At 44.0% G+C, this 53,517-nt stretch overlaps 1 protein-coding gene across 1 annotated transcript; it reads right to left on the bottom strand.

Annotated features, from left to right (window-relative positions):
* Window positions 1-12,553: 12,553 nt before the first annotated feature.
* LOC139398589 (focal adhesion kinase 1-like) lies at window positions 12,554-52,773 on the bottom strand (the record flags this gene model as incomplete). The annotated part of the gene is given in 15 exon segments (XM_071144506.1): window positions 12,554-13,381; window positions 13,613-13,693; window positions 15,344-15,499; window positions 19,226-19,329; window positions 20,279-20,318; window positions 24,009-24,071; window positions 30,239-30,370; window positions 30,799-30,936; window positions 31,480-31,566; window positions 36,937-37,048; window positions 47,411-47,615; window positions 47,739-47,828; window positions 48,232-48,332; window positions 48,437-48,552; window positions 52,673-52,773. Coding segments are annotated over 15 exon segments (1,745 nt in total), but the record flags the coding sequence as incomplete, so codon positions are not given.
* Window positions 52,774-53,517: the final 744 nt, after the last annotated feature.

Genomic DNA, 53,517 nt, shown 5'->3' with positions numbered 1-53,517 from the left:
CCAGGTGGTGAGAGTAGACAACACCTCCGCCATGCTGACCCTCAACACAGGGGCCCCTCAGGGGTGTGTGATTAGCCCCCTCCTGTACTCTGTTTACCCACAACTGTGGCCATGGTAGCAAAGTAATTACAATATAGCAATTAAACACGGGAATGGTATGATGTGCAAAGGATGAATGTGCAAGTTGAGATACGGGGGTGCAAAGGAACAAGATAAATAAATAAATATAGTATGGGGATGAGGTAGATTGGATGGGCTATTTACAGATGAGCTACGTACAGGTGCAGTGATCTGTGAGCTGCTCTGACAGCTGATGCTTAAAGCTAGTGAGGGAGGTAAGAGTCTCCAGCTTCAGAGATTTTTGCAGTTCGTTCCAGTCATTGGCAGCAGAGAACTGGAAGGAGAGGCGGCCAAAGGAAGAATTGGCTTTGGGGGTGACCAGTGAGATATACCTGCTGGAGCGCGTGCTACGGGTGGGTGCTACTATGGTGACCAGTGAGCTGAGATAAGGCGGGGCTTTACCTTTCAGAGGCTTGTAGATGACCTGGAGCCAGTGGGTTTGGCGAAGAGTATGAAGCGAGGGCCAGCAAATGAGAGCATACAGGTCACAGTGGTGGGTAGTACAGTATATGGGGCTTTGGTGACAAAATGGATGGCACTGTGATAGACTGCATCCAATTTGTTGAGTAGAGTATTGGAGGCTATTTTGTAAATGACATCGCCGAAGTCGAGGATCGGTAGGATGGTCAGTTTTACGAGGGCATGTTTGGCAGCATGAGTGAAGGATGCTTTCTTGCGAAATGGGAAGCCGATTCTAGATTTAATTTTAGGATTGGAGATGTTTAATGTGAGTCTGGAAGGAGAGTTTACAGTCTAACCAGACACCTAGGTATTTGTAGTTGTCCACATAATCTAAGTCAGAACTGTCCAGAGTGGTGATGCTGGACGGGCGGGCAGGTGCGGGCAGCGATCGGTTGAAGAGCATGCATTTAGTTTTACTTGCATTTAAGAGCAGTTGGAGGCCACGGAAGGAGAGTTGTATGGCATTGAAGCTCATCTGGAGGTTTGTTAACACAGTGTCCAACAAAGGGCCAGAAGTATACAGAAGGGTGTCGTCTGCGTAAAGGTGGATCAAAGAATCACCAGCAGCGAGAATGACATCATTGATGTATACAGAGAAGAGAGTCGGCCCGAGAATTGAACCCTGTGGCACTCCCATGGAGACTGCCAGAGGTCCGGACAACAGGCCCTCCGATTTGACATACTGAACTCTATCGGAGAAGTAGTTGGTGAACCAAGCGAGGCAATCATCTAAGAAACCAAGGCTGTTGAGTCTGCCAATAAGAATGTTGTGATTGACAGAGTCGAAAGCCTTAGCCAGGTCGATGAATACGGCTGCACAGTAATGTCTCTTATCGATGGCGGTTATGAAATCGTTTAGGACCTTAGAGCGTGGCTGAGGTGCACCCATGACCAGCTCGGAAGCTGGATTGCACTGAGGAGAAGGTACGGTGGGATTCTAAATGGTCAGTGATCTGTTTGTTAACTTGGCTTTCGAAGACTTTAGAAAGGCAGGGCAGGATGGATATAGGTCTGTAACAGTTTGGGTCTAGAGTGTCACCCCCTTTGAAGAGGGGAATCTGGGCGATATGAAAGAGAGGTTGAACAGACTGGTAATAGGGGTTTCAACAGTGGCTCTTTCAGAACATCTGCTATCTGGATTTGGGTGAAGGAGAAGCTGTGGAGGCTTGGGCATGTAGCTGCAGGGCAAGTAGCTGCAGGGGTGGCCAGGAGGAAACCATGGCCAGCCGTAGAAAAATGCTTATTGAAATTCTCAATTATCATGGATTTATCGGTGGTGACAGTGTTACCTAGCCTCAGTGCAATGGGCAGCTGGGAGGAGGTAAGCCCTGGCATCTGTTCCTGACCAGGGGATAAGTCTGGCACCCAACTGGGCACTTTGTCTAAGAGAAAAACAGGGTCAACATTTGTCATCATCCCTCAATTATAAACACAGCTCGAGAAATAACCTAATCCTGTTTGGAAGGTAATTCTATGCTTTACAGATGTAGACTGACTGGCTCCAGATTGGATTAGATTCAGGCTGGTGATGCCTTTACACTATGCAACCAACTGTGACATGTATTGCTATGGCCCTGGGTTGGTTTGAGTTTGTTGCTGCTAGTTAGTACACTGTTGTAGTCAGACATGAGTTAGCTAGTACCACCATAGCTGCATTTTGGGGCGGCAGGTAGCCTAGTGGTTAAGAGCATTGGGCCAGTAACCGAAAGGTTGCTGGATCGAATCCCCGAGCTGACAAGGTAAAAATCTGTCACTCTGGTAGGCTGTCATTGGGAATAAGAATTTGTTCTTAACTGACTTGCTTTGTTAAATGAAGGTTAAATGAACAAAACAGTAAAAAATCCAATATTTATTTGTTCCCAAGAAATGGGTTACGCCTCAGAGGCTAATGTGACTGTTTTGTCTAAATTACACTAACTTAGAGTGGCATGGAAATAGATGCTAAAGTAGGCAAATAATTCATAGGAAACAACTTTGCCATATTATGTCTTAAAATTTACTTTAGAGAGATGGCAAAGTTTGTCTAAAATAGCTAGCAATGCTAATGTTAGCTAGCTAAAATATGGTGGTCTGGCCCCTCGATCTTAGTTAGCTGGCTAAGGATATACTGCATCTAAAGTCAATCTAGCGACATCACAATCATGACAAAAGGTTTTATTTGCCTTTTTATTATTTGTCTTTTTTTAATGTTATCATATTTCTAAGCCAAATCCGAGTTGTATTGAGGTAGGCTAACGTTAGCTAGCTACCTGAAGTCAGCTTTGCTAGCAATGATAGTCATAATAATTAACAAAATATACATAACCCTCAGTCTATGGTCTAGCTACCGGTATACTCACCACCACTGGGGACCAACGAACTCCAGCCATCTATTCCGCATGATATAGTCATTTGGCAGGGCATGCTAACCATAGTTGATCAATCCATATTGAGCTTTTCAGTCTCAAATGGCTGTGACCTTTGAACGCGTTGTGACCCACTGAGCTTCCAAACTCCGTTTTAGATAAGACTGACTTTATGACCAAAATTATCGTATTTACACTTTCTAGTCAATTTTGACACTCATATCGATGCCACATAGACCGTTTTCAAAGTGATTCGCTGGATATTAGGGTCAGTCGCTCTTTAAATGGTAAAGAACTACTGCTCTCCCTCTCCCACAGACTATCCACTCAGACACAAACATCTTCACTGTAGCTCTTCCTCACACCACACACTCATACTTACATACATACACTCACTCAGACACACCCTCACACCACACACTCATACTTACATACATACACTCACTCAGACACACCCTCACACACTCATACTTACATACATACACACCCTCACACACTCATACTTACATATTGTCATGGAAATTCAGCACTTAGAGAGACTTGGTCATTTCTTCAAACAATCATCTTTATTTAATATAGATTCATTATTGCAATAATGAAACCATCAGCCCAGCAGTCTTGAATGTCGGACCGAGTGCTTGAATCATGCAGAGAATACAGTGTCTTTATATACCAAACCTAAAAATGCTTCAACCACGGCTGGCTCCACCCTTCCCAGATAGTTTGGGGGGCACCATGAGCCACTTTGGGCTCATCCTGTCTTTATCTGCCCCTGGCGTTATCTTAACCCCCGACCCCGGCCTAATTTCCCAGATGCCAGGATGTCTAAGGATCATTGAAGCCTTTGTTCTACTGCTCTCTATCCCAGCTAAACATACACCATATCTTGTCTATGGAATGTAGGCTCAATCAGACCAAAGACATATGTCTCACATGCACCACTAATCATAGAATGGAATGTGGCTGTTTTGTTTCTTATCACCGAGACATCAATCAATTATCAGCTTTAAACTATCTCTAGGTGAACCCATGTCCTCAACACCCAGACTAGTTGCAGGATGCTAGAGTGGAGACCATAAAACTCAGCATTAGCAGGACAGAAATATCTTACTGTTTGTTAAGTAAAAAATTGTTACATATCTAACAAATAAGGTAAGTATATCATTTTTCTCCCACAATACAGTATAATTGAAGTATAATTACAAGCATGTCATAAGTGTCAAAGGCTTTTATTGACAATTACATGAAGTTGATACAAGAGTCAATATTTGTAGTGTTGACCCTTCGTTTTCAAGACCTCTACAATCCGCCCTGGCATGCTGTCAATTAACTTCTGGGCTACATCCTGAAGTTTGGCAACCCATTCTTGCATAATCAATGCTTGGAGTTTGTCAGAATTTGTGGGTTTTTGTTTGTTCATTCGCCTCTTGAGGATTGACCACAAGTTCTCAATGGGATTAAGGTCTGGGGAGTTTTCTGGCCATGGACCCAAAATATCGATGTTTTGTTCCCCGATGTCTTTTCCACTTAGTTATCACGTTTGCCTTAAGGCAAGGTGCTCCATCATGCTGGAAAACACATTGTTCATCACCAAACTGTTCCTGGGTGGTTGGGAGAAGTTGCTCTCGGAGGATGTGTTGGTACCATTCTTTATTCATGGCTGTGTTCTTAGGCAAAATTGTGAGTGAGCCCACTCCCTTGGCTGACAAGCAACCCCACACATGAATGGTCTCAGGATGCTTTACTGTTGGCATGACACAGGACTGATGGTAGCGCTCACCTTGTCTTCTCCGGACAAGCTTTTTTCCGGATGCCCCAAACAATCGGAAAGGGGATTCATCAGAGAAAATGACTTCACCCCGGTCCTCAGCAGTCCAATCCCTGTACCTTTTGCAGAATATCAGTCTGTCCCTGATGTTTTTCTTGGAGAGAAGTGGCTTCTTCGCTGCCCTTCTTGACACCAGGCCATCCTCCAAAAGTCTTCACCTCACTGTGCGTGCAGATGCACTCACACCTGCCTGCTGCCATTCCTGAGCAAGCTCTGTACTGGTGGTGCCCCGATCCCGCAGCTGAATCAACTTTAGGAGACGGTCCTGGCGCTTGCTGGACTTTCTTTGGCGCCCTGAAGCCTTCTTCACAACATGATCTCAGCTGGTCCTTTTGTGGCAGGGCTGAAATGCAGTGGAAATGTTTTTTTGGGGATTCAGTTCATTTGCATGGCAAAGAGGGACTTTGCAATTAATTGCAATTCATCTGATCACTCTTCATAACATTCTTGAGTATATGCAAATTGCCATCATACAAACTGAGGCAGCAGACTTTGTGAAAATTAATATTTGTGTCATTCTCAAAACTTTTGGCCACGACTGTATGCTACTGGTCACTATTGCTCCTGTTTACATGGACATATTATCATATTTAGCATATTACCAGAAGTATTTAGCCCTAGTCTTGCACACACACTCTCACTAACACCCACACACTAACATACACACACTCACACTAACACCCACACACTCCCATACACACACTCACGACCAAGCACCCACCCATCACTTATGCTGCAATGCTAACCCTGCCTACAGGTACTGTACACCCTGCTCATTGTACATGTGGTGCTGACACTGACCCTGACCCTGATACTGACACTGACCCTGTATAGAGCTTACATTCTCCTGTTTTCTTTCTCTCTCTCTTACATTCTCCTGTTTTCTTCTCTCTCTCTTTCATTCTCCTGTTTTCTTTCTCTCTCTTACTCCTGTTTTCTTTCTCTCTCTTACATTCTCCTGTTTTCTTTCTCTCTCTTACATTCTCCTGTTTTCTTTCTCTCTCTTATTCTCCTGTTTTCTTTCTCTCTCTCTTTCCTGTTTTCTTTCTCTCTCTCTTATTCTCCTGTTTTCTTTCTCTCTCTTACATTCTCCTGTTTTCTTTCTCTCTCTCTACATTCTCCTGTTTTCTTTCTCTCTCTCTACATTCTCCTGTTTTCTTTCTCTCTCTCTTCTCCTGTTTTCTTTCTCTCTCTCTTACATTCTCCTGTTTTCTTTCTCTCTCTCTTACATTCTCCTGTTTTCTCTCTCTCTACATTCTCCTGTTTTCTTTCTCTCTCTTTCTCATTCTCCTGTTTTCTTTCTCTCTCTTACATTCTCCTGTTTTCTTTCTCTCTCTCTTTCATTCTCCTGTTTTCTTTCTCTCTCTTACATTCTCCTGTTTTCTTTCTCTCTCTCTTTCACATTCTCCTGTTTTCTTTCTCTCTCTCTTTTCATTCTCCTGTTTTCTTTCTCTCTCTCTACATTCTCCTGTTTTCTTTCTCTCTCTTACATTCTCCTGTTTTCTTTCTCTCTCTCTCATTCTCCTGTTTTCTTTCTCTCTCTCTTACATTCTCCTGTTTTCTTTCTCTCTCTCTTACATTCTCCTGTTTTCTTTCTCTCTCTTACATTCTCCTGTTTTCTTTCTCTCTCTTACATTCTCCTGTTTTCTTTCTCTCTCTTTTCATTCTCCTGTTTTCTTTCTCTCTTTTCTCCTGTTTTCTTTCTCTCTCTATTCTCCTGTTTTCTTTCTCTCTCTCATTCTCCTGTTTTCTTTCTCTCTCTCTTTCATTCTCCTGTTTTCTTTCTCTCTCTCTTTCATTCTCCTGTTTTCTTTCTCTCTCTTACATTCTCCTGTTTTCTTTCTCTCTCTCTTACATTCTCCTGTTTTCTTTCTCTCTCTTACATTCTCCTGTTTTCTTTCTCTCTCTTACATTCTCCTGTTTTCTTTCTCTCTCTCTTTCATTCTCCTGTTTTCTTTCTCTCTCCTGTTTTCTTTCTCTCTCTTACATTCTCCTGTTTTCTTTCTCTCTCTTACATTCTCCTGTTTTCTTCTCTCTCTCTCTCTTACATTCTCCTGTTTTCTTTCTCTCTCTTTCTCCTGTTTTCTTTCTCTCTCTTACATTCTCCTGTTTTCTTTCTCTCTCTCTTACATTCTCCTGTTTTCTTTCTCTCTCTTACTCCTGTTTTCTTTCTCTCTCTCTATTCTCCTGTTTTCTTTCTCTCTCTTACTTTCTCTCTCTTACATTCTCCTGTTTTCTTTCTCTCTCTCTTCTCCTGTTTTCTTTCTCTCTCTCTTACATTCTCCTGTTTTCTTTCTCTCTCTCTTACATTCTCCTGTTTTCTTTCTCTCTCTCTTACATTCTCCTGTTTTCATTCTCCTGTTTTCTCTCTCTCTCTTACATTCTCCTGTTTTCTTTCTCTCTCTTACATTCTCCTGTTTTCTTTCTCTCTCTTACATTCTCCTGTTTTCTTTCTCTCTCTTTTCTCTCTCTTACATTCTCCTGTTTTCTTTCTCTCTCTTACATTCTCCTGTTTTCTTTCTCTCTCTTACATTCTCCTGTTTTCTTTCTCTCTCTTACATTCTCCTGTTTTCTTTCTCTCTCTTACATTCTCCTGTTTTCTTTCTCTCTCTTACATTCTCCTGTTTTCTTTCTCTCTCTTACATTCTCCTGTTTTCTTTCTCTCTCTCTTACATTCTCCTGTTTTCTTTCTCTCTCTTACATTCTCCTGTTTTCTTTCTCTCTCTTACATTCTCCTGTTTTCTTTCTCTCTCTTACTTCTTGTTTTCTTTCTCTCTCTTACATTCTCCTGTTTTCTTTCTCTCTCTTACATTCTCCTGTTTTCTTTCTCTCTCTTTTTCTTTCTCTCTCTTACTCCTGTTTTCTTTCTCTCTCTCTTACATTCTCCTGTTTTCTTTCTCTCTCTTACATTCTCCTGTTTTCTTTCTCTCTCTTACATTCTCCTGTTTTCTTTCTCTCTCTTACATTCTCCTGTTTTCTTTCTCTCTCTTACATTCTCCTGTTTTCTTTCTCTCTCTTTCATTCTCCTGTTTTGTTTCTCTCTCTTTCATTCTCCTGTTTTGTTTCTCTCTCTTACATTCTCCTGTTTTCTTTCTCTCTCTTACATTCTCCTGTTTTCTTTCTCTCTCTTACATTCTCCTGTTTTCTTTCTCTCTCTCTTTCATTCTCCTGTTTTCTTTCTCTCTCTTTCATTCTCCTGTTTTCTTTCTCTCTCTTACATTCTCCTGTTTTCTTTCTCTCTCTTACATTCTCCTGTTTTCTTTCTCTCTCTCTTTCATTCTCCTGTTTTCTTTCTCTCTCTTTCATTCTCCTGTTTTCTTTCTCTCTCTTACATTCTCCTGTTTTCTTTCTCTCTCTTACATTCTCCTGTTTTCTTTCTCTCTCTCTTATAGCTCCTGTTTTTTTTGTTATACTATTCTGATTGAATACTGCACTGTTGGGAAGGACTTGGAAGTTAACCAGTCCATTGTACTTGTGCATGTGACAAATAAAACGTGAAACTGGGCCCTACAACGAGTGGAATGTTGTGGTACCCAGGCTAGTGTTGAGACACAGCTCTGAAGTGGTACCCAGGCTAGAACTGAATCATCCCACATTTCATCAGAATCTTAGTGTCAAAGGGCATGTTTGATGAGTCAACACAGCTCCACTCTCCGCATAACCCTGGACAGTACGCATGTCTTATGGGTGGACAGTAAACATGTCTTATGGGTGGACAGTAAACATGTCTTATGGGTGGACAGTAAACATGTCTTATGGGTGGACAGTACACATGTCTTATGGGTGGACAGTAAACATGTCTTATGGGTGGACAGTAAACATGTCTTATGGGTGGACAGTAAACATGTCTTATGGGTGGACAGTAAACATGTCTTATGGGTGGACAGTACGCATGTCTTATGGGTGGACAGTAAACATGTCTTATGGGTGGACAGTAAACATGTCTTATGGGTGGACAGTAAACATGTCTTATGGGTGGACAGTACACATGTCTTATGGGTGGACAGTAAACATGTCTTATGGGTGGACAGTAAACATGTCTTATGGGTGGACAGTAAACATGTCTTATGGGTGGACAGTAAACATGTCTTATGGGTGGACAGTACACATGTCTTATGGGTGGACAGTACGCATGTCTTATGGGTGGACAGTACACGTGTCTTATGGGTGGACAGTAAACATGTCTTATGGGCTGTCATTCATAACCAGAGGAAAGCACTGTCACAGCTTTGGCTGTCATTCATAACCACAGGAAAGCACTGTCACAGCTTTGTCTGTCATTCATAACCACAGGAAAGCACTGTCACAGCTTTGTCTGTCATTCATAACCACAGGAAAGCACTGTCACAGCTTTGTCTGTCATTCATAACCACAGGAAAGCACTGTCACAGCTTTGACTGTCATTCATAACCACAGGAAAGCACTGTCACAGCTTTGTCTGTCATTCATAACCACAGGAAAGCACTGTCACAGCTTTGACTGTCATTCATAACCACAGGAAAGCACTGTCACAGCTTTGGCTGTCATTCGTAACCACAGGAAAGCACTGTCACAGCTTTGTCTGTCATTCATAACCACAGGAAAGCACTGTCACAGCTTTGTCTGTCATTCATAACCACAGGAAAGCACTGTCACAGCTTTGACTGTCATTCATAACCACAGGAAAGCACTGTCACAGCTTTGTCTGTCATTCATAACCACAGGAAAGCACTGTCACAGCTTTGTCTGTCATTCATAACCACAGGAAAGCACTGTCACAGCTTTGACTGTCATTCATAACCACAGGAAAGCACTGTCACAGCTTTGGCTGTCATTCATAACCACAGGAAAGCACTGTCACAGCTTTATCTGTCATTCATAACCACAGGAAAGCACTGTCACAGCTTTGGCTGTCATTCATAACCACAGGAAAGCACTGTCACAGCTTTGTCTGTCATTCATAACCACAGGAAAGCACTGTCACAGCTTTGGCTGTCATTCATAACCACAGGAAAGCACTGTCACAGCTTTGGCTGTCATTCATAACCACAGGAAAGCACTGTCACAGCTTTGTCTGTCATTCATAACTACAGGAAAGCACTGTCACAGCTTTGGCTGTCATTCATAACCACAGGAAAGCACTGTCACAGCTTTGGCTGTCATTCATAACCACAGGAAAGCACTGTCACAGCTTTGTCTGTCATTCATAACCACAGGAAAGCACTGTCACAGCTTTGGCTGTCATTCGTAACCACAGGAAAGCACTGTCACAGCTTTGTCTGTCATTCATAACCACAGGAAAGCACTGTCACAGCTTTGTCTGTCATTCATAACCACAGGAAAGCACTGTCACAGCTTTGACTGTCATTCATAACCACAGGAAAGCACTGTCACTGCTTTGACTGTCATTCATAACAACAGGAAAGCACTGTCACAGCTTTGGCTGTCATTCATAACCACAGGAAAGCACTGTCACAGCTTTATCTGTCATTCATAACCACAGGAAAGCACTGTCACAGCTTTGGCTGTTATTCATAACCACAGGAAAGCACTGTCACAGCTTTGCCTGTCATTCATAACCACAGGAAAGCACTGTCACAGCTTTGTCTGTAATTCATAACCACAGGAAAGCACTGTCACAGCTTTGGCTGTCATTCATAACCACAGGAAAGCACTGTCACAGCTTTGGCTGTCATTCATAACCACAGGAAAGCACTGTCACAGCTTTGGCTGTCATTCATAACCACAGGAAAGCACTGTCACAGCTTTGTCTGTCATTCATAACCACAGGAAAGCACTGTCACAGCTTTGGCTGTCATTCATAACCACAGGAAAGCACTGTCACAGCTTTGGCTGTCATTCATAACCACAGGAAAGCACTGTCACAGCTTTGTCTGTCATTCATAACTACAGGAAAGCACTGTCACAGCTTTGGCTGTCATTCATAACCACAGGAAAGCACTGTCACAGCTTTGGCTGTCATTCATAACCACAGGAAAGCACTGTCACAGCTTTGTCTGTCATTCATAACCACAGGAAAGCACTGTCACAGCTTTGGCTGTCATTCGTAACCACAGGAAAGCACTGTCACAGCTTTGTCTGTCATTCATAACCACAGGAAAGCACTGTCACAGCTTTGTCTGTCATTCATAACCACAGGAAAGCACTGTCACAGCTTTGACTGTCATTCATAACCACAGGAAAGCACTGTCACTGCTTTGACTGTCATTCATAACAACAGGAAAGCACTGTCACAGCTTTGGCTGTCATTCATAACCACAGGAAAGCACTGTCACAGCTTTATCTGTCATTCATAACCACAGGAAAGCACTGTCACAGCTTTGGCTGTTATTCATAACCACAGGAAAGCACTGTCACAGCTTTGCCTGTCATTCATAACCACAGGAAAGCACTGTCACAGCTTTGTCTGTAATTCATAACCACAGGAAAGCACTGTCACAGCTTTGGCTGTCATTCATAACCACAGGAAAGCACTGTCACAGCTTTGGCTGTCATTCATAACCACAGGAAAGCACTGTCACAGCTTTGTCTGTCATTCATAACCACAGGAAAGCACTGTCACAGCTTTGTCTGTCATTCATAACCACAGGAAAGCACTGTCACAGCTTTGGCTGTCATTCATAACCACAGGAAAGCACTGTCACAGCTTTATCTGTCATTCATAACCACAGGAAAGCACTGTCACAGCTTTGGCTGTCATTCATAACCACAGGAAAGCACTGTCACAGCCACAGGAAAGCACTGTCACAGCTTTGGCTGTCATTCATAACCACAGGAAAGCACTGTCACAGCTTTGGCTGTCATTCATAACCACAGGAAAGCACTGTCACAGCTTTGTCTGTCATTCATAACTACAGGAAAGCACTGTCACAGCTTTGGCTGTCATTCATAACCACAGGAAAGCACTGTCACAGCTTTGGCTGTCATTCATAACCACAGGAAAGCACTGTCACAGCTTTGTCTGTCATTCATAACCACAGGAAAGCACTGTCACAGCTTTGGCTGTCATTCGTAACCACAGGAAAGCACTGTCACAGCTTTGTCTGTCACATAACCACAGGAAAGCACTGTCACAGCTTTGTCTGTCATTCATAACCACAGGAAAGCACTGTCACAGCTTTGACTGTCATTCATAACCACAGGAAAGCACTGTCACTGCTTTGACTGTCATTCATAACAACAGGAAAGCACTGTCACAGCTTTGGCTGTCATTCATAACCACAGGAAAGCACTGTCACAGCTTTATCTGTCATTCATAACCACAGGAAAGCACTGTCACAGCTTTGGCTGTTATTCATAACCACAGGAAAGCACTGTCACAGCTTTGCCTGTCATTCATAACCACAGGAAAGCACTGTCACAGCTTTGTCTGTAATTCATAACCACAGGAAAGCACTGTCACAGCTTTGGCTGTCATTCATAACCACAGGAAAGCACTGTCACAGCTTTGGCTGTCATTCATAACCACAGGAAAGCACTGTCACAGCTTTGTCTGTCATTCATAACCACAGGAAAGCACTGTCACAGCTTTGTCTGTCATTCATAACCACAGGAAAGCACTGTCACAGCTTTGGCTGTCATTCATAACCACAGGAAAGCACTGTCACAGCTTTATCTGTCATTCATAACCACAGGAAAGCACTGTCACAGCTTTGGCTGTCATTCATAACCACAGGAAAGCACTGTCACAGCTTTGGCTGTCATTCATAACCACAGGAAAGCACTGTCACAGCTTTGTCTTTTTGTCATCATTTTATTTCATCCTTTATTCTCTCCTATTTGACAAGACTGAGCCAAGACAAAATATATCCCAGTGTTTGTGATCCTCCATGAATCACTATTGAGCTTGTGACAAGTGTTAACAATGAAGCAGACATGTTAGACGTAGTGTGAGGAGCTCAGTGTTCTGTCTACTAAAGCAGAGAGGTTCCAGTTCAGTTGTGTTGTCCACATCATCCTCCATATGTCCTTTGGGGGGAGCAGTTTCTGAAGTGTGCCTCCTGATTCTTCTTCAGATGAAATCTGGGACTGTAGGAATTCACAGTTAGTCAGCCGACACAATCGGTGCAGCTTAAAATAAAATAACTCTTCAAAGATTCCAAGTCTATAAAAAGGAGTGGTGTGTTGGGGAGTGAGGGTCAGAGGTGGTCGCTAGTCTGCCTGGTGATGCACATGGAGTCCAGTCCATATGATGGTCCTGTAGAAGCAGTATCCCGTTCAAATTCCTTCACAGTGAAATCTTCCTCATTCCTCCCTTCCTTGAAGTAATCACTGATTAGACATGACAGAACAGGTGAACAAACCCAAGGCTGCCTTCACATGGCTTCCATCTGTCCAGACAGTCATTCAGACAGAAGCTTTGAGTTGAGTCAGTTCATCCCACACTCCACACCCTCCTCCCACAGCGCTAGTGAGGTGGCGGCCGGGCCTGGCCCAACATCCTGAGCCGGCTCTGGTCGATGACGTCTAGAAGGTTCTTGGCGTCTACGGCCAGGGCGTGGGCGGCCGTCAGCATCTGTTTCTTGTAGTCCTGCTGCAAGCTGGTCATGACGTACTGCTGGGCCAGCTTCATCTTGTTGTTCAGCTCCGCCAGGTCAGAGTTCAACATCTTCTGGGCCATCTCCACCTTTAAGATAAGATAGTACTTTATTAAAACAGAAATGTTCCATATATTATTATTATTATTATTATTATTATAATATATTGAAAGATAAAATAAAAATAGGTTCAGCGAAAGAACAGGGTGCACATATTCCAGTATTATATAACTAATTAAAACAAAATGTCCTGTATAAGAGGTTGCAGACGGGACTAACATAGTGCTGGATCAGAAGAGGCCCATGCCTGGTTAACGTACCTCTCTGTGTGTGCTAGCTGGAAGTAATGTGATTGTTTCATCCACTGTGGCCAGGAGTGTTCTCAGTGCCAGACCCACATCCTGAAACACAAATATACTCATATGAACCAATCCTAGAAATCTGTTCTTTCCCATGTAGCTTAGCTGGTAGAGCATGGCACTTGCAACGCCAATGTTGTGGGTTCGATTCCCACTGGGGACCCGTATGAAAATGTTTGCACTCACTACTGTACGTCTCTCTGGATAAGAGAGTCTGCTAAATGACTCACTACTGTAAGTCTCTCTGGATAAGAGAGTCTGCTAAATGACTCACTACTGTAAGTCTCTCTGGATAAGAGAGTCTGCTAAATGACTCTCTCTGGATAAGAGAGTCTGCTAAATTACTCACTACTGTAAGTCTCTCTGAGTCTGCTAAATAACTCACTACTGTAAGTCTCTCTGGATAAGAGAGTCTGCTAAATAACTCACTACTGTAAGTCTCTCTGGATAAGAGAGTCTGCTAAATGACTCACTACTGTAAGTCTCTCTGGATAAGATAGTCTGCTAAATGACTCACTACTGTAAGTCTCTCTGGATAAGAGAGTCTGCTAAATGACTCACTACTGTAAGTCTCTCTGGATAAGAGAGTCTGCTAAATGACTCACTACTGTAAGTCTCTCTGGATAAGAGAGTCTGCTAAATGACTCACTACTGTAAGTCTCTCTGGATAAGATAGTCTGCTAAATGACTCACTACTGTAAGTCTCTCTGGATAAGAGAGTAAGTCTCTCTGGATAAGAGAGTGCTAAATGACTCACTACTGTAAGTCTCTCTGGATAAGAGAGTCTGCTAAATGACTCACTACTGTAAGTCTCCCTGGATAAGAGAGTCTGCTAAATGACTCACTACTGTAAGTCTCTCTGGATAAGAGAGTCTGCTAAATGTCTGTAAGTCTAAATGACTCACTACTGTAAGTCTCTCTGGATAAGAGAGTCTGCTAAATGACTCACTACTGTAAGTCTCTCTGGATAAGAGAGTCTGCTAAATGACTCACTACTGTAAGTCTCTCTGGATAAGAGAGTCTGCTAAATGACTCACTACTGTAAGTCTCTCTGGATAAGAGAGTCTGCTAAATGACTCACTACTGTAAGTCTCTCTGGATAAGAGAGTCTGCTAAATGACTCACTACTGTAAGTCTCTCTGGAGTCTGCTAAATGACTCACTACTGTAAGTCTCTCTGGATAAGAGTAAATGACTCACTACTGTAAGTCTCTCTGGATAAGAGAGTCTGCTAAATGACTCACTACTGTAAGTCTCTCTGGATAAGAGAGTATGCTAAATAACTCACTACTGTAAGTCTCTCTGGATAAGAGAGTCTGCTAAATGACTCACTACTGTAAGTCTCTCTGGATAAGAGAGTCTGCTAAATGACTCACTACTGTAAGTCTCTCTGGATAAGAGAGTCTGCTAAATGACTCACTACTGTAAGTCTCTCTGGATAAGAGAGTCTGCTAAATGACTCACTACTGTAAGTTTCTCTGGATAAGAGAGTCTGTTAAATGACTCACTACTGTAAGTCTCTCTGGATAAGAGAGTCTGCTAAATGACTCACTACTGTAAGTCTCTCTGGATAAGAGAGTCTGCTGAAGGTCAAATGGATAAAACACTTCCAAAAAGAACGAAACGTAAACGTTTTGCTACAATGAACCCTGGTGATTGAATGTGGAGACGATGAACACTGTGTCTCTCCTACCTTGACCATTGGCACGTATTCCTCGGGAGGCGCAGGCTGAATTTTACTGGACATCTCTATGACAGCCTTCACCAGTCCTGTGACGTTCTCATAGACCTTGTCATTAGAGCGGTCCAGGTTGGCAGTGGGGGGTGGACTGATCTCCTGAGGCTGGAGCTGAATGAAGGAGAAAAATACACTGTGAGCAGAGATGGAGAAATAACAGCGGGTAAGATGATTCATATAATGTTCAACCTTGCATTTCTTGACTCTCACCAATAGATGGCAGTATATATCACCAGTCAGTCAACACCACAGTCATTCATGGTAGTAAATCACAATGACAAAACACCCAAGGAATTTGAAATGTTTGTAGAGACTGTCACCAGGGGCTAAATCAAGTCAAACATATCCTTGAAATTGTACATTGGGTCTAGAGAGGGTTAGAGGTTATGTTAGGAAGATGTCAGCATCTGGAATAAACAATACTTTCTATAGTGGAGTTATTTGGAATTCAGCATTATTCCTAAATCATGTCAAAAGTGTGAAAAGTGCCCAGATCCCATTTAGGAAGAAGTCAATGTGTTATGTTTAGGATTCAGAGGGTTGTTTGAAACAATGTCGTAGACAAACACATTATTATGGCCACACAAACACAGATCTGAACATACACAAGCACTACATGGCCCACTATAAGACCGCTACATGGCCCGCTATAAGACCGCTACATGGCCCACTATAAGACCTCTACATGGCCCACTATAAGACCTCTACATGGCCCACTATAAGACCTCTACATGGCCCACTATAAGACCTCTACATGGCCCACTATAAGACCGCTACATGGCCCACTATAAGACCGCTACATGGCCCACTATAAGACCTCTACATGGCCCACTATAAGACCTCTACATGGCCCACTATAAGACCTCTACATGGCCCACTATAAGACCTCTACATGGCCCACTATAAGACCGCTACATGGCCCACTATAAGACCACTACATGGCCCACTATAAGACCCACTTTATCGATGGTAAAGAGGTGTTGTGTCAGTATGGTGAATGGAAGAAATGCATTAGGATGAGAAGGCTAAAGTGGTTCAGTGAACAGACAACAGGTGAATGAACCCTGTCTGAGTCCCAAATGGCACCCTATTTCTTATATACTATACTTCTGACCAGGGCCCTCTGGTCTAAAGTAGTACACTATATAGGGAATGGGGTGCCATTTGTAAAGCGCCCCAGATCAGATGATGCATTAGAAGTTGACTGTTACCAGAGATACAGATGGACTCCATTGTCCCACCCCACTACACAACCCAACCCATAGCCTGCTTTTCAGCATCAAATTACAACTGATTGACAACTCTGTGAGAAGTTAGGTCTAAAGACACACACACACACACACACACACACACACACACACACACACACACACACACACACACACACACACACACACACACACACACACACACACACACACACACACACACACACACCACACACACACACACACACACACACACACACACACGTATGAACGTACACACACACATTCACAGTGTTCTCTTACCCGCCAGGGCTAAGTTCAACAACAGTAAGGCAGAGGCAAGAGGGACAGAAGAGGGAGAAGATATTAATGCAACAAGCATTAACAGTACACGCAACAACACCAGAGAGCAAAGTGTCATACAAATAAATACGGTTTTGGAGAGGTTGGTTGAGTAAATACTGAAATATCTACAGAGGTGGTGACTCAAATGTTGTGGTCATGAAACTTTGTCTGTGTTTATACAGGCAGCCCAATTCTGAAAATGTACCTAATTATTGGCAAAGGATCTGATCTGATTGGTCAAAAGACCAATTACTGGCAAAATATCAGAATTGTGCTGCCTGTGTAAATGTAGTCTTTGTGTTTTATTTGACACATGTTTATCTTATGCATGAATCCCACTGATTCCCTCATCAGAACAGGGAACAGGTTGCCATGCTAGTACAGTACTGAGTACATAGTAGTATAGGGTCACAAATGACATCCTATTTCCTATATAGTGCAAAACGTTTTACCACTAGGGCCTATGGGGCTCTGGTCAAAAGCAGTGTACTATATAGGGAATAGGAAACCATTTGTGATGCGTCATATCATAGCCCAGTCTGACCATCTCAGTTCCAGTCATGATGGGCTGATAATGTCCATGTCAGTGTTTACATGTTGGCTTCTTTCTCAGGAACAAGGAACCACATTAGCTAGACTATTCCTCTTGTTAAATCATTTTCCACGCTGATGGTAAGGCGGCAGTGTAATGGAAAGAGTGTGTTCCTTCCCAGGGTACATTGAAGGCCTGACTGCCTGGTCGATCGTGTGGTATTTATGAGCGTGTTTGGGGAAGGAGGAGAGAGGGGGTGAACTACAGCTGGGACTGCTTTAGCTGAGGCTTAGGGTGCACCCCAAAAGGCCCCCTATTTAGTGCACTGCTTTTGACCAGGGCCCATAGGACTCTGGTCAAAAGTACTGTAGTGCACTATATAGGGAATAGTGTGCCATTTGTGACGCAGCCTAATGACACCAAGGCAGTGGTAGCAGAGCAGAGCTAACAGTTTGGATAACTTCGGGAAGGTAACGCTCCTGGATGTTCTATGCTGACACAGAGAAACTCAAGCGGACTGTTGCCATAGTAACCATCACTGGGGAAAATAGTGACATCTCCGGTGTTTTGGGTGTCATAGAAAAGGGGAAGTCTGTGTAGTTGAAATACAGTGGTAGTCGTTGTGATCTGGCCAACATGGTAAAGTCATGTAGGAATGTTCTAACAGAAATAAGGACAGTTAGTCATGTTTTAGAAGCATTGTCATGAACTTCTCAGTTTAAAGATAGAATCCTTAATTGCAACATCCATTCTTGCACGTATAAATGAATTAAACACTGAATGTACAAAACATTAAGGACACCTGCTCTTTCCATGACAGACTGACCAGGTGAAAAACTATGATCCCTTATTGATGTCACTTGTTAAATCCACTTCATCAGTGTAAATTAAGGGGAGGAGACGGGTTAAAAAAGGATTTTTAAGACTTGAGACAATTGAGACATGGGTATGGTAGTAGGAGCCAGGTGCACCGGTTTGTTTCAAGAACTGCAACACTGCTGGGTTTTTCACACTCAACAGTTTCCCCTGTGTATCAAGAATCGTCCACCACCCAAAGGACATCCAGCCAACTTGACAACTGTGCGAAGCATTGGAGTCAACATGGGCCAGCATCCCTGAGGAACGCTTTCAACACCTTGTAGAGTCCATGCCCATACAAATTGAGGCTGTTCTGAGGGCAAAAGGGAGGGGGTGCAACTCAATATTAGGAAGGTGTTCCTAATGTTTTGTCCACTCAGTGTATATACTCATTGATATTTGAAGAATATAACTTGTAAATGCCTCAGGAGCTTAGTTCAACTGTCGTACCTCAGCAGAACCCAACATATGAACTTGTTTTACTCTGATGTTTGTAAACAAAGTAAATGTAAACAAACACTGTTTAGCCTCAAAACATGGTTACAACTATCATGTTGATATCATGGATGGCCAGTCCTTGCATCCACAGCTCTGTCTATGAATTTGAACGTGGTTACATTTCTCCAGGTCCATCCCTCAGCTTTTACCAAAACAGAGGTGGGGTGACCCACTTCGTTATCATTTCAATCTAGCTTTAAAATGATGGATGAACACTTTGTTTTGGAGTGCACATGCAAAAGTAGAATACCAACACAATAACTACAAATAAATTGAAACAACTTTGAGACATGTAAATCTGTGGGCTTAAATTGAGCGATAAAGCCAAATCACTGGATTGTTGTGGAATGCGTGTAAAGTTTGATTGGTAGAATAAACATGTGAGCATCAGCTTACCTTCACTCCCTCATTGTAGCTGTCCACGGGGTTCAGGCTGGCCAGACTACCCAGGTGACTGGGGGCTCCAGGACGGGGGGGTTTCTTTGGTGGATCTGCATGTTCTGTGGAGGCAAAGGACCCATCAGATACTGGAGTACAAAAGAATCAACAGATACCTAAACTACAACATATAGTACAATATATGTATGTTATGTGGAGGTAAAGGACCCATCAGATACTGGAGTACAAAAGAATCAACAGATACCTAAACTACAACATATAGTACAATATATGCATGTTATGTGGAGGCAAAGGACTATCATCAGTTACATAAGGAATACATCCAACACATGACTATATGGAAGATGCACAGAAATTGTAGCATTTCTTATCAAACTCTCACAGATTCAACGATATTCCTATCAAATATCTATTATTATGGCAACAGAAACTAACACAGGCCTAGCAGAAATAGCCAAATTGTCAGCCTGTCAACATAGTTTAGCAGTTAAAATGGTTGAGGAATGTGCTAGAACAGTTGAGGGAGTCAGAGTTAGAGTCTGAATCAGTCAGAGTTAGAGCCAGTCAGAGTCAGAGCCAGTCAGAGTCAGAGCCAGTCAGAGTCAGAGCCAGTCAGAGTCAGAGCCAGTCAGAGTTAGAGTCAGTCAGAGTTAGAGTCAGAGCCAGTCAGAGGCAGAGCCAGTCAGAGTCAGAGCCAGTCAGAGTCAGAGTTAGCCAGTCAGAGCCAGTCAGAGTCAGAGCCAGTCAGAGTCAGAGCCAGTCAGAGTTAGAGCCAGTCAGAGTCAGAGCCAGTCAGAGTCAGAGCCAGTCAGAGTCAGAGCCAGTCAGAGTCAGAGCCAGTCAGAGTCAGAGCCAGTCAGAGTTAGAGCCAGTCAGAGTCAGAGCCAGTCAGAGTCAGAGTCGGTGTCAGAGTCGGTGTCGTTGTCAGAGCCAGTCAGAGTTAGTCAGAGTCGGTGTCAGAGCTCGTCAGAGTTAGAGTCAGAGAACCAGGGGAACAGTGAAAACAATAAGTGTAAGGTAAACTTGTAATTACATTGGCTGAGACATTACCTGGTTTGCCTATGGGTTGGTATATGTGCTGGTTTCCTGTCTGCACAAACAAACACAAACAAGCAGTTGAAATAAACGAGCAGGATTTATTCCACAACAGTGTTTTCCCACAACATCCCAGTGAGCAGTCTCTCTGGTGTCATCTGTGTTGTTGTGGTCTCCCCACCAACACTCAAAATACTCCTGCTGCTTGGATACACAGACCTAACCGGACCACAGCCAACCACCGCGGCGTTCCACAGTAAAAACACATCTCTGCTTTACTGTGATAGCCCAAAACAAACTGTAGAACAGACCATATGCAGTATTCCCTGTTTACATTTAAGTCAATAAAACACTTGCTGATTGAAGTTTACAGAATAGCCTAGAGGTTATTGAGAGTTGTATTCAATATTTTAGTGCATTAACTCAACATGCTGAACGGCTATCCATCAGTCCTTGGCTTCATCCTCTGCCAGGCTATAATTATTATCAGGGAGACAGATTCTGACAGTTATCTCGCCATGAAGCAAGATTTTGGTTTTGCAAATTGCCCAGTAAAATAGAGTGGATTGCATGAGAGCTGCTGCATTAATGTGGACGGTGTTTTAAACTAAGAGTGGGTTTGGTTCGGGGCTATACCCTTCTTATGGTCCATGCAGCTCAGAACACAGCTCTCCATACAGCTCAATGTAATGATACTGAGCAATGACAGGGAACAAATGAAATGGTTCTACATTCTATGTCCTAATAGTTCTATGTTCTAAGAGTTCTACATTCTAATAGTTCTACATTCTATGTTCTCATAGTTCTACATTCTAATAGTTCTACATTCTATGTCCTAATAGTTCTACATTCTGTCCTAATAGTTCTACATTCTATGTCCTAAAAGTTCTACATTCTATGTCCTAATAGTTCTACGTTCTATGTCCTAATAGTTCTAACAGTTCTACATTCTATGTTCTAATAGTTATACGTTCTATGTTCAAACAGTTCTACATTCTATGTTCTAATAGTTCTACATTCTATGTTCTAATAGTTCTACATTCTATGTTCTAATAGTTCTACATTCTATGTTCTAATAGTTCTACATTCTATGTTCAAACAGTTCTACATTCTATATTCTGATAGAATATATAATGTAGAACTATACATGAGAACAGATGGATATTCCTTCATATCAGTCAGTGTTCCTTTATTCTCCTTTTAAGCCCAGTAAACATGTTGGTATCCTAACGTGAATTCAAAGAGCAAAGGCTAAATCTTCAACCATTCTTAAAAAAATGTAATTATCAATATATATTTACAATTGTTGGTCCCAAGATGATCTGTAAGAATCTGTTAACCCCTTGACTTTCCTTTTTCCAGTTGAAGGTAATTCCCCAGAGTGCTAAAACAAACACATACAACTTGCTTATGGAATGCCTATGCAGTAAGCATGTCCAGTGCATTCAGAAAGTATTCAGACCCCTTGACTTTTTACACATTTTGGAAAAACAAGGTTTTTATCACAATGACATAAGTATTCAGACCCTTTACTCAGTACATTGTTGAAGCACCATTGGCAGTGATTACCGCCTCGAGCCTTCTTGGGTATGAAGCTAGACGTTTCTCCCATTCTTCTCTGCAGATCCTCTCAAGCTCTGTCAGGTTGGATGGGGAGCGTTGCTGCACAGCTATTTTCAGGTCTCTCCAGAGATGTTCGATCGGGTTCAATTCTGGGCTCTGGCTGGGCAACTCAAAGACAATCAGAGAATGCCACTCTTGAGTTGTCTTGGCTGTGTACGGATGGTCGTTGTCCTGTTGGAAGGTGAACCTTCACCCCAGTCTGAGGTCCTGAGTGCTCTGGAGTAGGTTTTCATCAAGGATCTCTCTGTACTTTTCTCCGTTCATCTTTCCCTTGATCCTGACTAGTCTCCCAGTCCCTGCTGCTAAAAAACATCTCCACAGCATGATGCAGCCACCACCCTGTTTCACCATAGGGATGATGCCAGGTTTCCTCCAGATGTGACATTTGGCATTCAGGCCAAAGAGTTCAATCTTGGTTTCATTAGTCCAGAGAATCTTGTTTCTCATGGTCTGAGAGTCCTTTAGGTATCTTTTGGCAAACTCCAAGCATGCTGTCATGTGCCTTTTACTGAGGAGTGGCTTCTGGAAGGTTCTCTGGAAGGTTCTCCCAATTTCACACAGGAACTCTGGAGCTCTGTCAGAGTGACCATCAGGATCTTGATCACCTCCCTGACCAAAGTCCTTCTTCCCCGATTGCTCAGTTTGGCTGGGCGGCCAGCTCTAGGAAGAGTCTTGGTGGTTCCTAACTTCATTTAAGAATGATGGAGGCCACTGTGTTCTTGGTGCCCTTCAATGCTGCAGATATTATTTGGTACCCTTCCCCAGATCTGTTCCTTGACACAATTCTATCTCGGAGCTCTTCAGACAATTCCTTTGACTTCACGGCTTAGTTTTTGCTCTGACATGCACTGTCAACTGTAGGACCGTATATAGACAGGTGTGTGCCTTTCCAAATCATGTCCAATCAATTGAATTTAATTTACCACAGCTGGACAACAATCACGTTGTAGAAACATCTCCAAGGATGATCAATGGAAACAGGACGCACCTGAGCGCAATTTTGAGTTTCTTAGCTAAGGGTCTGAATACTTATGTAAATAAGGTATTTCAGTTTTCTATTTTTAATACATTTGAAAAAACTTCAAAAAACCTGTTTACGCTTTGTCATTATGGGGTATTGTGTGTAGATTGATGGGAATTTGTATTTATTTCTGTCACGCCCTGACCTTAGTTTTCTTAGTTTTCTTTATTATTTTGGTTAGGTCAGGGTGTGACGAGGGTGATATATGTGTTTTTGTCCTGTTTTTGTATGTTTATGGGCTTGTTTCTAGTCTAGGTGTTGTTATGTCTATGGTTGCCTAGATTGGTTCTCAATCAGAAGCAGCTGTTTATCGTTGTCTCTGATTGGGGACCATATTTAGGTAGCCATATTCCTTGGGTATTTGGTGGGTTATTGTCTATGTCTAGTTGTCTGTGTCAGCACCAGTGTTTATAGCTTCACGTTTGTTTTGTTGTTTTGTTAGTTTGTTTAAGTGCTCTTCCTTTAATAAAGAGGACTGTATTCTCATCACGCTGCGCCTTGGTCTCCTCGTTACAACGAACGGGACCATTTAATACATGTTGGAATAAGGTTGTAACGTAACTAAATGTGGAAAAACAGAAGGGGTCTGAACACTTTCCGAATGCACTGTCTCTATTATGCATTTATATGTAGAAGCTGTCTGAGCCAAAGTCATGTTTTAAAAACTGATAGCATCTATCTGTCTGGGGTCTCTGTTGCTATTTTACCACAAAACCATTCAGTAAGGAAAACATGTATGCCTGCTAATATACTGCACTACAGCGTAAATACAGAAATACTGGTTTGATTGACTTGAGCCTCTACAGTTACTACACAGGCTGTCTGGGAGTGTTCTCTCCCACTGTACGACTGACATACTGTAATACTCACTGACTCACTGTATAACTCACACACAACCCCAGGCTAGGAGTGGTACAACAAGAACAGACAACAGAGAGACATTGACGGGAACCCCCCACCCCAGACAAAATCTCTTTAACTTCTTTTGAGTGAAAGCCCAAGGCATTTTGTTTTGCATATTTGTGAGAGAGGTAAAGAGAACAGGAGATAGCGTTGACTGTTATTCCATCCAGGGGAACCAAGTAAAAAGAGGAGACTTACTGGGCCGTGGAGGATGCCGTCGTCCCGGTCAATGCTGCCTCTGGAATTCCTTGAATCCGGCTTCTGGTTGTGACCGAGAGAGACACAGCAGGTTAAATGAATGATCGAACAAACAAACAAATGCTCAGACTGATTTCAACGTGGAAAACAATCATGATAATGGACATTACTTTGCTATAACAGTGGTATGACATCTGATGCACTGATATTAAAATCAGTCAGATCAAATCAAAATTAATATACAATATCATGACAAATACAAATCACTGCTACGTAAACACAGGACAAAATGGTAGCGAGAGGCATTCTCCACTTGATCCTTGGAGTGGTCATTATTATTTGTGTGTGTGTTGTATTGTAATATAGGGTTTCAGCTAATGTAAGCTAGCTAGTCTTTGACGTGACTCTCTGTTGCTGAGGTAAATGCGCTGCTCATCCAACTTGCAGAAGGATCGAGACCCAACAACTGCGCATGCAAAAAACCCTTACATCGCTCATACCGTTTTCCACAAGCAAAGTCGACATTAGATTGCAGCTAAAACCACATCTTCTGAGCGACTTTATCTAATGCGCTGTAACGCGCCTACAGTTGTTTTAAATGGTTTTCCTGTGCACTTGTCGCTGTTATTTCTTGATGAGCATCAATTCTAGTATGATAATATTTTTTTCTAGTATATTAATATTTTTTCTAGTATGCTAATATATTTTAACATCTACAGTAGTCGGCACATTCAATGATTTATCTTTCTAGCACTTCAACACAGAAGGAACAGTTGTACACAGCTTAGAATCCCGCAGCGCAGCAAATGTACTCCTGCTGCTGCTCTGCCCGTGAACTTATTAAAACTTCAGTCTCACGCCAGCTGCCTGCCAAACTATTCTTATTCCTCTCTCCTTCCCTAATGCTGTACCAGTTTTCCCAGGAAGGACTTGAAAACCTGCATCCTTTGGACTGCTGTTCTCTGCTGGGTGTTTCAGTGCCTGGGAGGAGAACATGGAGCTGCTAGGAATTCCATCAACAGGATGAGAGAGGTTCCCCACGTTTACTCCTGTTTACACGGCTTGGCTCACTGACTGACTGGCTCACTGACTGACTGACTGGCTCGCTGACTTACTGACTGACTGGCTCGCTGACTGACTTACACAAAGTGAACATGCAGCCAGATAGCGGTCTTTCTCTGTTCGCCTGCCTCTCTCTCTTCCTCCTTCTTTGTTTCTCTCTCTCTATCCCTCGCTGTCTCTATCTCTCCACCTCTGTCTCTTTCTCCCTCCCTATCTCTCTCCCCTGGTCCTCTCCTTCCTTTCTTCTAGTAGTCCCTCCCCTTGTATGAAATAAGAGTCTACGGGTCTAAACTACATACAACCTACTCAGCTTTCCAGCAAAGAACATTTGCCTTCACCAACTGTGGGTCAAAATAAGTTTACCATACTTGACGGTGCATGGAGGGACAAACCTATCATTATCTAGGAATTTGCTTTAGCCACACCTGGGCATGCACACGCACACACACACACAATACAAAACTTTGAGAACACACAAAAGTTGACAGCTTTGCCAAAGGTCTGAAAAACACAAGACAATGGTTTTTGTTTCCCCCTTTCTTCTCTGAAAACGTCTTTGTCCGTTGAATGTAAAAAATTATCCAAGAAGTGAACTGAGGCGCTCTGGGACACATCTCAGAGATAATGATATGGTACTACTAAAATAACTGAGGGGTATGAAGCCAGTGCAAAACATAATGTACGACATCTGTGCACAGTTAACACAGGGCTTTCCAAGGAATGATGAAGTACATTTGTGTCAGACATTACAGTTGTAAGTAAACACCCTGAAAACAGAACATGAAGGGGCAGGTCTGTTATCTCCTGCATCACCATCAGAAGGGTTACAGGAGGCAGGTCTGTTATCTCCTGCATCACCATCAGAGCGGTTACAGGAGGCAGGTCTGTTATCTCCTGCATCACCATCAGAGGGGTTACAGGAGGCAGGTCTGTACAACGATTATGTGTGTGTGTGTGGGATGTGTGTGGTATAGGTGTGGTTTGTGTGTGTGTGTGGTATGTGTGTATGTATATATATAGTGTGTGTGTGTGCTTGTATATGTGTGTGGTATGTGTGTGTGTGGTATGTGTGTATGTATATAGTGTGTGTGTGTGTGTGTGTGTGTGTGTGGTATGTGTGTATGCATATATAGTGTGTCTGTGTGTGGGGTATGTGTGTGTGTGTGGTTTGTGTGTATGTATATATATAGTGTGTGTGTGCTTGTATATGTGTGTGGTATACCACAGATCTATGATATACCACAGATCTATTATATACCACGCATATACCACACATCCATTATATACCACAGATCTATTATATACCACAGATCTATTATATACCACGCATATACCACACATCCATTATATACCACAGATCCATTATATACCACACATCCATGATATACCACACATCCATTATATACCACACATATACCACACATCCATTATATACCACACATCCATTATATACCACAGATCCATTATATACCACACATCCATGATATACCACACATCCATTATATACCACACATACATTATATACCACACATCCATTATATACCACACATCCATTATATACCACGCATCCATTATATACCACACATCCATTATATACCACACATCCATTATATACCACACATCCATTATATACCACAGATCCACTATATACCACACATCCATTATATACCACGCATCCATTATATACCACACATCCATTATATACCACGCATATACCACATATCCATTATATACCACACATCCATTATATACCACACATCCATTATATACCACACATCCATTATATACCACACATCCATTATATACCACGCATCCATTATATACCACACATCCATTATATACCACACATCCATTATATACCACGCATCCATTATATACCACGCATATACCACACATCCATTATATACCACGCATATACCACACATCCATTATATACCACACATCCATTATATACCACACATCCATTATATACCACAGATCCATTATATACCACACATCCATTATATACCACACATCCATTATATACCACACATCCATTACATACCACACATCCATTATATACCACACATCCATTATATACCACGCATCCATTATATACCACAGATCCATTATATACCACACATCCATTATATACCACACATCCATTATATACCACACATCCATTATATACCACGCATATACCACACATCCATTATATACACATCCATTATATACCACACATCCATTATATACCACACATCCATTATATATATATAGTGTGTATGTGTGTGGTTTGTGTGTATGTATATATATATAGTGTGTGTGTGTGTGTGGTTTGTGTGTATGTATATACAGTGGGGGAAAAAAATATTTAGTCAGCTACCAATTGTGCAAGTTCTCCCACTTAAAAAGATGAGAGAGGCCTGTACACTTAAACTATGACAGACAAAATGTCTTTTATACTGATAACAAGTTCAAACAGGTGCCATTAATACAGGTAACGAGTGGAGGACGCATCCATTATATACCACGCATATACCACACATCCATTATATACCACGCATATACCACACATCCATTATATACCACACATCCATTATATACCACAGATCCATTATATACCACACATCCATTATATACCACACATCCATTATATACCACACATCCATTATATACCACACATCCATTACATACCACACATCCATTATATACCACACATCCATTATATACCACACATCCATTATTTACCACGCATACATTATATACCACACATCCATTATATACCACACATCCATTATATACCACACATCCATTATATACCACACATCCATTATATACCACACATATACCACACATCCATTATATACCACACATCCATTATATACCACACATCCATTATATACCACACATCCATTATATACCACACATCCATTATATACCACGCATCCATTATATACCACAGATCCATTATATACCACACATCCATTATATACCACACATCCATTATATACCACACATCCATTATATACCACACATCCATTATATACCACGCATATACCACACATCCATTATATACCACACATCCATTATATACCACACATCCATTATATACCACACATCCATTATATACCACGCATATACCACACATCCATTATATACCACAGATCCATTATATACCACATATCCATTATATACCACATATCCATTATATACCACATATCCATTATATACCACACATCCATTATATACCACGCATCCATTATGTACCACACCTCCATTATATACCAGAGATCCATTATATACCACACATCCATTATATACTACACATCCATTATATACCACACATCCATTATATACCACACATCCATTATATACCACACATCCATTATATACCACGCATATACCACACATCCATTATATACCACACATCCATTATATACCACACATCCATTATATACCACAGATCCATTATATACCACACATCCATTATATACCACACATCCATTATATACCTCACATCCATTATATACCACACATCCATTATATATATATAGTGTGTATGTGTGTGGTTTGTGTGTATGTATATATATAGTGTGTGTGTGTGTGTGTGTGTGGTTTGTGTGTATGTATATACAGTGGGGGAAAAAAATATTTAGTCAGCTACCAATTGTGCAAGTTCTCCCACTTAAAAATATGAGAGAGGCCTGTACACTTAAACTATGACAGACAAAATTAGAACAAAAATCCAGAAAATCACATTGTAGTATTTTTAATGAATTTATTTGCAAATGATGGTGGAAAATAAGTATTTGGTCAATAACAAAAGTTTCTCAATACTTTGTTATATACCCTTTGTTGGCAATGACAGAGGTCAAACGTTTTCTGTAAGTCTTCACAAGGTTTTCACACACTGTTGCTGGTATTTTGGCCCATTCCTCCATGCAGATCTCCTCTAGAGCAGTGATGTTTTGGGGCTGTTGCTGGGCAACACAGACTTTCAACTCCCTCCAAAGATTTTCTATGGGGTTGAGATCTGGAGACTGGCTAGGCCACTCCAGGACCTTGAAATGCTTCTTACGAAGCCACTCCTTCGTTGCCCGGGGCGGTGTGTTTGGGATCATTGTCATGCTGAAAGACCCAGCCACTTTTCATCTTCAATGCCCTTGCTGATGGAAGGAGGTTTTCACTCAAAATCTCACGATACATGGCCCCATTCATTCTTTCCTTTACACGGATCAGTCGTCCTGGTCCCTTTGCAGAAAAACAGCCCCAAAGCATGATGTTTCCACTCCCATGCTTCACAGTCGGTATGGTGTTCTTTGGATGCAACTCAGCATTCTTTGTCCTCCAAACACGACGAGTTGAGTTTTTACCAAAAAGTTATATTTTGGTTTCATCTGACCATATGTCATTCTCCCAATCTTCTTCTGGATCATCCAAATGCTCTCTAGCAAACTTCAGACGGGCCTGGACATGTACTGGCTTAATTTGAGTCCCTGGCAGCGTAGTGTGTTACTGATGGTAGGCTTTGTTACTTTGGTCCCAGCTCTCTGCAGGTCATTCACTAGGTCCCCCCGTGTGGTTCTGGGATTTTTGCTCACCGTTCTTGTGATCGGTTTGACCCCACGGGGTGAGATCTTGCGTGGAGCCCCAGATCGAGGGAGATCATCAGTGGTCTTGTATGTCTTCCATTTCCTAATAATTGCTCCCACAGTTGATTTCTTCAAACCAAGCTGCTTACCTATTGCAGATTCAGTCTTCCCAACCTGGTGCAGGTCTACAATTTTGTTTCTGGTGTCCTTTGACAGCTCTTTGGTCTTGGCCATAGTGGAGTTTGGAGTGTGACTGTTTGAAGTTGTGGACAGGTGTCTTTTATACTGATAACAAGTTCAAACAGGTGCCATTAATACAGGTAACGAGTGGAGGACAGAGGAGCCTCTTAAATAAGAAGTTACAGGTCTGTGAGAGCCAGAAATCTTGCTTGTTTGTAGGTGACCAAATACTTATTTTCCACCATAATTTGCTAATAAATTCATTAAAAATCCTACAATGTGATTTTCTGTATACTTTTTTGCCCCACTGTATAGTGTGTGTGTGTGCTTGTATATGTGTGTGGTATGTGTGTATGTATATGTATAGTGTGTGTGTGGTTTGTGTGTATATACAGTATAGTGTGTGTGTGTTATTACCAGGAAGCGTTCCTCATGCTCCAGCCACCGCTGGTCCTCCTCCATCTGCTGCTGTTGCATCATCAGCTGTTCCTCCATCAGGAGGGGGGGCAGAACCTGACCCATCACCTGCATGTCCAGAGACCCCCTGTCCTGAGACAGACAGACACACAGAGAGAAAGACAGACAGACACAGAGAGAGAGAGAGAGAGAGAGAGAGAGAGAGAGAGAGAGACAGAGAGACAGACAGACAGACAGACAGACAGACACAGAGAGAGAGAGAGAGAGAGAGAAAGAAAGAAAGAAAGAAAGAGAGAGAGAAAGACAGAGACAGAGAGAGACAGACACACAGAGAGAGAGAGAGAGAGACAGAGAGCGAGAGAGAAAGATATAAAAATTGAGAGAGAAAGAAAGAGAGAAAGAAAGAGAGAAAAATAGAGAAAAAGAGAGATTGAGAGAGAGAGAAAGATAGAGAGAGAGAATCAGTGTATTGTCCCTCACCAACCTAAATCGCTACTACAGTACCATCTTGTTATTGGGAGCACCAGGTGTACAACACTGGTCCATCCCCGGATCCTTACCTCCATGTTGGGGGACCACATGGGGAGGTCCTGCTGTCGGTGGTGGTTCCAGGTGTCATGGGGATCGTGGGAAGCCTGGGGAGGGTACATCCCACTGGTGATGGAAGGCATGCCGTGGGGGCCTGGGTATCCTGCCATCTGGGAAGGACAGGGGCCTTTGAATTAGTAATGTATCTACTTAGATCAGGAACGACCAATATCCCAACTACAAAAACAGAATCCCATGACATCTAGGGAAAGGCCTGTTATAACTACTGTATAAACACAGGGTACTGTCTCATGTCTCTCTGTCAGTGTGTTGTAGTAGCTAGGCTACCTGCTAGTGGTTATGCTGTTATAACTACTTTATAACACAATGTACCAGCTCTCCTTGATCTACCTGCTAGTGGTTATGCTGTTATAACTACTTTATAACACAATGTACCAGCTCTCCTTGCTCTACCTGCTAGTGGTTATGCTGTTATAACACATTTAACATTTACGTTTGAGTCATTTAGCAGACACTCTTATCCAGAGCGACTTACAGGAGCAATTAGGGTTAAGTGCCTTGCTCAACGGTACATCGACAGATTTTTCACCTAGTCGGCTCGGGATTCAAACCAGTAACATTTCGGTTACTGGTCCAACGCTCTTAACCGCTAGGCTACCTGCCCCCCTGTGTACCAGCTCTCCTTGCTCTACCTGGTAGTGGGTGGGCTGCCCCAGGTGCTGTGGGCTGGGGTAGAACCCCTCACTGGAGCGTGGGCTGGGGTACCCTGGTCTGCTGGGCTATAGAGAGAGAGACAGAGAGCTCTGTTAAATACATGCTGCTGTTTCATCTCCATAGCTAGGTCTGGGTTAGATAGAGCTAGGGGCACACACACACACACACACACACACACACACACACACACACACACACACACACACACACACACACACACACACACACACACACACACACACACACACACACACACACACACACACACACACACACCCCACACACGCACACACGCACGCACACACGCACACACGCACACACGCACACACACTACAGATGCAATGTGTGTGGACAGTGTTAGAGCTGTCCAGAAGGGAAACAGAGAAAGGCTATGAAACAAGCAGGCGGTTAGTTCAACATTCACAAAATAGTTATATGAGAGTTCTGGTGTTGGACTTAGTAGAGTTGATGGTTATTTTTGGTGCGGGATGGGGGGGTGGGGGGGGGATGAGGGTAGAATAATCATCTCCAATTCAGGGTGACATGTTGATAGGCAGGCAGGCAACAATCTCCTCCTCCACTGAGCATTGCACTCAGACTTTCCTTATATTTAATCACAGCGAGACATCTACCTTACAGACCTTTTCACAGTAAGCTTCTCGAGGCCAAACCTCCCGATTAGCAAAAGACAGTGAACGAAACAGAACAGTTACAACATGTGACAACATGGTGGAAATTAAACAGGAAATGATGTGCAAGTTACAGAGTTCAGATACTCATTTAGAATACGTACAATAGAAACATTCTACATGGTTGTACACAACGTTGGGATGGCTAAGATGACGACAACGGAAGCATCAACCAACCGTGTTGAAAAAGGACCAATGAGAGCAGCATGTTTTCATGGTAGAATAACAGTAGATTGCATCATCCAAAGATCTGGTGGGAGGAGACGTCACCCTGCTGTACAGTACTGCATACTGCATCCCAAATGGAACCCTGTTCCCTAACATAGTGCCCTTCTTTCCTCCAGAGGCCTATGGGCCCAGGTCAAAAGTAGTGCACTACATAGGGGAAATGGGTTGCCATTTGGGACAACGATTACACAAGCATCCTACACAGGCTCTGAAAGTGAGTGACAACCTGAGGACATTTCCATAGCATTTCCCCCTCAAGGCCAAGGCACATTGTGTTAGTATGTGTTAAGACAACATGCCGCTTTCCAAACAGCTTTAGTGTCACAATATTCAACAAAGAAAAGCACTAAATCTACCATGGACCAAAACAGGATTTATTTATAAATGGAAGTTCATGTGGCTCTAGTGTGTGTGCCGTCATATTCAGTGTAAGTATTTAGCCCACAGCTTTGAACAAATCCACAATAATCATCTAACTAGATTTGAAGGCATGTTGTGTCTCTTGTCAAAGTGAAATAGCACTATAATGGATCACTGTTGCATCCTAACAGGAGCCCTATGAGAAACAGCCAGTGATTTGTCTACATAACTTGACACTGAAATCCCTGGATTGGAGCTGGACAGTGTCCAGCCCTGCTGTGTGTCTTTCAGAGAGACACCACTAGACTGGAGTATGTCAAAACATTTACAGCTCTGATCTATTTAATGCTGTGGCCCTCTGTGCTGTCCCACCAACATGTATGGATCTGTGGACTGCATGGGTCAGCTGCTGCTTTTGGGGTGGCTGCAGCCTGTCAGTGTGGAGGTGGGGGTAGAGGACCTGACAACCGCAGGGGGCATGGAGGGTGTAGTACTAGCTGTGGTGGGGAAGGGGGTGCTCGCCAAAGCACAGGGAGGGCTGAGAGCCAAAGCACAGGGAGGGCTGAGAGTCAAAGCACAGGGAGGGCTGAGAGCCAAAGCACAGGGAGGGCTGAGAGCCAAAGCACAGGGAGGGCTGAAAGCCAAAGCACAGGGAGGGCTGAGAGCCAAAGCACAGGGAGGGCTGAAAGCCAAAGCACAGGGAGGGCTGAAAGCCAAAGCACAGGGAGGGCTGAGCCAAAGCACAGGGAGGGCTGAGAGCCAAAGCACAGGGAGGGCTGAGAGTCAAAGCACAGTGAGGGCTGAGAGCCAAAGCACAGGGAGGGCTGAGAGCCAAAGCACAGGGAGGGCTGAGAGTCAAAGCACAGGGAGGGCTGAAAGCCAAAGCACAGGGAGGGCTGAGAGTCAAAGCACAGGGAGGGCTGAAAGCCAAAGCACAGGGAGGGCTGAGAGCCAAAGCACAGGGAGGGCTGAGAGCCAAAGCACAGGGAGGGCTGAGAGTCAAAGCACAGGGAGGGCTGAAAGCCAAAGCACAGGGAGGGCTGAAAGCCAAAGCACAGGGAGGGCTGAAAGCCAAAGCACAGGGAGGGCTGAGAGTCAAAGCACAGGGAGGGCTGAAAGCCAAAGCACAGGGAGGGATGAGAGCCAAAGCACAGGGAGGGCTGAAAGCCAAAGCACAGGGAGGGCTGAAAGCCAAAGCACAGGGAGGGCTGAAAGCCAAAGCACAGGGAGGGCTGAAAGCCAAAGCACAGGGAGGGCTGAGAGCCAAAGCGTTGAGGTATAGGCGCCGACAGACATTCCAGACTAAAGCTTTGCAGCAAGGACGGCTGACGGCTGACGGGGGGGGGGGGGGGGGGTGTTGCAGACAGTACAGGACACACACAATGTGTATAGCATGATGATGATGACACAGACAGACGGACAGACAGACAGACAGACAGACAGACGGGAGGGACCAGACAGACGGGAGGGACCAGACAGACAGGGAAGAAGGAGGGAGAGAAGGGACCAGACAGACAGGGAGATGTGGTCAGACACACAGACAGAGCACAACAAGCACATTGAGACATGATGGAACATTGCTGAAGACAAAGCCAGCTAGGTGATAAACTGTAAGCAGGGAGCTGGTAGAGGAACTAATGGGGGAGGAGACCAGGGTCGTCAGTGGGGCGGAGAGCAGGGTCGTCAGTGTGGGAAGAGAGCAGGGTAGTCAGTGTGGGAGAACAGCAAGGTAGTCAATAAGGGGGGGACAGTGTAGTCACATAAAATAGTCTCTTGATAAAATAGTCCCCTGAAAAATAGTCCCTTGATAAAATAGTCTCTTGATAAAATAATTCCCATCAATAGTCATCACACAGTATTAGAAGAGAAATGGTGGTTATAAACTCAGCAAAAAAAGAAACGTCCCTTTTTCAGGACCCTGTATTTCAAAGATAATTTGTAAAAATCCAAATAACTTCACAGATCTTCATTGTAAAGGGTTTAAACACTATTTCCCATGCTTGTTCAATGAACCATAAACAATTAATGAACATGCACCTGTGGAACGGTAGTTAACACACTAACAGCTTACAGACGGTAGGCAATTAAGGTCACAGTTATGAAAACTTGGGACACTAAAGAGGCCTTTCTACTGACTCTGAAAAACACCAAAAGAAAGATGCTGCAAGGAGGCATGAGGACTGCAGATGTGGCCAGGGCAATAAATTGCAGTGCTACAGGGAGACAGGATGGACAGCTGATCGTCTTCGCAGTGGCAGACCACGTGTAACAACACCTGCACAGGATCGGTACATCCGAACATCACACCTGCGGGACAGGTACAGGATGGCAACAACAACTGCTCAATTTATACCAGGAACGCAAAATCCCTCCATCAGTGCTCAGACTGTCCTCAATAGGCTGATGTTGTAAGGCAGGCAACAACGTCGCCTATGGGCACAAACCCACCGTCACTGGACCAGACAGGACTGGCTTAAAAAGTGCTCTTCACTGACGAGTCGCGGTTTTGTCTCACCAGGGGCGATGGTCGGATTCTGGTTTTACCGTCGAAGGAATGAGCGTTACACCGAGGCCTGTACTCTGAAGCGGGATCGATTTGGAGGTGGAGGGTCCGTTGTGGTCTGGGGCGGTGTGTCACAGCATCATCGGACTGAGCTTCCTCATGTGGTACCCTTCCTGCAGGCTCATCCTGACATGACCCTCCAGCATGACAATGCCACCAGCCATACTATACTGCTCATTCTGTGCGTGATTTCCTGCAAGACAGGACTGTCAGTGTTCTGCCATGGCCAGCAAAGAGCCCGGATCTCAATCCCATTGAGCACGTCTGAGACCTGTTGGATCGGAGGGTGAGGGCTAGGGCCATTCCCCCCAGAATTGTCCGGGAACTTGCAGGTGCCTTGGTGGAAGAGTGGGGTAACATCTCACAGCAAGAACTGGCAAATCTGGTGCAGTCCATGAGGAGAAGATGCAGTGCAGTACTTAATGCAGCTGGTGGCCACACCAGATACTGACTGTTACTTTTGACCCCCTCTTTGTTCAGGGACACATTTCTGTTAGTCACATGTCTGTGGAACTTGTTCAGTTTATGTCTCAGTTATTGAATCTTGCTTTGTTCATACAAATATTTACGGACGTTAAGTTTGCTGAAAATAAACGCAGTTGACAGTGAGAAGGCGTTTCTTTTTTTGCTGGGTTGATAAGGTGGCTGTACACAGAGTTGTTCAGTCACAGCAGCCAGCAGTGTTTGTCCATGGTGGAGACTAGTTCCTGAGAATAGGACCATGAGTTAACAATAGATAAGGCTTTAGATAAGGCGAACAGCTGCAGCAGAGAGAAAACTGGGAACAGAAATGACATGAGTATATCAGATAGAAAATGAAAGCTCTCTAAATAACAATAGAGGATGGAAGAGGTGAAGCTACGAAGAACGTTTCCCTCAGAATAATGTCTAACGGACAGACAGTCTGACCAACAGAACTGAAATTGTGGCTCCAAGCATGTAGACTTCACCTGACTCCATGTGTAATTCCTGAGGGAGTCACTGACTAAAGCCTCGAGCTTGACTGTACTGTACTTTTCAGATGTCATACCATGAAAACTCCTCTTGTAATGGGAGCAGCCAACTGACAGACTGACTGCCAAGATAGGTGTTGATGATAACGTCTGTGACCTCCTCGTGGCCAAGGCATAAAGTTGCTGTGTGTGTGTGTATGTGTCTATTAATGTGCTTATGTGTGTATGTGTGTGTGTCTATTAATGTGCTTCTGTGTGTGTGTGTGTGTGTGTGTGTGTCTATTAATGTGCTATGTGTGTGTGTGCGTGTGTGTGTCTATTAATGTGCTTCTGTGTGTGTGTGTCTATTAATGTGCTATGTGTGTGTGTCTATTAATGTGCTTCTGTGTGTGTGTGTCTATTAATGTGCTTATGTTTGTATGTGTGTGTGTGTGTGTCTATTAATGTGCTTCTGTGTGTGTGTGTCTATTAATGTGCTATGTGTGTGTGCGTGCGTGTGTGTGTGTGTGTGTCTATTAATGTACTTCTGTGTGTGTGTGTGTGTGTGTATAAAAGTGTGCATGTGACTCTATCTGTGTGTGTGTGTGTGTGTGTGTGTGTGTGTGTGTGTGTGTGTGTGTGTGTGTGTGTGCAAGCTCTTACTTTAGGCGGCGCCTCGTCGGACCCCCCTGAGTCCCAGGACACGGAGACCTGACGTCTCATCTCCATACGTGTCCTCTCCTTCTGCTGGAGCTTCTCCTCCTCCAATATCTGACTGCAGAGAGACAGAACAAACCACTGTCACTGTGTGTGTGTGTGTGTGTGTGTGTGTGTGTGTGTGTGTGTGTGTGTGTGTGTGTGTGTGTTACTATCAGACTTCAGGAGTCAGGAACATAACTATAGTTTAGTTCAGTTTAGCATCTCCTCAGACCTAAAGCTGTGGTGCTGTGGCTTTGAGAGGGGAGAGACGAGGATGAGAGATACGCTGGATAAACACTGTAGAGGTTATTGTACTGTACTGCTACTGTACAAGGTGACAGGCTTCCCCACTAGAATTCAGGGATGGTTGCAGCGTAGCTACAGCCACAAGGTCCATGTCCTTCACTGTTAAGTCCTGCTACGATGGTTTTGTTTACAGAGCTGTCCTGTTAGCTGACAGGGTGGGTTTCACACAGCTGAGTACTACAACAACCTTCCCCTGTAACCAGCTACATCCTCTTGCCCTGAGCTACAGTACATAGGATGCATACCAAATGGCTCCCTATTTCCTATATAGTGCACTACTTTTAACCAGAGCTCTATGGGCCTTGTTTAAAGTAGTGCACTATAAAGGGAATAGGGAGCCATTTGAGAGTCAGACAATATGGTACACACACAGGACCTTAAGGAATACAGAGTAGGGAAAGCAGACAGCGGTCCCCCTCCACCCAGGCTGGATCTGCTACAGTGATGTTATGCCTCTGGTCCACAGCACATGGAAACCCATTGGACATGCACTAAAAGAGGGGAAACTCAAACACATGAACCAGCGTCCCTCCCCTGTAACGAGTTTCGTCTTCATACGAAGGAGAGTCGGACCAAAATGCAGCGTGTGGTTTACGATCCATGTTTATTAATAATACGAAACACGAATCTCCAATACAATACTACAAAACAAAAACGTAAAGAACGTAACGAAAACCTAAACAGCCTATCTGGTGAAAAACACATAGACAGGAACAATCACCCACAAACACACAGTGAAACCCAGGCTACCTAAATATGGTTCCCAATCAGAGACAATGACGAACACCTGCCTCTGACTGAGAACCATATCAGGCTGAACATAGAAATAGACAAACCAGACATGAAACATAGAATACCCACTCAGATCACACCCTGACCAATCAAAACATAGAAAATACAAAGTAAACTATGGTCAGGGCGTGACAGTACCCCCCCCCCAAGGTGCGGACTCCGGCCGCAAAACCTGAACCTATAGGGGAGGGTCTGGGTGGGCATCTGTCCGCGGTGGCGGCTCTGGCGCTGGACGTGGACCCCACTCCATGACAGTTTTAATCCCCCTCCTAAACGTCCCTAAATAGGTTACCCACCACAATGATAACATGGGACAGAGGGACAGCTCGGGACAGAGGTAACTCGGGACAGATGGGTAGCTCAGCACTGAGAGGAAGCTCAGCACTGAGAAGAAGCTCAGCACTGAGAGGAAGCCCAGGCAGGTAGTAGAAACTACCAGAACCTGGCTGGCTGGCGGTTTCAGCAGATCCTGGTCGACTAGCAGATCTGGAAGAGTCTGGACGACTGGCAGATCTGGAAGAGTCTGGTCGACTGGCAGATCTGGAAGAGTCTGGTCGACTGGCAGATCTGGAAGAGTCTGGTCGACTGGCAGATCTGGAAGAGTCTGGTCGACTGGCAGATCTGGAAGAGTCTGGTCGACTGGCAGATCTGGAAGAGTCTGGACGACTGGCAGATCTGGAAGAGTCTGGACGACTGGCAGATCTGGAAGAGTCTGGACGACTGGCAGATCTGGAAGAGTCTGGACGACTGGCAGATCTGGAAGAGTCTGGACGACTGGCAGATCTGGAAGAGTCTGGTCGACTGGCAGCTCTGGAAGAGTCTGGTCGACTGGCAGCTCTGGCTGCTCCATGCTGACTGGCTGCTCCATGATGACTGGTAGCTCTGGCTGCTCCATGCTGACTGGCTGCTCCATGCTGACTGGCAGCTCTGGCTGCTCCATGCTGACTGGCTGCTCCATGCTGACTGGCAGCTCTGGCTGCTCCATGCTGACTGGCTGCTCTGGCTGCTCCATGCTGACTGGCTGCTCCATGCTGACTGGCGGCCCTGGCTGCTCCATGCTGACTGGCGGCCCTGGCTGCTCCATGCTGACTGGCGGCCCTGGCTGCTCCATGCTGACTGGCGGCCCTGGCTGCTCCATGCTAACTGGCAGCTCTGGCGGCTCCTTGCAGACTGGCAGCTCTGGCGGCTCCTTGCAGACTGGCAGCTTTGGCGGCATCCTGCAGACAGGCAGCTCTGGCGGCTCCTTGCAGACTGGCAGCTCCATGCAGACTGGCAGCTCTATGCAGACTGGCAGCTCCATGCAGACTGGCAGCTCCTTGCAGACTGGCAGCTCCTTGCTAACTGGCAGCTCTAAGCTAACTGGCAGCTCTATGCTAACTGGCAGCTCTATGCTAACTGGCAGTTCTGAACAGGCGGGAGACTCCGGCAGCGCTGTAGAGGCGGAAAGCTCTGACAGCGCTAAACAGGCGGGAGACTCCGACAGCGCTGGAGAGGAGGAAGGCTCCGACAGCGCTGGACAGGCGAGGCGCACTGTAGGCCTGATGCGTGGTGCTGGCACTGGTGGTACTGGGCCGAGGACAAGCACAGGAAGCCTGGTGCGGGGAGCTGCTACCGGAGGGCTGGGGTGTGGAGGTGGTACTGGAAAAACCGGACCGTGCAGGCGCACTGGAGCTCTTGAGCACCGAGCCTGCCCAACCTTACCTGGTTGAATGCTCACGGTCGCCCTGCCAGTGCGGCGAGGTGGAATAGCCCGCACTGGACTATGCAGGCGAACCGGAGACACCGAGCGCAAGGCTGGTGCCATGTAAGCCGGCCCAAGGAGACGCACTGGGGACCAGCTGCGTAGAGCCGGCTTCATGGCATTAGGCTCGACGCTCAATCTAGCCCGGCAGACACGCGGAGCTGGAATATACCGCACCGGGCTATGCACCCGCACTGGAGACACCGTGCGCACCACTGCATAACACGGTGCCTGTCCGGTCTCTCTAGCCCCCCGGTAAGCACAGGGAGTCTGCTCAGGTCTCCTACCTGGCATAGCCATACTCCCTGTTAGCCCCCCCCCAAGAAATTTTTGGGGCTGCCTCTCAGGCTTCCATCCGCGTCGCCGTGCTGCCTTCTCATACCAGCGCCTCTCTGCTTTCACCGCCTCCATTCTACGGTAACCTTCCTCGCACTGCTCCAGCGAATCCCAGGCGGGCTCCGGCACTCTCCCTGGGTCGGCCGCCCACCTGTCGATCTCCTCCCAAGTAGTATACTCCATACTGTACTCCTCCTTGGGCTGTTCCTGTTGTTTCTTCTCCCGCTGCACCTTAGTGCGGCTACACTCCCCTGGTTTAGCCCAGGGTCCTCTCCCGTCGAGGATTTCCTCCCATGTCCAGAAATCCTTATTGCGCTTCTCCTCGCGCTGCTCCTGCCTGTTGACACGCTGCTTGGTCCTTTTGTGGTGGGTGATTCTGTAACGAGTTTCGTCTTCATACGAAGGAGAGTCGGACCAAAATGCAGCGTGTGGTTTACGATCCATGTTTATTAATAATACGAAACACGAATCTCCAATACAATACTACAAAACAAAAACGTAAAGAACGTAACGAAAACCTAAACAGCCTATCTGGTGAAAAACACATAGACAGGAACAATCACCCACAAACACACAGTGAAACCCAGGCTACCTAAATATGGTTCCCAATCAGAGACAATGACGAACACCTGCCTCTGACTGAGAACCATATCAGGCTGAACATAGAAATAGACAAACCAGACATGAAACATAGAATACCCACTCAGATCACACCCTGACCAATCAAAACATAGAAAATACAAAGTAAACTATGGTCAGGGCGTGACATCCCCTCAGACCTGCAATAGCCATTAGAGGAATAAGCCATTTATAGAAGCACATAATGAGAGGAGATGTGGGTCGACTCTACTGTACTGTTCTGTACTGTTCTGCCTTTCAGCCAGCAGCAACTCAGACCCCAATGTTCTGTGTTCTATCCTCCGTTCTGTCTTCCAATGTCCAGTCTGAACAGAATGCAGGCAATTCACTGAGCCAAACATTCTTCTGGATGCTGAGAACTCTGGAGTGTCTCCTCCCAACTAAACAAAGAACAGATATGAAGTGGAGGGTCCTCCAGCCTAAATACAGGCAATAAACTGTGTCCCATGACCCCACAGTCTCTCTCTGTCCCTCACACTCCCTCTCTCCCTTTCTGTCTCTCTCTGTCTCTGTCTTTCTATCAGGGAGGGAGGGCTATTTGTGGAAACAGCATTAGTCCTAGCTGCCATGCTGTCTTTGTACCGCTGTTCTTTAATGCCCAGATCAGTCACTCAATATAGTCTTCATTCACAGTCGCTGCTGTCCTTGTCTGTTCCTAAGGCTAGAACTGAGATGGGAAAACAATCATTTTCCCATAATGCCCCTTCATCCTGGAACATGTTTCAGAAGATTGTAAAGTTAGAGGAGTTAGTGTCTTTGCCTGTTAAGACTCTGATTGACAACACTGTTTGTGAAAACTGCAGTTGTTTCTAATCTTCAATTGTATCTTCAACTTGTGACACTTTGTCTTGTGTGTATTCTGTATTTTTCTGTTTTCTGGACACGCTGCTATTCCCCTGTTTTGCCTTCTTGCCAGGTCTCCTTCGCAAAATAGGGTTTTAACCTCAATGTGTTTTACCTGGTTAAATAAAGGTTCAATTAATAAATAACTAAAACATGTGTGGTAGCAGCAGTAAATCAGACAAGAACAATGGGGACCACCTGTCCTGGTCATTCTCCAGAACACACAACACAAACCTGACCAGTCTGTTAACAAGTTACAGGCAAATGAACAAAGCCCTGTTGCCTCTAATAACAAAAGTGTTCACAGTGTTGCTGACAAAACGTTGTATAAAGTATTACTTTCTGTTGACTAGCTAATAGCTACTACCTTTAAAAACAAAATCAAACAGTCTGACAGTAACTCAACAGCATTACAATGGGAGCACACTGAATGCCATGCTAAATGACTCTCCAAACATATTCACTACTCACCAGCGTCACTTTGCTAGAGTTCCATATCATCACTGCTCAGAATAAGTCTGTGAAACTGTATTGTGAGGGTCCTGAATCAAATCCACTCCTTCACAGCCAACTACACCACTCCACATTTGCTCAAGGCAGACCTCAATAGGACATATTCAGTCAACTGAGTCACGGAGAGAAGGAGATAAGGAAGGAAAAGCCCTGACTGTTACCTTACAACTGTGGGAGTTGAGCTGCCTCTTGTGCTGCTAGAGGAACAGGAGACCATATCCACTTAGATAATCCATTAGGGGAGAGACGTCCAGTACGCATGAACCAAGTGTCCCAGAGACCAGACAGACACCCAGGCAGAGAGTCCCAGAGACCAGACAGACAACCAGGCAGAGAGTCCCAGAGACCAGACAGAGAATCAGGCATAGAGTCCCAGAGACCAGACAGACAACCAGGCAGAGTCCCAGAGACCAGACAGACAACCAGGCAGAGAGTCCCAGAGACCAGACAGACAACCAGGCAGAGAGTCCCAGAGACCAGACAGAGAACCAGGCAGAGAGTCCCAGAGACCAGACAGACAACCAGACAGAGAGTCCCAGAGACCAGACAGACAACCAGGCAGAGAGTCCCAGAGACCAGACAGACAACCAGGCAGAGAGTCCCAGAGACCAGACAGACAACCAGGCAGAGAGTCCCAGAGACCAGACAAACAACCAGGCAGAGAGTCCCAGAAACAAGGGTCTATTAGAACTGGAACAGCACTCAGTCAATAAAATAGTCTTCACAAGAGAACAGAATGGGGGACTCAGTCTGTTCAGTCCAGATCAGCTGCCTCCCCCCCATGCCTTCCCTCTTACTCTACTGGGCTACTCAGGCAGCGGGTTGCACTTGGCATCTGTCCAATAAATGCGCAGGCAGGCAGGTGGGTGGGCGGTTGGCTTGTTAAAAGATTGGACGCTGAATTGAAGCCCTCCGCTGTGGAGCCGAGATAGAGGCTGGAGAAGATGTCTCGGTGACGGTGAACTGAAGCCCTCCGCTGTGGAGCCGAGATCGAGGCTGGAGAAGATGTCTCGGTGACGGTGAACTGAAGCCCTCCGCTGTGGAGCCGAGATCGAGGCTGGAGAAGATGTCTCGGTGACGGTGAGGTTAAAGCAGCGCTAGTGCCAAGCCTGCCGATCTGGCAAGATGTGGTCAAGAAACCAGACAGACACAGTCTCTCAGGTCAGATCAGTGCAGAGCAGAGAGAACAGCTCAGGATCAGAGGCAGAAGGTTTGGACAGCCCTCTTTTCCATGGGACTTAATAATACCGTCCCCTCAGAGTTCTCCTCTCACAGTGAGACTAGCTGGAGTCATATCTACCATGTAAGGGTATATGACAGTGGTACCATGTAAGGGTATATGACAGTGGTACCATGTAAGGGTATATGACAGTGGTACCATGTAAGGGTATATGACAGTGGTACCATGTAAGGGTATATGACAGTGGTACCATGTAAGGGTATATGACAGTGGTACCATGTAAGGGTATATGACAGTGGTACCATGTAAGGGTATATGACAGTGGTACCATGTAAGGGTATATTACAGTGGTACCATGTAAGGGTATATGACAGTGGTACCATGTAAGGGTATATTACAGTGGTACCATGTAAGGGTATATTACAGTGGTACCATGTAAGGGTATATTACAGTGGCACCATGTAAGGGTATATTACAGTGGCACCATGTAAGGGTATATGACAGTGGTACCATGTAAGGGTATATTACAGTGGTACCATGTAAGGGTATATTACAGTGGTACCATGTAAGGGTATATTACAGTGGCACCATGTAAGGGTATATTACAGTGGCACCATGTAAGGGTATATTACAGTGGTACCATGTAAGGGTATATTACAGTGGTACCATGTAAGGGTATATTACAGTGGTACCATGTAAGGGTATATTACAGTGGTACCATGTAAGGGTATATTACAGTGGTACCATGTAAGGGTATATGACAGTGGTACCATGTAAGGGTATATTACAGTGGCACCATGTAAGGGTATATTACAGTGGTACCATGTAAGGGTATATTACAGTGGTACCATGTAAGGGTATATTACAGTGGTACCATGTAAGGGTATATTACAGTGGTACCATGTAAGGGTATATTACAGTGGTACCATGTAAGGGTATATTACAGTGGTACCATGTAAGGGTATATGACAGTGGTACCATGTAAGGGTATATTACAGTGGTACCATGTAAGGGTATATTACAGTGGTACCATGTAAGGGTATATTACAGTGGTACCATGTAAGGGTATATTACAGTGGTACCATGTAAGGGTATATTACAGTGGTACCATGTAAGGGTATATTACAGTGGTACCATGTAAGGGTATATGACAGTGGTACCATGTAAGGGTATATTACAGTGGTACCATGTAAGGGTATATTACAGTGGTACCATGTAAGGGTATATGACAGTGGTACCATGTAAGGGTATATTACAGTGGTACCATGTAAGGGTATATTACAGTGGTACCATGTAAGGGTATATTACAGTGGTACCATGTAAGGGTATATTACAGTGGTACCATGTAAGGGTATATTACAGTGGCACCATACATTATTAAATACAAATACACACTTAAGCAGCAATAAGGGAGATTCATGTTTGTTATGACTGGTTCTGTATCTGAGGTCCATTGTTTTCATACAGCTGGCATGTTGGAGAAAGAGCCTGCCTTAGTATTGTGTGTGTGTGTGTGTGCACGCACACGCACATACACGCACACGCACACACACACACACCCTTCTGGCAGCTGTGCTCCCTAATTTATATGATGACATAAAACAAGTCTCAACCAACGAACCCCACATCAAATGCCGTTCAAGGGCCTGGCTTTTCATATAAAGAGTATTAAGAGTGTAAATATTGACATGGTTTCCAGGACACAGCCCTCTCTTCCATGCTGCTGGAGCACCAGAACATGACCGATGTGGTGGGACTTAGAAAGACAAGTAGAAAGTGGAGGTGTGACTCATGCTGAGTTTTAAACAGGATAATAAAAGCACAGCACTCTTATTTTCCGACATGTCTTGTCTGTGTAAGCGGGGATGGGAGACAGCATGGCAGGCAGCAGCACAGCTCACACAGATACAGCAGCTACAGGTCTGTTCTATAGCAGTCCCTGATGGAAAGGAGACGGATCCCTACGTCATGGAGTGAAGTTAAACTACTTCATCGTGGCCCCAGGGTATCTTACCTGGACATCCAGATGCCTAGCAACACGAGCCTGAGCCTGCATGGAAATGACTGACACAAAAACCCTACCCTGTCAATGAAGGAAAAATGTCCAGCATTGCATCAGAGGGGAATTCAAAGGCAGTTACAAGGGTGTCTGTCTAGACCTTTCTTGTGAAGGATTACCTGAAGGTGCTTTCCTCACCACTATTACATACTGACCTTTCTTGTGAAGGATTACCTGAAGGTGCTTTCCTCACCACTATTACATACTGACCTTTCTTGTGAAGGATTACCTGAAGGTGCTTTCCTCTTCCACTATTACATGCTGACCATTCTTGTGAAGGATTACCTGAAGGTGCTTTCCTCACCACTATTACATACTGACCTTTCTTGTGAAGGATTACCTCAAGGTGCTTTCCTCTTCCACTATTACATACTGACCTTTCTTGTGAAGGATTACCTGAAGGTGCTTTCCTCACCACTATTACATACTGACCTTTCTTGTGAAGGATTACCTCAAGGTGCTTTCCTCTTCCACTATTACATACTGACCTTTCTTGTGAAGGATTACCTGAAGGTGCTTTCCTCTTCCACTATTACATACTGACCTTTCTTGTGAAGGATTACCTGAAGGTGCTTTCCTCTTCCACTATTACATACTGACCTTTCTGTAACTGGTACATTCATGTTTGGACATTTAAATAAATGATATATCCCCATTGTTGTTGAAGAATATAACTTCTGAACACGTCAAGAGCTTTAGTTCACCCATCAATACCGAACATATAAGCTTGTTTCACTTCATTGTATTTAAACAATGTAATTGTTAACACTGTATAGATTCAAAAACATGGTTCAAACTTATATCATGGATGGTCAGTCCTTGTATCCATAGCTCTGTCTATGAATGTGAGTGAGATTACAATTCTCTAGCCTCGTTCCTCAGCTGTTTACTAAAACAGTGGCCGGTGGCTATTTGTAATTGTCCCTTTCACTATGTCCTTAATAAACCTGGGTCAGACACATATCAAACACTTGAGCTCCACTCAATATAGTTTGCCCCATAAAATGAAACCAATAGAATAGTCCCCAAAACTCCAAGCTAAATCAAACACACAGGTCTGACTCCCTCACCAATGGAAACCGAAGGATAGAAGGTGAGGGTAGGGCCCTGGCACGGTTCCTCTCAGTTACCATACCAACAATGAGGTCATCCCCAGACAGGAAGTGGGACAGACGGGCACGGTCTGACAAGTCAGAGCTACTGAGAGGGTCATCACTGGTCACCACAGCCACAAAGCCATAAACCCCACCTATTTCAACAATTTCTCTTCTTATAATGTGATTTTAAACCTTAACCCTAACCTTACCACACAACCTGATGCCGAACACTAACCTTAAATTAAGAACAAAAAGCACATTTTTTTCATGAATTTTATAGCCAATTCTGACTTTGTTTCCGTGCTATCTAGTGGAAACCAACAGAGGGATTTCCCTATGTATCATGCCACCCAGAGGTGTGACTGACCTCAACTGAATCACAGCACCCAAGAGTCAATTCCACCTTCAACGATTGAAATGTGTGGATGCTTTGGTGCCATCTAGTGACCAAGAATGAAAATCTATCTAGACGGGGTCGGCAACAGGTGGCCTGTTTAAAAATATATATATTTTCGCTATCTATTTAATTCAGGAAATCTGTTTCCAAGTAGTCTGACAAATTAAAAAAGAGACGTGATCGTGTTTCAACATAATAAAGGTATGAAATGATTGTTATTTTTAAATACAACCTCTTTTTGGGCTTAGTTGTGGTCAATTTGCAGTGTACAAATTATTAGAATTATTAGACAACCCCTGATACTCTCTATGAGAAACTTTTGGAATTGGAATTTCAGTTCACTTCCTGAACTGACTCAATTAATACAATGGAATGAACTCCAACCCTGATAGATATGCATTATTGTTCCTCCACAGTCAATGTACCTCAGTTCAGATCTTATGACATTGTAGTTGTAGGAGATAGTCTTCAAGGTATGATAACGCACCATGCACTACAGCAATGTACATGCAGATAGACCGACTGACGGCCATACCTGAGCTGGGCTTTGAGCTCTGTGAAGCAGGGTCTCTTGCTGGGGTCGTAGGCCCAGCACTTGGTCATCAGGCTGTACAGGGTAGGGGGGCAGTTGTGGGGCATGGCCAGACGCTCTCCGTTCTCTATCCGTCCGATGACATCGTTGTTCTTCACCCCCTGGAAGGGCTTGACTCCGTAGATGAGGATCTCCCACATACACACACCTGGAGTACAGAGAAACATATATATATATTTAAACCCTAATTTATCAGCTAATAACATACAGCCTTGGACTTAAAAGTTGTAGAGCACTGTTTGATAAGTACTGTATAAATTCCTATACTCACCAAACATCCACACGTCACTGGCTGAGGTAAAGCGTCTGAAGTTAATAGACTCTGGTGCCATCCATTTGATAGGCAGTTTCCCTTTGGAGGCTGGGAGGAGAGGTGAAAGCAGGACTTTGATTTTTTGTGATCAAATGTTTTTATTGTGATTGATTAGACAGGTACACATGAACAATGCAACAAGTAACAAGACAAACACTTCCCCTCCCACAGGACTTCCCTAAGCCATAGTTAGATGAGTGGTTCACAATAGCAGTCTCACAGAGTCATACGCTGATGAAAAGAGCTGTTGAGTTTCTTTGACTCGCCCCATGCATACGTGCAACAGATATTTCCATGTTTATAATGTCCATGAATGACAGCAGCCACAGCTGTCTGCTTAAAGAGTGAGGAGCCTAATGAATGACTTACTGATAACATAAACAGCAGAAAGTGATCTCCTCTGGTATGCTGACTGTGGACAGTTAGTCTCCAGAACAAATGAAACACCTACCTTTGTAATAGGAGCTGTCCTCCATGTATCGAGACAAGCCAAAGTCTCCCAGTTTAACACAGTCCACTGAGGATACCAGCACGTTCCTGGCAGCTATATCCCTTCAAGACGCAGACATGGTTACAATGGAGAAGAGAAGAGTAGTGTGTTTACAGGAAACACACCAAAGACATATTAATAAGGCTAGATTGGGTTGAGGGCTTACCTATGTACAAACCGCTTGCTCTCCAGGTAGGAAAGTGCTGTGCTTAGCTGGAAAGCATAGAGAATCAGTGATGCCAAGTCGAGGTTGTATTTTCTCACTTGCAGGAAGGAGCGTAGCTGTAAAGATGGAAGAGAAAACAAAAGATAATACTCACTTTAGCATGTACATTACATACAGGGATAGTTTAATGCAGGAGCTTCCTGGGGCTGAAGCCCCTGAGGCCTGTTGGGGGCCCAAGAGAGGAAAAAAAAAAAAGTCTAATAATAATAAAGGAGATATATACAGTATTTATAAATATGTAGTATATATTTTGAGTGTAGACAGCCTGATGCCGTTCTGCTAATCATCAGATGGGGGGAGGAGAGGAGGTAGGGGGTGCCATGTGGGTAACTGCTTGATTGGGTAACTAATGAATTAAACAAAAAATTAAATTATAAACTGCATAATAAATAAATGTGACTGGTCAATTGTGTAAGTCAGGGGCTGGGACAAAACTTTTTTAGTATTATTATAATCATTTTTTATCCAACCACAGGAGCCCGCTTTCAATGTTCAAAATACACCAGAGAGCACAATTTCAGAAAACTAGGCACATGTCGCGCATCGCTACTACACAGGAGAGTAAACTTTTTTTTATTATAAAAATGTGTTTTTTGGCAGAAATGCCTTCTGGAACATGTGAACTTTCATGTGCCTTAATAACAAACTTGTATTCTATCTCTATCTGTAAATACGAAAAAATTGTTAAATTACAAGCCTAGTTAGTTTAGCCACAGAAAAAGCCAGCAACCTCCTTACTACTTGGCTGAGATAATGAGTGGGCTGGACATGCCGAGAGATGAGTTCAGACTGGTCTGCCATGTAGCACGCTTCTGTCTATAACATGAAGCGGTCAGTATGTGTAGGTAATCCATTCTAACAGGGCTTTTTTGAAAGACATTGCATAGTAGAACTGCATAAGTGTTGTTCTCCACTTTCCGGAGGCCCGAGTTTTGAAATCAGTGGAATTAGAGTATGATAGCTAAGGAGACGGAAAATATTCTGGCGTTTGATTGCAAATATGCAGACTGAGTTGAAAAGAGAACACACAGAAGGCTGCTGTATAAAACACCTGTCTCTGGAGTACATCTTCAAACTAAGGGCAACCATGGCATCTGTGACAGAGAGGGAGAAGTGTCTATCCATGCATACGGGTAAGGTATTCTAGCTGGCTACATTTTCAGATATTGCACATTTCTAATTTAGTCAGAAAGTCGTTTTAATTTCAAGTTAAAGTGTACTGTTAGCTAACTAGCTAACGTTAGCTGGCTGGCTAGCTAACGTTACGTGTATGATCTGTGTAGTTATATTATTCGTATCACAGAGCCATTTGCATTGCTAGTTATAGCCTAATGTTATCTAGCTAACATTGAACCTGGTTGGTTAGCTGCCTGCAGATTCATGCAGGGTATTAACGTTATGAGTTGGGATTATGGCTCATTGTCTAGCTAGCTAACTACATGTCTAAACAAAAGACTGCACTATGCAAGTAACGATTTCAAAGTTCATGGTGTCAATGCGACAACTGTCGATAGACGTAGCTGATAAATTCGCTCTGGCTATCTACTCCGATTTCAGATCACTCTTGTCTCTGTGTGCCAGAGCGCAGAATAACTGACGAATTTACGAACACTCAACACCAATTGTATATAGCCCGTGTCAGTAAACGTTGGCAAAAAAGCGTGATTAAATTATTGCCAGCAGCACAGTTGCAGTCACCAATGCTCTGGGTAACATAAAAACAGCCTAACCAGCTCTGCTAGTGCCAGTAAAATGGTCAGAGTGAACTGTTCTCTCATTTGTGTCTGAAAGTAGCTAGCCAACATTAGCCAGTTAGCTTGGGTGCTTGACTGCTGATGTTAGGTCAGAACGCTTGGATCAACCCTACTCCTCGGCTAGACCATCCAGTGTGCGCTCTGAACGTTCCTAGAGCGAAACGCTCTGAATTTGCGAATGTACAACCTGACAACGCTGAGTTTACAAATGCCCAGAGTGCACTCTGAGCACACTCTGGTAGTCCAGATTACATTTATGAACACGTAGTATAAACCAGCCTTTAGTCTTGAAATCTTTGGTTGTTTAGTACATGGCCTTACGTGAATCCTTAAAGAGATGGGACGGGCAAAGGCTTAAAGAGGGTGTGAACAATGCTGAATGGGTGTAGACAAAGAAAAGCTCCCCAGTAGGTACCAAAACATTAAGGGCCATTTTCTCAAAAGTGAGGTTACAAGTTTATCAACTTTCAAAACAGAATTACTTTCTTACTTCTTACTTTTTGATTTTCTAGCTCTGAGTCTCTACTTTTATCCAAAGTAAATAACACCATTTCAAATGTTGCTACATAAAACCTGTCGATTAAGTTTTATCACAAGCACATACAGGTAGCTTATCTGCCAAAATAAAGGAAACACCAACATAAAGTGGGACACCACGAGCTGCCAGAACAGCTTCAATGTGCCTTGGCATAGATTCTACAAGTGGACCTAAACCATGCCAGGAAATTGCACCCCACACCATAAAATACACCTAATTTAAGTTTTTCCTTTATTTTGTCAGGTACAGGTATGGTTATGCCTACAGTCGGGAAGGCTGCAGTTAGAGCGACAAATATAGGCTACAGCTTGTTGTGGCCATAGACATATAATCCATAGAAGGGGTTTTGGAACCTCTTACACTGGCAATTTGACTGTTAAACTCATTTAAAAATATATTTTTATTTAATCTTTATTTAACTAGGCAAGTCAGTTAAAGAACAAATTCTTATTTTCAATGACGGCCTACACCGGCCAAATCCAGGCGATGCTGGGCCAATTGTGCTCCGCCCTATGTGACTCCCAATCACAGGCTGTGATACAGCCTGGAATCGAATCAGGGTGTCTGTAGTGACGCCTCAAGCACTGAGATGCAGGGCCTTATACCGCTGCGCCACTCGGGAGCCCTAATGGGTACACTAGCAATGGGTGCCAGGGAACTGCCATCTATGGATTATATTTCTATGGTTGGTTGCGGATGTCAGTTTGCCTTTTACAGATTTCAAAATACAATCACTGGAAAAACGTATATTTTGGAAAGAAAAAAACCACATTTCATGTATGGATGACTCAGTGAAGACTGGGTTCGTGCAGATAACCAACTATTTACGACGTTTGGAATGAGACTAATGTGAGGTAAAGTAAATCATTCATTAATCAGAAGACTAATTGATCAGATATAAAATATCTGAAAAGTTATTTTCAGTTATAACTTTGTAATCTGAATATTTTCCTTGGTGCCCCGACTTCCTAGTTAATTACAGTTACATGATTAATCAGTTGATCGCGTAATACTAATTACAGAGAATCTTTGATAAAACTAAGTCTTCAATTTAATGATAGTAAAGACATGACAATAGCCTATGGCTTCATCTTCATCATTAGGGGAGTCAGTGTGCCACTGGACATTACATTTAGTAGCCTACTGTGATATATATACTGTATTACCTTCTGATAATGTACAATCTGTGTGTCGCTTCATTGGCCTGGGCTATTGTTTGTTGTGAATTCCAGACCAGATTGATCTCAGTTTGTCAGTCAGAGTAGACACTGATTTCAGTCATTTGTGTGGTATTAAAAAATATTGTGCTAATGTCTTCTGTCATGCAAATGACATAGAAATGCATGAAATGTGTTTTTTAAAATCCTCATGTGTGGAAATTCAAAAACATCTCTGCTCAACTGTAGGCTATGCCACATGCCAAATGTTATTCTGGCTTTAGGGCCTCTTTCTTCAACAGTAAATGTAACACGCTTCCAATTGCATCTTTGTTCATGGATTTGTTTACAGAAAATGATGGTGTACCGGGAAGGAAGGGCTATAGAAAAAACAAAGCCTGGGGCCTATGATTTCTTAATCTGACCCTGATCACATATAACATAGACTGCCTTCTACAGTGTACTGTTTAAACCTCGAAATTGAACCTTGAATGTGATGCCTCTATCCACCACTAGATGGCCATCCCTAACAGCTGAAACCATGTGAAAGGTAGAAGTACCATCCAAGACTAAATGGGTGAAAAAAATCTAAAAACTCAAATTACAGTACTCTTCAGCATGATCCATAGGTTACTGTTACAGAGCCTGAGGTCGTCACTGTTAAACTGATTTCTGTATTAAAGGTACTTCCTGTATTAAAGCACTGTATTGTGTGTGTGTTCTGTACCTCTCCCAGTGTACACAGCTCCATGATGATCCACACGGGGTTTTCTGTGATCACTCCAATCAGCTTCACTATGTGGGGGTGGTCAAACTGACGCATGGTCACTGCATGGGGACAACATGCACACACACACACACACACACACACACACAGACACAGACACACACACACACACTGTAATTGAATAGACCAGGGATTAGCTAGGCTACGGTTTATAGAATCAGGTTACTGTATGTAGGGCGAAAAGGTAGAGTGGAAAATGAAGACTGATTATATAGTGGATTATTATTCATGTTGATAATAAATATCAAGGCTGTTATGAAGGAAGCAGGTCCATGTTTACAGTGGGCTATTTTAGGATGACTTAGACTCAAACCGCCATCTTTGTTTTTACTCAGATAACATGTCATCAACCCTGCTCCTGCTGAGCACCCCGTGTGGAGAGGAGGGGACAGCAGAGGAGAAGGGAGGAGGGGAGAGAGGAAGGGAGAGAGGAGGGGAGGAGAGGCTGGGGTTAGAGGAGAGGAGGGGGCAAGAGGGGAGGAGAGGACAGGAGAGGAAGAGAAAAGAAGAAAGGAGGGGAGAGAGGAAGGGATAGAGGAGGGGAGGAGAGGCTGGGATTAGAGGAGAGGATGTGACAGGAGGGGAGGAGAGGAGGGGAGGAGGAAACAGGAGAGGAGGGGAGGAGGAGACAGGAGAGGAAGAGAGGAGAAGGGAGGAGGGGACAGGAGAGGAAGGGAGGAGGGGAGAGAGGAAGGGATTAGAGGAGAGGAGGGGAGGGGAGGAGAGGAGGGGACAGGAGGGGAGGAGAGGACAGGACAGGAGAGGAGGGGAGGAGAGGACAGGAG

The sequence above is a fragment of the Oncorhynchus clarkii genome, unplaced genomic scaffold (assembly GCF_045791955.1).
Source record: "Oncorhynchus clarkii lewisi isolate Uvic-CL-2024 unplaced genomic scaffold, UVic_Ocla_1.0 unplaced_contig_11757_pilon_pilon, whole genome shotgun sequence".
Taxonomy (NCBI): Eukaryota; Metazoa; Chordata; class Actinopteri; order Salmoniformes; family Salmonidae; genus Oncorhynchus; species Oncorhynchus clarkii.
The sequence above is the reverse complement of the archived record's forward strand: the minus strand, read 5'-3'. Positions and strand labels throughout refer to the sequence as shown.